The sequence below is a fragment of the Brachycentrus maculatus genome, unplaced genomic scaffold (genome assembly GCF_059751285.1).
Source record: "Brachycentrus maculatus isolate JH-2025_06_01 unplaced genomic scaffold, ASM5975128v1 h1tg000061l, whole genome shotgun sequence".
In the NCBI taxonomy this organism is placed as follows: Eukaryota; Metazoa; Arthropoda; class Insecta; order Trichoptera; family Brachycentridae; genus Brachycentrus; species Brachycentrus maculatus.
Genome location: NW_028280815.1, coordinates 920918 through 993006, shown reverse-complemented (window position 1 = coordinate 993006; position 72089 = coordinate 920918).

Below are 72089 nucleotides of genomic sequence, written 5' to 3'. Positions count from 1 at the left end.
GGGATATAGTGCATTTTCTGGACATTCCGAAAACATGCACAACTGAAAATTGACGATTTTTTATACATAAAGTTTTTGAAAGGTGAGCGATGTGTAACATTTACCATTCTATCCATGATTGGCACTACTAAAAAACTGCGATATAAGTTTATGGATTTTTTCTTTTAATTTGTAGAACTGAATTTTTATTTATATATTAAATGCAAAAATCTGTGTTAAATAACCCTTATTCGCACCCCGCATATGTTGCACAGTAAAAAGTTCAATAAGTGGCTTGATATTTATTTTTAATACATTTAACTATATTTTTAAATATTAAAAACGATCTCCTGAAAAATCAAGTATTTTGAAATATGACGTTGTTGAAAGGAGTGAGCAACATGTGTAAAGTGATTATTTAACCAGCTTAGCCCTGTAAATACCCAGACATCCATATTCTTCTTTATCTATATTGAGATGACAAAAATCCATAAATAAGTTAAAATCCTTTTTGAGAATTTGTTCCGAGCTTGTTTGCGGATTTTCCAGATGAAGTTCATTTGAAAATCGCATACATAATCCAGGAAAATAAATATCGAATCAAAATATCCGACAGGGATGAATTTGAATGTATAATGAGGGATGAAGGGAAATTTCCATAGCCAAGAGACAATTTTAGAGGGAGGTTTGTGGTCCAACCGCATCTAGAGCCGGGAACAACTCCAGTATGCTAATGCAGATGCTGACCAGGAACCGAAATTTGAAAGAAAATTACAGTCAAGAGAGCTTTTTTAAATTTGCATTTGAATTTTCTCCACTAAGAGGGATGGTTTGAGATACAAACCCGACTCCTCCCTTCACTAATTAGCATATACAATTTTTTGTCTGATGAAATTTCAAATAAAATACAATTATTTTATCACAAAATTGTTAGTGTGTCCAAATTGTTGATATCAAATCTGGGTTTCTCTACTTAGGATTTATTTATATTGATATTTCAAGAAATGTACATGTTCTTCAAACCCTTATCCGCACCCCAATGGTGCATAGGGCACTGCATCATATAAACGCAGTGTTATCTTGATCGTTAACACATGAAGGAAAGGTGATCAGCCCTCCGCTTCAAGCACCAGTCCAGGGTAATATTGAATAAATATTAGAGTGAAAAAATCACTTATATTTATTTGACCCCCCCCGGGAATCGAACCCGGGACCTCCAGAACGGTAGCCGAGCGTGCTGACTATTACATTACGTAGGCGGACATATATATATATATATATATATATATATATATATATATATATACAATATATATATATATATATATATATATATATATATATATATATATATATATATATATATATATATATATATATATATATATATATATATATATATATATATATATATATATATATATATATATATATATATATATACATAAATATACACATATTATGATTATTCATTTACATTATCCTTGTACACATTCAGTACGTACATATCATGTATGTTCGTTTATAGGGGGATGCTTTCTGCTTGGAGTCTATGGGGATGTTTGGAAGGGTTCTGTAATATAGGGTGGTTACAAAGTCTTTAAAAATAATTTAAAACCCAAATAAATACGTAATATGTTTAAAATGTTGTTTCTTAGCATACTGGATGTCATTATGTCATTATTCTTCTATCCATGAGGTTACAGGTTCGATTATTGACTGGTGCTACATTCGTGGGCAAGGGTATTCTAGATTAATCTCTCCTAGAAACCAGTCACTCACGTACGGTTACCATGCAATTTATGCATTTACCATTTAACCATTATCTGCACCCGATGATGCATAGGGCACTGCATCATATAAACACAGTGTTATCTTGAGTAAAATAATAACTTTGCAGTTTTTTCCACATTAATTTTATTTGACCAGTAACCGGGTTTCATTGTAACCGACATCATCAGACTGGTGATGTCGGTTACGACGAAACTCGGTTGCTGGTCAAATAAAATGAATGTGGAAAAACTACATAATTGTTATTTTTATCTTTAAAATGCAATTCCACCAAGAAATGTCAGTACAAAATTTAAATCTTATAAACCAAAATACTAGCGAGTTATTAATGATCATCTACCATCACCTTAGTAGGTACACAACGCTTGTCGGGTCGTGGTCCCGTGGTAAGTGTCGCGCACTCTTAAGTCAGAGTTTCTAGGTTCGAACCTACTCTACCACAATTTGATACCTATTTCTAATAATGAGGCGCTTAGGCTCACAGAAATAGTATGAAATCGAAATATTTGTGTAAATAATAAAAACACAAATATTTTATTTAAAAAAAAGATATATTTTAGAAGTTGTTAAGACACAGTCTGCTCGCTATGAGAAATATAAATATTGTGAGTACACCAATAGCGTTGAATAGATGACGCTGCCATAGCAGTAAAACAAGCTGTTAAAAAACCCTTTTTTACTTGTTATTTTGAGCATGTCTAACAGTGTTCACAAATCTTGCATATTATCTTACATACATCCAAATAAGAGAGTCTCGGTTAAACAAAAGCTTTCCTAATCCAACCATAGATTACTCTAGTTAACTCACATACACAACGTCATCAGATTAATGATAAACATCATTGTATGAGTTACAATAATTTAAGTAGTGTGGTTGTCAATTATGGGTAGAATGGTGAATGTTTCAGTGTGTAAAGTGATCACTTGATCAGCCTATGACAGGGTATAAACCCTGTCTTTAGCCAGGCTTCCATATTCTCATTTATCAGCGTTGAGATGTCTATTTAAAAAAAAAACATATGTTAAATAGTTATGTTCAAAATAGTTTCAAGATTTTGTACCCACCCTGTGATCCATAACATCAATAGCGTTCAGCAGAGGGCGCCACTTACAGTAATGACGATGTAACGTCCGTACAACTATAAAAATGTCATCCGCTGAGATGTTGCCTCACCGAACCATCAGTGCGATACCGATACCGACTCTGGAAGGGATTCGGTGAGTATAATACAAACGTCCCGTGTCCTAGGGGTGGTTGGTTCAACATACTACTTGTATTATTTGCAACGAATTCCTACCCTTAAGTAATAATCATTAATTCCAAAGTCAATATACGAGTGACAAAATGTAAGACTGTTTTCATAATAATATGTCTTCTTCTTCTTCTTTTTGTAGATCCTAGGGATCTGTTTGTGCCTCCGCATGTCGCTCTTGGGATGTCGACTACCAGCTGTCTTTCCATCTTTGTCTGCCTGGGGGTCTGCGTCCTTCAGGGTTGCCTTGGAGGGCGATACGTGGAAGTCTGTCTTCTGACATTCTGTTTATATGTCCCTTCCAGTATCGCGTTCGTTGTCGCCCCCACCTCACGATATCCTCCGTCTGACACATGCTTCGAATGTCGGTATTTCTTACTCGGTCTCGCAATGTGTTTCCGGTTGTGGATCGGAGAGTCTTCATCTCGGAGGTTCGAAGACGAGATTTTGTTCTGGAAGTATCTGCTCTTGCCTCAATCATATAAGTGGCTATTGGTCGAACACATGTTTTATATATTTTTATTTTATTTTTATAATATGTATTTATTTATTTTTAAAATAAACAAATAAATTTACTTCCGGTACGTGAAGTATTGTGGATGAGTATCGTCGTTGAATATCAAACTACCACAAAATATTAAAATCTTCTAGTACACAACCATGATATGATCATAACTATAACAAAAATAAATAAATAATATGAGAAATAAATATATGATTCTTAAAAGGAAAGCGTTGTTGAAAGGTAAGGAGTTAAACAAAGTGTTTTTTTTTCAATACTGATTTCAATTGATATAATTTATTAAAAAATATTCAAATTCCAATAAAATTTCAAAAGAAAAGTGTAGGCAGACAACACGTCTGGCTGCTCGCACAATCGTTCCCTTACTGAATTGTTTGTTTGCGAGTACCCACTTAACGGAATTTTTATAAGTATTTTAAAATAAAAGTATAGAGTGTTTTATTAAGTGGAAATAAATAATCGAGAATTATTTTGTTGCTCTCACAAATAATCGCTTTGTCATGTAATCCGATATCGTGACAATTAAATTCACCCCTTGCGAATCATCTTTCGATAATTTAATCGCAATGAAAACATTCATTGTACCACCCTTAGAGTATAAAGTCATGTCGGCCACCCTTCGCCGATAAATATCTTTCAAATTTCAACCTTAAATGGTCGTAAAGCTCGATCAACAGGAAGCTCTTTCAAATATCGAATTTCGCGCGGTTATTTCCGAAATCCGCGCGCGACTTGCACGCGCTTCCGGTCGCCACGCGGCTCCAAAATGGCGGTCGGGTCCGCCGGAAGTCCGAGGAATTGCGTGGATTTTTGTGCAGGGGTGTAATTCGGCGGTATCGCTGATTTATTGATTGGCAAGGGGAGGTTTGCTAAGGGATGTGACCAGAATTTTGATACCGGGTATGTTGACTCGAACTGAAGAGTAGTTGATTGTTTCCCTGCAAATTGATTGTTCGGGTGATTTTGAGTAAACAAGGATTACTATTCTTAACAGAGATGTTTAATTTTTATAAACGGTCCTTTTTAAATGACGCACGTACAGTACAGATTATTGTTTTTTAATATTTAAAAACATACATTAATTTTTCGTATTTTGGCTCTTTAGGCAAAGTCTGTGTTGATAAGATGTTAAATTGATTTGAAATAATAATTATTTTCAATTTTTTTTTCTATTCATACGAGTAAATATGTGGAGGTCCTCACCAAAAAGTCACATTTCCAATATTGCAAAAAAATCCTTTAAATGCACATCTGTGCTGTTTACTGTATTCTATCGAAATCTTAATTAAAGTTGCGACAAAACGTGACCAATCCTGTGTTAAACCAATATGAAATCATTAAATCGCACCAAAACAAACAATTTTACAAGCTAGAATGATTATTAACAATCATTTATAATGGAAATATAACGTTTTGGTGAGGACCTCCACATATATACTTGTATTGACATATCCTTATTTTTCTTTTTCAGCCATCTCTTCTCTACTAGATGTGGGTCTATTCCTATCTTTTCCATTCCTTCCTGTCTTGCACCCTCTTCGACTAAATATTTGACTTTTAATCATGCAAAGTTTTCATCGGTCTTTCTCTGCTTCTATTAATTACCATAAAAAATGTTTTACTATTCTTACTTCCAAAGTGTTTTAAATTACCGTTTGATTTACAAATTTGGTTGGGTAGTTCAAAATATAATAATAATAAATGAAACCCTTATCCGCACCCCAATGGTGCATAGGGCACTGCGTCATATAAACGCAGTGTTATCTTGATCGTTTACACATGAAGGAAAGGTGATCAGCCCTCCGCTTCAGGTACCAGTCCAGAGTAATATTGAATAAATATTAGAGTGAAAAAATCACTTATATTTATTTTACCCCCCTTGAGAATCGAACCCGGGACCTCCAGAACGGTAGCCGAACGTGCTGACCATTACACTACGGAGGCAGTTCAAAATATAGGAGGGAAAAATATTTTTAAAAAAAGTATGGCAATATTCTGAAGTCGTGTATTTGCAAGGGTAATAATGATGACGATTATAATAACAATACCAGTGAATGAGGATGCAAATGCATTTTTTCCCTCCATTTCTGGCTGCAGGAAGACACCGGAAGCGCCGCCAGCGCCGCTGCGCGCGCATTACAAATCTCTTCTTTACAACTTCCGGTGCAATCCATCCCTAATGGCGGTGTTATTAATAAAAACATTAACATCTCAGCGGGGTGCGCAATTTCCCGGGAAAAAATAACCCCGCTCGAAAAAAATTAGGGGAATTATGATTAATACAAGTGGACTACCCCAAAGCTCTGATTTATGGGGTGAAATAAGTGATATGGTCCAGGCTATTCTATCTCAAGGGCATATTTTTACAAAAGAGTACATTTTTAAGGGAGAAATTTTGTGAATATTGCACAACACGAGGGATGTTTTATGTTGTGGACACTGAGAATACAATACTTGATTTTAATATTTCCTAAAAAGATATTTTTATGATTTAAATAGGATAGGAGAAAAGTAAATACATATTTGCAATCATAAACAGTCGATAATGTTATTTTCAATGTTATCATTATCATACAAACTGAATTCTGACACGCGTCACAATGGCTCAGTCTAGTTAAATGGAAAAGAATACAATAGCTAGGCATACGTTTCTGACATCGCTCACTCCTTTCAGGAACGTCATAAATCAAAAAACTTGATTTTTCAGGAGAACGTTTTTAAAGTTCGAAAATATAATACAATGTATTAAAAATAAATAACGTGCCACGTATTGAACTTTTTACTGTACAACAGATCTTTTTAGGTAAAACCTGAAAGTTTTTTCTCCGTTTGAAAAATATTTAGTACATTCAAAAAATAATTAAACAATACCTTTTCTTCAAAATGCAAAAACAACACTTTCTGCCCATTATAAAGTTAAATATTGAGTTAAAAATAAAAAAAGCGATATTAAGTTAAAAATATGCCGCATCTGCTGGGATAAAGTGCATTTTTTGGGCATTCCGAAAACATGCACAACTGAAATTGACGATTTTTGATGTATGACGTTGTTGAAAGGAGTGAGCGATATATTCTTAATTTAGGTTAGGTATATGCTTAGATACATTTTAAATTTCACTATAATTACCCTCTCACATCCTTTAAAGGCTTTAAGGACTCCAAAGCCGTGTAATTACATTTCTCCTTCCAGTGTCAAATGTTGCTTTGTTGAAACCATCAAGCCATTGTGCGAATAAATCCAGCGGGCTGTCGGTACAAGGACTCTAATTACAGCAGAATCTAAAATGAACTCGATCGATGGTATTACCTATAGTGTAATTAAAGAAATCGAAGATCGCAACATTGATGAAGAAGAATATGGCAGACTGGGTATTTCCAGGGTTTGACACCATTACACCCATAATTGACAACAACACTACTCAATTTTTTTCAACATATCGCTCACTCCTTTCAAGAACGTTATAAATCAAAAAACTTGATTTTTCAGGAGAACGGTTTTAAAGTTTCAAAATATAATACAATGTATTAAAAATAAATATCAAGCCAACTTATTGAACTTTTTACTGTGCAACAGATCTTTTTAGGTAAAACCTGAAGGTTTCTTCTCCATTTGAAAAATATTCAGTATGTTTAAAAAAAATAGTTAAACAATACCTTTTCTTCAAAATGCAAAAACAACACTTTCTGCCCTGTGGCGGGTAAATATTAAGTTAAAAATATGCCAATTTTGCTGGGATATAGTACATTTTCTGGGCATTCCGAAAACATGCACAACTCAAAATTCACAATTTTTGATTTATGACATTCTTGAAAGGAGTGAGCGATATATCACAAATTTCATATCGCATTTTCTGAATTTACTAGAGCGATCTATAATAGGTATGTAAAATGTAAATAACCTTATTTATTGTTAGAAAAATTTGTATAATTAATATTCAGTACTTATCCAAATTATTATTGGTGTGTCCAAATCTTTGTTCATGAATCTAGGTTTCCCTGCCAGCTTAGCCAGCCTATGACGGGTCATAATCCCTGTAAGTGTACCCAGACTTACATTTCATTTTAAATCTTTGTTAGGATGTTAAAAAATGTTAAAATAACTCATAAATGGGGAAAACCCTAGATGTATGAACAAGTATTTGAACACACTCAATAATGTTGTACTAGCAATATATTTAGAGGGAATATTTTTTTTATTGAATTATTGAACGTTCAAGTGACTCTGAAACCTAGCTACAGCTTATGCAACACCGCTTATTGTGGGCCCTTCTTAGGCTTCTAATTTATAAGTTTTAATGTGAATTTTAAGATTTATTTAAATCTGTCAAATAAAAGTTAATATTACTTTTAAAACTACGCCATTATCTCTTAAGACGTGGTAGGATTCCTTAATTCCACAATTCTCCAATTCTTTCCATTCTTTTCCATCACTCTCTTCTGTCATTAGCCCCTGGTCGTGTTGACAGAAGATTTATAGCTATGGTCGTGTGGTTTGCTTGTCTGTTGGGATTCTGGCGTCTCGAGTTCGACCTCTGAACGCGTCTCTCGAATTCTGCAAACATAAAAAATAGACGTATATAATTCAAACCTAAATGGACTTCACGAAAAAATATTGTAAATCAAATTTTTCATTCAAATATTCATTCTTAAATTTTTTTAATATCCCTCAAATGAGATTTAAAATTAATATTTTAAGTGTGTTCAAATAATTATTCACAAATCCGGGCTTCTTGACTTAGGAGCTATATAACATTTTTTACATCTCAACATAGATGAAAAAAATGAAAGTTTAATATACAAATACCCGGATCATAATTGACCCATCATAGACTGGTTAAGTGATCACTTTACACATGTGTAACATTCACCATCCTATCTATGATTAACAACTACACTACTCAAATTTTATAAAAGTCATGTATGTACATGTGATCAATCTCTTGATGTTCTATGATCTTTTCTATTTACCCAGACAGAGTCTCAGCAACGCGTGGATGGATATAGATAGTTATTAATAACCGTTATACATATCGCCACATTAAAATAATGTTTTTCCAAAGTAGATTTGGTGATATCGAGTAGTATTTTGATTTCTTATTTATTATAAAATTTAATTTGCTTTAAACCCAGGTAACATTTAACGTAATTTAATATTATGTTTCAAACGTCGTTTTTATGTTGAAAAGTTTTTATTCGAAAACAATTTATGGTTTTGAAAAAGAAAGTTATTAAAAGGTAAGGAAGGTGTTGAAAAAATTACGAAAATATTTTTTCAATAAAATTAAGTATATTTGAAAAAATTCAATAAATTTATATATTTTTTTAAAATGCGCGCATAAAATCATGTTTTTCCAAAGTAGAATTTGAGTTAAAATTTGTTTTTTTTTTAGTACAAGTATGTTTTTCTCATTATTTTGTGTCTTTAACTCCACGTTTTTTTTCTTAAATGTAATATAATTTATTCTATCCAATAATATGTACAACACTGCGTTTATATGATACAGTGCCCTATGCACCATCGAATGTGGATGAAGGTTAGAAGAAAAATATGTAGATTTGGTAATATTGAATAAATTTTTTTTTTTTTTAATACAAGTAATAATTTTTTCACATTATTTTGTGTCACTAACTCTACAATTTTTTGTTAAATGTAATATAATCTATTGTAATATAGTTTATATGATGCAGTGCCCTATGCACCATCAAGTGCGGATGAGGGTTTGAAGAAAAACATGTAGATTTGGTAATATTGAATAAAAAAATGTTTTTTAGTACAAGTATCAATTTTTTTTTCATAATTTTGTGTCTCTAACTCTACATTTTTTTGTTAAATGTAATATAGTTAATATGATGCATTGCCCTATGCACCATCGGGTGCGGATGAGGATTGGAAAGTTACTTTTGTTTTCGAAGATCGGCATAACAAAAACGTAATTACTTAGGACGGTCGCTAATTTGACAGGTCTCGGAGTACCAGGAGCGCATGAGTCGAGCGGGTAACAAGGCGCGCATGTACGCAAATGGACATGGTCGAAGGATTGGTGAAGACTCGCGGAGAGAAGGAAGGGGAAATAGCAAGATTGATTTGCCGCGTCTCTTGTCGCCAGCAGTACTCCCATACTCCGCCGAGAAACGAGAGATAATTGTTTTTGTTTATTACACGAAAATATAAACAATATATTCTATTAGTCAGAAAATATATATTTATTTATTTTTCAAAACATATTACATACATAAGTCACATATATAATATTCCCGATGATATATTTCTATTTCTCATTTTGGAACTTGGGATTAAGGTAAGCAAGACTGGAACACATAATAAAGTTATAAAAAAGATTTTTTTTTAAATAACCAAAACTAATAGATACATGGCAAAATATAAAAACAATAAACAGGTATAATAAATAGGCATAAGAAGCATATTTAAAATAAATAAATTAGAAAAACATAAAGTAAGAAGCATATTTGCAATAAACAAATGAGAAAATATAAAATACATAAGGTAAAAACAAAATATGAAAATGACTTAACAGTACATATATATCTTTCTATAAAGTATTTTTTCAGATTATTTATTTTGGATCCCCGAATGGGTAATTATAAAATATTTTACAATATTACAAAGTAATTTTCAAATATAAAATATGATTTTTAACCATTGCCTTGTAGTGCATATGACATAGAATTTTGTCAAGCCTCACACTTGTCTAAGGATGCCGGTAACGTCGAAACTCGATCACTGGAAAAATAAATTATACTCATTTGTGGATAAAACTTTATGGTTGTTATTTTAATAGAATATAATTATAGTATTTTTGACATCTCAACATAGATGAAGAAGTGTACGGAAGTCTGGGGTTTTATGGGGCTTATATAAGGTTATTCCTTATATGGCCAAATCTACCTCAAATCTACTTCCAGTATCTATTTATGAATATTATGTTTCTATTTTAAATGATTTTATGACATTCGTCTAAGGGAGGAGCATTTCAACAAACTCTATGATGACTATTTAGTTAAATGATAAATGTCATACAATGATTTTTCCACACATTTGTCTGAGGGATCGCATTTCAACAAATTAGTAAAGTTATATCTGTCATACAATGATTTTCCATACATTCGTCTAAAGGATCGCATTTCAACAAACTCTATGATGACAATTTAGTAAAATAATATCTGTCATACAATGATTTTTCACACATTCGTCCAAGGGAGCGCATTCAACAAACCCCACGATGAAAATTTAGAAAAATCATATTTTTCATACAATATATTATTAGATTAAAACCAATATTTTTAGCTTTTCCACTTTATTTTTATTTGACCAGCGACCGGGTTTCGTCGTTACCGACATCATCAGACTGGTATTCAATGGTAATCAATGGTTTCATACAATGATTTTCCACACATTCGTCTGTGGGAGCGCACTTCAAAAAACTCTATGATGATAATTTAGTCAAATAATATCTGTCATACAATGATTATCTACACATTCGTCTAAGGGAGGAAGGAGCATTTCAACAAACTCTATGACAATTTAGCAACATAATATCTGGCATACAATGATTTTTCCACACATTCATCTGAGGAATCGCATTTCAACAAACTCTTAGTAAAATTGTATGCTGTATTTTCTGGTAGGCATTCCCAGGAGTGCAGAATGCCGAGGAGGTAGCGGAACGCCGCCCGAGCGTATCCTCGCGCGCCGTCCACATAACTCGTCACCCGCAGCCACTCGGCCCGTGATGGGAGCCGCCATGTCGCGCGCTGTCCTACCGGCGCACAATTAAAACCAATTTACGGCCGCCCCTCGAGATGTTCGCGGAGCCGACCCATCAAGCCCTGCCGCGGTGGACCTTTGTAATCAAAGCGATTAAAGGTTATACCCGCTGACGTGACCGGAGTTTGATTTGCGCGCTCGCCGACCTCCTGCGTATTCATTTACTCCTGGTAACGAGAAATTTTAATTCCATTAATTATGCCCATTATTCTTATATAATGCGACATTATCGGCACTTACGTGTATGTATGTATGAGAATGATGAAAAAAGGAATGAATTAATGTGTTCTCTTAGACGAATGTGCGGCAAAACTATGTTATGAATGGTTATATGTATCTATGTACATATTGTAGTCGTACAGGACAAAGTGACCAAGTGCATTTGTTTACCAAAACGTAATCATTGACTATTTGATATCTTACTAGCTTAATATTGCCTTAAAAAAGCTCAAAACGATTTTGAACAAGCAAATATGTATTGAGATGTTAAAAATGACAAACTGCATTGATGTTTATTTTCTTGCCAAACAAAAGTGACTTAAATGGCCCTACTGAATATTTTATATTTTGTTAGTTGGTCACTTTCTCCTATACGACTACGATATGTATGTATGAGGGATTTATTAATGATGTTCGAACGGTGATATGAGGAATGAATAAATGCGTTCTCTTAGACGAATGTGCGGTAAAACTATGTTTTGAAAACCAAGTGTAAAAATGGTGAAATAAGGAAAGAATCTTAGGCTAAATAGGTCCCCACTGACGTGTCCGGAGTTCAATTTGCGCGCTCGCCGACCTCCTGTGTATTCATTTACTCCTGGTAACGAGAAATTTTAATTACGCCCATTATTTTAATATAATGCGATAAAACGAGATGTGCGTGTATGAGGGATGCATGAATGATGTTCGAATAGTGATAAAAGGAATAAATAAATACGTTCTCTTGGACGAATGTGCGGCAAAACGATGTATGATAGATTTTCGAATGGTGATATACGAGTATGAGATAAACATTATCGATCAAATTATAAAAAAAAATGTGTGCTGAGATGGTATGGGCATTTGGAAAAAAAGAATGAAGAAAAGAAAAACAAATTTTCGAGGCGAAAACTTGTCATGAACGAATATTTCAAAAGCTTTCAAATAATCGACGGGTATGTATGAGGAGATGCATGAATGAGGAAAAGGTGAAGATTATTTGAAAAGATAGATTGGTTTGTCATTCTATTCTCTTTTCCTACCCCTGTGGGGAATCGGTGTAATGGTTAGTAAGATTGCACAAAAATTATGTATTATATTCGTATTGGAAAATGCTAACTTGTAAAGTTAAATATTTCATAAAAATACATTATTATGATAAATATTAAATTCTAATTGGATTTATGGTCTTCTTCTCTTGGCCCTACTCGTACTCAAATAGTGCATAGGGCACAGTATCGTTTCGTTTTATATCTACCGTAATGATATGAACATGCGTAATTTGGCATGATTCTAAGTGGAGAATTCCAGATTCTGATACTTAGAATTCACTTAGAATCTAAGTGAACAAGGATTTGGACATACCCAAAATCTTCTTCTTCTTATTTTTGTAGATCCTAAGGATCCGTTTGTGCTACCGCATGTCGCTCTTGGAATGTTGACTCCCAGCTGTCTTTCCATCTTTTCGGAGGTCTGCCTGGGAGTCTGCGTCCTTCAGGTTTGCCTTGGAGGGTGATAGGTGGAAGTCTGTCTTCTGAGATTCTGTTTATATGTTCATTCCAGTATCGCCTTCGTTGTCATACCCAAGATATTCTCAATTTATAAACCTTTTCCCTTTATTCCAATTAACATCATTCGATAATTTATTTTTCAATTATTTTAAAACCAATTTAAGAGAAATCGACAATATAAGATTATCAATCAGATTTATCATTGGAAATCATTTACTTATCAGTTAATCGATGTCAGTCATCAATAATAAAAAGGACTCTCTTTTTGAAGGAAGATCGTCAAGCCATCCAAGTGTAGTTCCTGGCGAATGACTGGCATAAAGCGCAGTAAATTTTATTTCGTAAATTAAAAGCATTGATAACTTTGTGGAATGGTAATAAAACACTCTCCTTTTCACTCATCGTAATTTAAAAAAAATATATATTCATATACAATTTCTACTATTATTTTTTGACATCTCATCAAAGATGCAGAAGAATATGGAAGTCTGGACACTTACGGGGCTGACGACCGTCATAGTCTGGTTTAAGTGATCACTTTACACACGTGTAACATTCACCAATTCTACCCATTATTGGCAACCACACTACTCTAATTCTTGGAATTTCTTTATATGTAAACCAATTTTTTGAAACATCGTTCTTGAATCACTAGAACTTCACTAGAGACATCTATTGGTGAGATGTTGTAAATTTCTACTATATTTGAAAATAAATTAATAGGAGTTAAGTGTGTTTGTCCGCCTCCGTAGTGTAATGGTCAGCACTGGACGTCCCGGGCTCGATTCCCAAGGAGGGTAAAATAAATATAAGTGATTTATTCACTGTAATATTTATTCAATACTACCATGGACTGGTACCTGAACCGGAGGCCTGATCACCTTTCCTTCATGTGTAAACGATCAAGATAACACTGCGTTTATATGACACAGTGCCCTATGCATCATTGGGGTGCGGATAAGGGTTTTATTATTATTATTTAGTGTGTATAGGTAGGTAAATGTCTAAAACTCTAGAATTGCTCTTTTCCGATGCTGTGAATGTCCCCCAAACAATTGTAGTGTTTGGTCAGTCTGGGGTAAATAGCGTAACGAACTGTATAACTGTATATCCTGACACAAATTCCGAACAATTAAGTTACTAACTTGGGCCTGTGGGGATGTTCGTCAATACGAGTCCGGCTCGAAGGACCAGATGAGGATAAACATGCCCCACAGTGCAGGCGAAATGTCAGGAGGGTGAACTGACCATATCGCTTGGGGAGAGGGAGGTAAACTAGTGGGTATCACCAATATATATATATTTTTTTTTTAAATTTTATTTAGGAATTCAACAGAAAAGATATATCAAGATTCATTCCACAAAGACTATATGATGGGCACTAATTATTTCACTTGGTTTCAATTTAAATTTTTGCTTTATTATTTATTCAATAAACATATCAAGTAGCTTCTTCTTTTAAATTTATAACTCATATAGTACCTATATAAGTGTAATAAATATATGTGATTTTTTCATTGTAATATATATTCAATATTACCATGGACTGGTACCTGAAGCGGAGGGCTGATCACCTTTCCTTCATGTGTAAAACGATCAAGATAACACTGCGTTTATATGACACAGTGCCCTATGCACCATTCGGGTGCGGATAAGGGTTTTATATATATATATATATATATATATATATATATATATATATATATATATATATATATATATATATATATATATATATATATATATATATGTGTGTGTATATAGTACCTACATACGTATTTGTTAACTTTTTTCATTTTTATCTTTTAGATTCTTTGTTTTCTGTTAAAATCAATATATAGTAGTTTATATAAGCTTATTTAATATTTATTTATATTTCTGATAGCTATTGTATTCTTTCTAGTGCCCTTTTTGATAACCTAAAATAAAATGTTTACCCACACACAGGCCATGCCTTTGTGGGATCTTTTTTGTATTATTTTTTTTTTGTATTTGTAATTATAATACATTGTGAAATGCAATTGAAATAAAAATAATAAAGTTACATATTTGACTATTACAAAACAAGGTGGTAGGTGCTTTTACTGTGCCAAAAAAAACAGACTTTTAATTTAAGTTTTACTTTGTAAATGTTACTATTCCTTGGGATCTTTTGTGACTCGTGTTTCGATGCATTTCGCATCATTTTCAAACACCGTATAATGATGCGGAATGCATCGAAACATGTGTCACAATAGATTTTGAGAAACAGTGGTATTTACCAAGTAAAACTTAACTTAACTAAACTTAAAGATGGATAGATTCTACGACAAATTGACTGCCGAAAGAAATCATGAAAAAAATGTAAATTAAGATTAAATTTTCAGTATGCCTCTTGTCCAATTGTTCCCTGATCTCCCCGAAAGGGAATAACAAGGTTGGGTTAGAGTTCCTCAATTGCGTTGTTTGCCGGTCAGATCGCGATGGTCGACGGGGGGTGGGAGCAGGGTGAATTCACAACGGGTAAGGGTGGAATGCGGATGGTTAGATTACTTGGTCAATTTCCCGACGGGGGGTGGAAGCAGGATTACAGTGACCGCTACAGGACATCTCTGGACTCCTGGTTCTTGAGACAAGATAATCTATATAAAATTTGGACTTGGGTTCACATACGGTGTTTGAAAATGATGCGGAATGCATAGAAACACGTGTCGCAATATGTTTAACGGAATAGTGGTATTTACCAAGTAAAACATGAATTAAAAAAATATAATTTTAGTCCTTAGTTTACATACGAATAAAAATTATAAATAAAACACTTGTTTTTTAATACTTGAGTATTGTATTTTATATTTTGTATGTTTAAAACATTGTTAACTTTACGATATTGTAATTTAACACTTTACTTATGATTTTTGGGAATAGTGGTATTTACCAAGTAAAACACGAGTTGAATTTTTTAAATTTTAGTCCTCAGTTTACATACGAGTAAAAATTATAAGTAAAACACTTGTTTTTAACTACTTTAGTATTAAATTTTATATTTTGTATATCAAAAGCATTGTTAATTTTGCGGTATTGTAATATAACACTCTCTCTTATCATAATCGTTCACTTTGTGTAATACCACTTTTATAAACGCTTTTTTGTGACAACGGGTTTTGGAATAATCACTCCATCATCAGGTCATTCAAATTAAAAAAATTACGGTTTGACATTTGTACAAAAAAAACTAAAAAAAAAACTACTGACACTACTACTACTACTACCGCTACCGTCACGCTGTTTTCCTAAAGGAGTAGGCAGGGACGATGTAACGCCACAATCCTGATATATACACGTAGCTACCTTCACATCCATACATCTAGTCATACATGCCATCCGATTTCGCAGACTTTTAACACCACTAGATTTTAGGTCCGATTGATCCATATATCGTAGTCGTACAGGAGAAAATGACCAACTAACAAAACGTAAAATGTTCAGGAGGGCCATTTTAGTCACTTTTGCTTGGCAACAAAATAAACATCAATGCAGTTAGTCATTTTAATCAAGTCAGTATATTATACTTCCAAGTTTAAAATCGCTTTGGGATTTTTTCAGGGCAATATTAAGCTAGTAAGATATCAAATAGTCAATAATCACGTTTTTGTAAAAAAAAATGCAATTTTGTGACTACGATATGTATATCATGAATATAATATATTTCACTCTCATAAATTAAAATTATTACACCTTGTTCCATATAAAGGCCAAATTATGAATTATCTTGAAAATTTAGAAATCCAAAACCACCTAAATTCTAATAAAAATTTATTAAATCATATACTGTTTCAAAATTCTTCACCTTTGCTTTCCATTTTTCCGTTGTTTTCAAACTCCGTCCCTTGACTAACCCCTTCCCCTTACTTTTCCCTCTCCTTATTTATAGAACAATTTTATATTTTATATTTTAGTCATTATACAGACCTGAATGATGGAAGTTTAACTTCTGAAACATGTAGTCTATAATAAAACTCAAGTGGTAAAAAACAAGTGTTTTCTTTAATCATTGTAACATGTCTTACCACAAAGTTAATGCCGAAACAATAAATAAAATATAATATATTTTATAACCATGTTTTTGTGTATATCAATGTACTCTTTACCAAAGTCGTTTCAATACTTCTTTTGGTAATTTAAGAAATAAAATTTGACAGTATTTTAATCAAATTTTGGGACATTTTGGGAAACTGTGGACAGGACAGACTTGGCCAATTCTCATTTCTAATTGTTTAAGTTATGTAAAGTTACCGGTTGAGTAATGTCCGACTGAGCCAATAGCGGATTCCTACCAAAACGTCCTCTGGATTCGATGCTCGATGAATCTCGGCCTGATCTCCAATTGTTTTGTGATCGGATTTTCTCATTTGCAGGGGTGGTCAATCTTTCAATTAAAATTGTAAAAATTATAAATTAAAAATGGATTAATCACTAATTAATTTTGAAAATAATCACAACACCTCTCTGCAGGGGTAGGTAGAGAGAATAGAACGCCACACCAATCTAATTTTGCCAAAAAACTGGCCTCTTCTACATTCCATATATCCCCTTATACATATCCACTGATTGTTCTGACTTGTGACCTAATCACTTTCAAATACACATTTGAAATATTTAATCATGAAAAACAAAATAACCAATTTAAAGGGAGTAGGATCAGGTAAGGAGCTGAGAGGGAGAGGTAGATAGTTGTTTTTTTCGCTCGAATGGCTGATACCCAGTGTTTGTAAAATTGAATAACGAGATTTGAATTAAAAATTCAAATAAAACATTTTAATATAATTTTATTTGTTTTATTATTATGCTATTGTAAAATTGATTAAAATAAGCAAAAAAATTAAGGTGGCATCAGGTAAGGAGTTGAGGGGGAAAGGTAGACAGTTTTTTCGCTCGAATGGCCGATTCCCAGTGGTTCTACAATAGAATCCCGAAATTTAAAATTAAAATGAAAATAAAACATTTTAATACCGCTGATTGGATTCGCCAATTTATTTGAAACGTTCGATGTTTACTTTGCCGGTTTGGAGCGGATAGTCCGCCAATTGGCAACGTCTGTCCCATTCTCCGCCATCTGATTGGCTCAGCTCGTTAGGATAATCAAATTTCGAACTTGGGTCCAGTTTAAGTGTATAATTTAATTTGCAGTATCGATTGAAGCGTATTCTGGGAAGCTTTCCAATTTAATTGGACTCAGATAAAAGCTAAAAGAATCGAGTTACCATGGTGTTTCTACTCCAATCACTCCTTCTTCTTTCTATGCTTCTAGAATTTTAAGTAAAAATATCATCTGTAGATGAAAAGAATGACGGAAATTCATAAATAAGCTGAATGTTTAATGTCACAAAATTGTTTAATGTATAAGGGTTTGAAAGTGTATGATGAGATGCCTGAATGTATGAAGGATGAAAAGAGTCTGAAAGAATTTTAAAATAAATGTTTTGTTTACTGTAAAAAGATGTAAATATATATATATATATATATATATATATATATATATATATATATATATATATATATATATAATATTAATTAAGGGTAAATTATAGTTTATATAAGTGTAATATAAGCTAATTAAAGAAATAAATAAATAAAAATGAAAAATCCCTTAACTTTTGATAATTTTTTTAATTCAGAGTGTTAATTTGTTAATAAAAAGACTCACTCAAAATTCTTATTGGCTAAATAGGTTAATTTATGATAGAAATTTGAATTTAGAATGTTATTCTATTTAAGAAAAGTTTCACGGAAAATTTTTATTAGCTAAATCAGTTAATTTATGATAGAAATTTGAATTTAGAATGTTATTCTACTGACGAAAATATTCACGAAAAATTCTTATTAGCTAAATCAGTTAATTTATGATAGAAATTTGAATTTAGAATGTTATTCTATTGAAGAAAAGTTTCACGGAAAATTCTTATTAGCTAAATCAGTTAACGATAGAAATTTCAATTTAGAAAGTTATTCTATTGAAGAAAAGATTCACGGAAAATTCTTATTAACTAAATGAATTAATTTATTATTATATTAATAAATTAATAATAAATTATAATAAACTAATAATAAATTAAAAATGCAATTCCATCACGAAGTGTCAGTGGATAATATAAATCTACTAAATGAATTAATTTATTTTGGAAATTTGATTTTAAATTGTTAATCTGTTGACGAAAGAATGACAGGAAAATAAATGATTACTATTAACGATAGAAATTTCCATTTAGAATACTAATCTACCTCAAAAGGAATCACAGATTTTTTTATTAGCTAAATCAGTTAATTCATGATAGAAACTTTGAAATAAGAATGATAATTAATAGAAGAGAAGAATCGCAGAAATTTAATTATTAGCTAAATGAGTTAATTTAAATTAGTTGTAAGAATTTAGGATTTGTAAATCAAGGAAAATTCTTTTAACCTAAATCTCATTAGAAAAATTAAAATAAAATGCTAAAAATGTGAAAAAAAAATTATTATCAGCAAAATCAGTAAATTTGTGATAAAATTTGAATTCGAAATGTTAATTTGTAGACGAAAAGAATTAAAATTTGTTTTAATTTTCACCTGTTAATTAGAACATTTACAGTTCCCAAAACTAGTCGTGTTTATTAATAAAAACGACTAGTTTTGGGAACTAGTCACAATATTATTATTTATTCATATTTTACCAGGGATGACTAAATTGAATATAAACCTTTTTCAGCCTGATAATTATCACCGCACTTAGGATTTCTTCCCAAAACAATTCCCCTGAGAGTCCTTCAGGCTACTTAAAGACTGAAGGCTAATCAGGATATCTCAGTTAACCTTTAGTGCAAAATAAAAGGCCTCCAACGATTCTAGAAATACATAAATATTTATAGAAATAAACCAGGAAAAGATCCATTGAATCGCGGACTGGAATGGCGTTTTTATTAAATTAGCCCTTATATTATGAAGACTTCCGGTTTGATTGCAGCTAAGGGTATCCACATCCGGTCTGGACAATGCGATCAGACGTCGTGTCTTTATTTTTGGATCTCAAAATACGAGCCCTATCAATGGAGTGACTCGTATTATATACCATTTTAAGTGCCTGTTAATTTAATATTCAAAAGTGGGCAAACTGAATGTGATGTTCAATGAATTGGGACACACAATGTATTTTTTATTATTTTTTTTAAATTTATTTTGACTAGTTTTTGAACTGGATTTTGCGGGGTTTCATTGTTGATATCAGGATGTCATGTATTACAGTTTTATTCGTCAAAATCTTGTAAAAAATAAGCTTACATAAATAAATAGTCTCAATTTTATATCATCGTATAAAATATTTCAAAATGTTATTTTTGTTAGGATAGGATGGGTTATTTTTTTCATTTATTTTGACTAGTTTTTTAACTGGATTAACTGGGTTGTATTGTTCATACCAGGATGTCATATGTTGATGTTGTTTTTTTTATTTTAATTTTTTAAATTCTTTATTTTTATCTCTGTTCTGGAGGTCCCAGGTTCGATTCCCAAGGGGGGTAAAATAAATATTAGTGATTTTTTTTCACTGTCATATTTATTCAATATTACCCTGGACTGGTACCTGAAGCGGAGGGCTGATCACCTTTCCTTCATGTGTAAACGATCAAGATAACACTGCGCTTATATATCTCAGTGCCCTATGCACCATTGAGGTGCGGATAAGGTTTTTTTTATTATATTATTTTTATCTTCGTATAAAATATTTCAAAGTGTTATTTTCTTAAGGTTATTTTTATATTTTTTTTACTAGATTTTTAACTGAATTTGGGGAGGTTCTATTGCTGATACCAGGTTGTCCTGAATTTGATTTTTTTTCGTCAAATAATTAAAAAAATAATAATTAAAAAATAATCTCAAATTTTCGTCGTCGTTTACAATATTTCAATGTTTAATTAGTTAGGTTAGGTATTTTTTTAAGGCATGATAGATAATTTCAAATACTTGAAAGTATATGTATGAGGATGTATGAATATGGAGGGAACAAAGATTGTTTGCAAAGACAAAGTGGTGTAGCGTTGTACTCCTCTGCCTGCCCCTGCGGGAAACGGCTTGATGGTTAATTAGTTTAGGTATCTGTAAAATTTAAATGCTCTTTTACCCGTATGCAGATATCCCGTATACCACTTATCATATCGCTCACTCCTTTCAACAACGTCATATATCAAAAATCGTCAATTTTTAGTTCTGTATGTTTTTGGAGTGCCCAGAAAATGTACTATATTCCAGCAAAAGCGGCATATTTTTAACTAAATATTAACCTGCTACAGGGCAGAAAGTGTTGTTTTTGCGTTTTGAAGAAAAGGTTTTTTTTAATTTTTTTTTTTAAATGTACTAAATATTTTTCAAATGGAGAAAAAACATTTTACCTAAAAAGATCTGTTACACAATGAAAAGTTCAATAAGTGTCTTGATATTTATTTTAAATACATTGTATTATATTTTTAAACTTTAAAAACTATCTCCTGATAAATCAAGTTTTTATATATGACGTTGTTGAAAGGAGTGAGCGATGTGTGTTAATCAATTAAAAGAACAATCACTTGGTATATTAGTGAGATTTTATTTTATAAGTGCAATTCTGCATAGTGTCCTTCAATATATGCAATTAATGCAACAATGATTTTAAAATTGATGCATCAATTTAAAAATTATTATTGTTAGAATCACATTCGTCCTTTGTACATTTAATTACTAAAGAAAAATGAATAATATCCCACATACATTTGATTTTTTTTACTTATTTTAGTTGAAGGTACATTTATGTCCGCCTCCGTAAAGTAATGGTCAGCACGCTTGGCTACGGCACTGGAGGTCCCGGGTTCGATTCCCAGGGGGGTCAAATAAATATTAGTGATTTTTTTGACTCCATGGTATCTGAAGCGGAGGGCACCTTTCCTTCATGTCGCTCACTCTGTTCAAGAACGTCATAAATAAATAAAATCGTCAATTTTCAGTTGTGCATGTTTTCAGAATGCCCAGAAAATGTACTACATCCTAGCAAAAGAGGCATATTTTTAACTTAATATTTACCCGCTACGAGGCAGAAAGTGTTGTTTTTGCATTTTGAAGAAAAGGTATTGTTTAATTATTTTTTGAAATATACTAAATATTTTTCAAATGGAGAAAGAATCTTCAGTTTTTGCCTAAAAAGATAAGTTGCACAATAAAAAGTTCAATAAATGGCTTCATATTTATTTTTAATACATTGTATTATATTTTTAAACTTTAAAAACGTTCTCCTGAAAAATCAAGTTTTTTAATTTATGACGTTCTTGAAAGGAGTGAGCGATGTGTCAACGTTCAAGATAACATTGCGTTTATATGATGCAGTGCCCTATGCACCATTGGGGTGCGGAAAGGGTTTGAATGAAATGTAAGAGTTTAAAATTTTTTGTAGTGTGGGTGTCAATCATGGATAGAATGGTGAATGATGCACGTGTATCTAAAAAGTGATCACTGAACCAATCATTATGATAGGTCACAATCCCTATTATAATACCCAGACTTCAATTTTCTTCTTCATCTATGCTGAGACGTCAAAATGTAATTTGTAATTATTAGCTGAGCAAACCGAGGTCTTAATTGTTTATGTAAATTTGTTTTAAGCTATTAAATTTTCAACGAGCTTAGACTCAAACGCAGGTAATTGAATAAAATCATCATTTTGAGGGGTTGTCGGTGTTATCCTTCCCAGACCCGCATTCGGCCGTCTCGATGGTCACCCGAGGCTGACAAATAGCCGGCTAATGATTGTAATTTGCTCGCGAGGGTGACCACGACTCCATCGGCACGCCGGGAAATAGTACCGCGACGTGTGGTGCCAAATGGTTATTACAAAAAATGTTGTTCGTTAACCCCCTCCCTATATTTATTAACCTATATATACACCTAAATATATTTTTATTCGTTTGTTTTAATTTGTACCAGAAGATGAAAACAATTGTCGTTTTCGAAACTAGTCGTAAATAAAAATAAAACTCGATAAAGTGGATTATTCAAGTGTTTAATTTTTATAAAATAATCATGTCACTCCACAAAGTTAATGCTGAATCAATAAATAATATGGTTTTATTTAATTTAAATGAAAAAAGAGAAATATTGTTTTTTATTATTTACACAAATATTTCAATTTCATATTATTTCTGTGAGCCTAAGCGGCTCATTATTAGAAATAGGTATCAAATTGTGGTTGAGTGGGTTCGAACCCAGAAACTCTGACTCAAGAGTCCGCGATATTTAAGACCTCGGTTTGCTCAGTAAATAATTATAAATAACACATTGACATCTCAACATAGATGAAGAAGAATATGGAAATCTGGGTTTTTACAGGGCTTACGACCTGTCACAGACGTATCAAGTGATCACTTTATAAACGTGATGCATTTACCATTCTACCCATGATTGATTACCACACTTCTCAATATTTGGAAGTCATATACATAGCAAATAATTGACATATTCTTTCATATGTGAGTTTTCGGCAGCATCTATGGTTGAATTAAGTAGCGTTTTATTAAGCGAAAACCCTTATTTTACCTTTTTCAAACTGACCCTGACCACTTTCAAGTATTTGAAACACTTGATCGTGCCAAGTTTTCCTCGTTCTTCCTTTGCTTCTTTTGCAAAAGACGGATGGAAGCAGATTGAATACAGGCAAAATACGATCTCGCAGACGACTGTACGGCAAAACTTTGAATTGTGATATAAGGAAAGAATGCAATGCTGATATAAGCACTATCGGTTAAATTGAGAAAGGTGTGTTCAGATGGTTTAGACACGTAGAATGAGTGAAGAAAAAAAAACTGTTAATTTTTTTTTGTTGGAAATTCATATTTCCTATTTCCTGCAGAGGAAGACCAAAGAAAACTTGGCATGATCGAATATGTCAAATACTTAGGCGTGGATAGGTCAGGAGACGATGCATGAACGTGGAATAAGCGAATAATGTTTGAAAAGACAAAAAAAAATAGTGGCTTTCTATTCTCTCTGCCTACTCCCACGGGAAGCGGCGTGATGTTTAGCCAATCAGTCAACAACTATTGTTTCATATTATTTTATGACATCTCATCAAAGATGAAGGAAAATATGGAAGTCTGGGCATTTGCGGGGCTGACGACCGTCATAGACTGGTTTAAGTGATCACTTTACACATGTAACATTCACCAATTCTAACCATTATTGACAACCTCACTACTCAAATTCTTGGAAGTTCTATATTTATATCAACCAATTTTGAAACATTGTTCCTGAATCACTAGAAATTCACTAGAGACATCTAATGGTGAGATGAAAAGAAGCTTTTTATTGAGCAGAAACTCTTTTATCAGTATTTGAGAAACGCCAGAAAATACATTTTTCATTTTTATTATTTAAGCTTAAAATTTGACCAGATAATTTATTTCAACATTTTGAGTATGTTCACAAAATCTGGATTATTTCCAATTACAGGAGTTATTTTCATATTATTTTTTGACATCTCATCAAAGATAAAGAAGAATATGGAAGTCTGGGCATTCACGGGGCATTTACTATTGTTTAATTCCCTTTCCATTCTCATTGCATAATATGAGTTGAAGATGTGTTCCTATGGTATTTTTCACTCAGATTGTGTGTAACGTTGTGTTTGAGTGGCCAGTCTTGAAGGCCCAACTAGATGATGAAATACGGGCGATGGGCCAGCCCGGGGCCGAACCCCCACCCGAGGTAACGAAGCGCTCGGATGGCCGGTCATTAAACACTTCCTGCATGATTACTTATTTTACGGACCGCCCTGTAGCTGGGACTGCCAACGCCTGGCCCGCAACCAAAATAGGTCCGTCATTCTTTATTTTATTTTATTTTTTTAAATAAAGAGAAATATTTGTGTTTTTATCATTTACAGAAAATACTCTCATTTCATACTATTTCTGTGAGCCTAAGCAGCTCATTATTGGAAATAGGTATCAAATTGTGGTAGAATGGGCTCGAACCGAGAAACTCTGACTTATGGTTCTTACGCATTTATTTCTAAAAGCACATAAATGTGACATTTAAAACTACTTAAGTGTATAATTTAAATGTAACTTTGTTTTAAAATCACCATAAATTTATTGTGATTTGAAAAAAAAAGTTACATTTTAACTAAAACATGGAAAACCACAAAGTTAGTGCTATAAATATAAATTATACTTAGGTGTATTTTGACAAATTTATAATGCTGAAAACTTAACCTTTCCGGTCCGGAGGAAAAAAAAATAATCCGTAGGTTCCGAAGGGGGTACTGGCAATACCCCAAGTAAAATGCTATAAATACAGTGTTTTTACAAATTCTACTTATGCCAAAATGTTTATCATACTATTGTTATTCTATTTTATCCATAATATTTTGATTTTTCTGCAATAAACATAATAATTTTCGAAAAAACATAGTTGCGAAGAAGTTCTCTGCGGTAATTGCATCCAATTCCAACCGAAGTTCAATCATCACTGGAGAGCTTCGGCCGGATGTTGGCCGGAACGATGCGTGCGGGGGGGGGGGTGAGGAGAGAGAGTGAAGCATACTACACAGCGTGCTTATAATTTGTCGTTATATTATGGGAAGAAAACAAAGAATGTTTACAAAATTCAGACATTAAAAAACAATATAAAAAATCACATAACGTTAAATGAACAGTTTGGACAGTAAAACTTTTTTACCTCGTGTTTATGTATCAAACATATAAATTCGTCACAAACAACACACTTTATTTTGTTTTTTTGTCAGATTTGCGGGGGCAGAAATTACAGCGACCTCGTTGTGTAGGTGGATTGAAAGCTGAAGTACATGGTTTATCTAAGGGGAATTCTTCCCCCATTTCATCTGCAAATAAGCTAAATGCCTTTTGATGGAGCTTATCATTTGATTTTAATCTGCTTCGTTTTCTTGCGTTATCTGTCACGAGCTCCATGGCCAATTGTTGAATAAATTTTCTTCTCTTACTTCTGTCATTTTGTTTCCATTCTGGATTTTTTTTAAGCCAAAGAAAATAAGAATTCAATGCCGCCATATCAAGGATTTCAAAAAAAATTCTAAGTGGCCATCTCCTTGTAGACCGGGCGCATGAATATTCTCTCGTCATTTTATCTCCCAAATCAACTCCACCTTTAGTTTTGTTGTAATGCAAAATTATTTCCGATTTTTTCTTATATCCAACGTCGACGCTTTTGTTATAAAACTCTGTCGTTAGAAGATTTACAGCAGTTTTAATTTTAGGAACATACGATACCAGGGTCATATTATTCGAAAACCCAAACAGTGAGGAAAATAACTCTCGTAAAGGAGATTTCTGAAATGCTACAGGTATTTCTCTTTTGTTGCTTCTCATTGTCCCCGTGAGAGAAAGTCCTTCCGCCATCAATGATTGTGCTAAGGCCACAAATGTGAAAAAATTGTCGACTGTAATTCCTCGTCCACTGCCAAAATACGGTGTGGCCATCTCCATCACAACTCTATGACCTTGATTCACCTCCCGTACATTGTTAATTTTGCCCGTGTAAATCTGTGCATTACAAATATATCCACTATCGGCTTCTGCCGCCACCCATATTTTTATTCCATACCTCCCTGGCTTACTTTTTATATACACCTTAAATGGGCAATTTCCCCTAAAGACAGCTAGGCGCTCATCTATTGATAAGTGGGATCCAGGTGAATAATTTATCGTGCAATTTTCCACAAACTGTTCAAAAAATAATTTTATTGCCTCATGTTTATGGCCAGACAGAGCCATCCTTTCATTTCTCGTAGCTTTGTTATCAAACCGAATTTTGCTATAAATAAACTGGAACCGGTCACGAGGCATTGCCGCTGCATAAAAGAACTGTTTAAATACTCTGTTGGTTTTCCAAAGCTCACTAATGTGTTGTTTTCTACCTCTATTTTTGCCAGATGCTGATAAAAATCCCATAAAAGCTTGTATTTCGCTTTCTGTTATTGCGTTTTCCGTAATACCTCGTTCTTCACAATATTTGTTGGTACAACGTATTATCTCAGTCATCATGGTAGGAGTAATAAAAGAAAAAAACATTTCTTTCATACTCTTTGCAGCTGCTAGTGGTCCAGCTATACCAGATGTTGATCTTATTATGTTGTGGGAATGGGTTTTTGAAGAAGGTGGAGGAATATCTGTCCATCTGTAGCCTGATTTGGAAGTGAACAAATTTTCTTCTTCATTTCTACTGTTGTCTTCTATATCTACGGACTCCACGCTGAAAGTTCTTCGATTATATAGTTATCTGTGTCGGAAACATCATCTTTATTTTCTAACCCTAAATCGCTTTCATCATCACTTAAAGATACATCAGTGTCCGTATCGTTCAGAAGTTGCTCAATCATATCATCTGTCAATTGTTTTCCACTCATTGTTAAGGTAAAGTTTATAAATATTAAAATTATGACAATTTAATTACAGTGTAAAAAGGCAGATTTTTATAAAATAAATGTAAAAATGCGATGCACCAAGAAATGTTAGTAGATAATTTGAATAATTTATAATTTTTCTTAGCAACGAGAAAAAACACTCTGTATTTGCCAAATAACGTTTGGGTATTGGGAACACAACACACACACGTGCAAACTTGGCGATGTACCACCGATAATTAAACTGTGGAGCGCTAGTAAAGAAATTGATACCCCCTTCGGAACGGGACAGTTAATAATACTGCACCATTAAGTCAAAATTGCATATTTTCGAGTTAAGGTTTTTTGTCAGTACATCCAAGTTGAGATGTCAATAATATGAATAATGTCCGCCTCCGTAGTGTAATGGTCAGCACGCTCGGCTACCGTTCTAGAGGTCCCGGGTTCGATTCCCAAGGGGGGTAAAATAAATATTAGTGATTTTTTTCACTGTCATATTTATTCAATATTACCCTGGACTGGTACCTGAAGCGGAGGGCTGATCACCTTTCCTTCATGTGTAAACGATCAAGATAACACTGCGTTTATATGACGCAGTGCCCTATGCACCATTGGGGTGCGGATAGGGTTTTTATTATTTTATTTATTATTGTCAATAATGTAAAATAACAAGGAGTGGAGAAACCCAGATTTGTGAACAAGTATTTGGACACACGGAATTTTTTGGTTAATTTTGTTATGACGTCACATCTCGGTTTCGGATTTCTCGCTTTGAAAATCCCTGTTTGTATACACGGGGGGTCGCAGCATGGGGAATTATTATATTCAACTAACAATCATCACCCGCCCAAATTTAGGAGCCCTGTTTATGGTAACGGGTCATCAGGAAATACTTATCACTTATACTTTGTATATAAAAGGCATTGTTTATATTGTGGTATGGTAATATAACACTCTCCTTATCATTCATCGTTCACTTTGTGTAATACCACCAGATTGGTGTGGCGTTCTATTCTCTCTGCCTACGTATAGCAGCGTGATACTATGTTAGTTAGTTTAGGCAAAAAGTAATGTATTAAATACAAGTCATTTAAATACATAAATCTAATTAGCGTTTAATTCTTATTGGATTTATTACAACTACATATTCTTCTTTTTCTCTTGCCTCCTGCTCATACCCAAATGGTGCATAGGGCACCGTATCATATCGAAGCGGTTTTAACTCGATTGTAATTTTTTGGATTGGAATCAGTCCGGTGCATATTAATACTTAATAAAGAAATCTCCCAAAAGACAACACAAAAAACCACCTTGCAGCAAAGCACAACCTTTTATAGTGCCGTACATGAGACTGTAAGATCCAAAACACAGAAATATCAATCAAAATCTAACACATACCCCTTTTGGTAGCAATAAATTTGATTATAATGCAATAAAAATTTTATTTTTTATTTTTTTATTTATTAAATGTTAGTATTCGGCTCAACACAGGCCATGCCTAAAGAGCCGTAATACATGTAATAAAATACCTAGGTACCTACCTATACATATTATTAAGTACTTACAAATAGTACCTACATAAAACAGTTCTACCACCAGATGTCGCATGCGTCGCACAGAATAAAACAAAAGAGATCCGATAGAAAAAATATAAAATGGTTAACTGTCAGAATCAGATAGATAGATAGAAAAATGTTATAAAGATAAATTTAGAATAAACTTTAATTATAAACTTTAATTACAAAGCAACACACTGTTTATTTTATTATTATACACCCACTTTACATATTATTTACACCCAATTTACAAAGAAAAATATTACCACGTTATAAACATATAATAAATGTATATATGAAATGAATATGTATATTTGAATGTCTCTATGTATTATGAAAAATAAATAATTAAATAAAAAATAAATGAAAATAAAGTTGTACAACCTGCTTCCGTTAACCATAAAGTCATCAAAATAAAAATTTTTTTTTGTTGAATTAGTATATGTATTGTATTGGTTTCATATTGTCAGAAACATGATATAAAATCATGGTTTTCAACTCCTGCCTTGTTGTGTATATAACATAGAATTTTGTCTAGCCTCTCACCACGCGAGTGTTTTTGCCTAGAATTTTCACTCATGAATTACATGAAATTATAGGAACTTAAACATAAAGAGAAAATCCACTCACGAATAGGCATAGGCTATGAAAGTTAAAAAGTTGATGTCTGAGCAGGGTCATGATAAGCGGTGTTGCATAAGCCGTAGCTAGATTTCAGAGTCACTTGGACGTTAGTTAATTAAAAAAAAAAAAAAAAAAAACTCACACCATTCTGATGATATCGGTTACGACGAAACCCGGTTGCTGGTCAAATAAAATTAATCTGGAAAAAAATACATAGTTGTTATACAATGAAAGAAGAAATGATACTTCCGCAACACCGTGTAGTTTGAGCCACAGCCATAATTGGGTTCTAGTTGAGTAAGATGATTAGTTATTGTTTTGATGTTTCAATTTTCGAATCTCCCAGCGCGTTTTGGGGCCCCGGACGAGGGGGGGAGTCAATAATCGAACGGGGGGGGGGTCGACCACCCGCGCGATCATATCTCCTTCTCTCTTCCCTCTCGCAAATCGTGTATAGCGCCGTCCCCCTCTCTCGCTCAGGATCGTCCGCTCACGAACGCCTCGGACGGTGGTCCGATCGCGCGCGAAATTTAAAAGTTTAAATATGAAATTCAAATTCGGAGCGGAACATAAATTACTTGGGAAAAATTACGAAAGGCGGCCACGTGATTGGTCGATCCGTTACGGATTGTGTTCTAGACCAGGCGTCGGCAACCTCTTGGACCAATAGAAACAAACACAGCTCGGCTGTCCAAACTCAAAACACAGTAAGGGACATTTTTTTTAGTAGAATCTACTTAGTCCAAAAATGCAAAAAAAACGTACTACAAAAAAATGTTCCTTACTGTGTTTTGAGTTTGGACAGCCGAGCTGTGTCGGGTTGTGGTCCTGTGGCTAGTGTCGCGGAGTCTTGAGTCAGAGTTTCTCGGTTCGAACCCACTCTACCACAATTTGATACCTATTTCTAATAATGAGCCGCTTAGGGTCACAAAAATAATATGAAATTTAAGTATTTTTGCAAATGATTTATTATTTTGTACAGTAAACAATTCGGCTGTCCAAATTTAAAACACAGTAAGGGACATTTTTTTGTAGTAGTTTTTTTTTTGCATTTTTGGACTAAGTAGAGTCTACTTAGTCTATAAATGCAAAAAAAACTACTACAAAAAAAATGTCCCTTACTGTGTTTTAAATTTGGACAGCCGAATTATGTTGAATACACAAAAAAATATTACTAAAAGGAGAACATACAAAAAATATACTTTAAAAACGTTATTATATTAAAAAATACAAAAAAATCTAGATAGACAGTTACATTCCAATAGGAAAAAATATTTTGTCCTCTGTTCCACATACTGTTGTAATAGATACGAGTGACAAAAATGTAAGCTTGTAATTTAAATAAATAATACTAATGATTAAAAAAATGTCGAATAACATCCGACATGGGACCTAAAACGAAAAAATCGAATGAGATTCGACATTGGACCAGTAAGGGCTAAAATCCTTGGATTTTCCCCACAAAGTGCCATTTCCTACAAATTCCCCAATCGAGTTGAGATTCCCCAAAGTTTGGCAACCCTGCTCGCGAGCCACACATTGACGACCACTGTTCTAGACTCGTAATCTCGACTCTCAACATGTTATTTGTTCTTGATTGGGATAGCGTTGGTCGTTTTGACTTTCAAATGCGCTCATGAAATTACGTTTAAGTAGATTATAGATCAAAGATTGTGTCTATTTTTTCTTGGTTAGTATTCGCCAAGTCTACACCTGCCATACGTCTTTATTTTGAATCGTAATTAAGTAATTATATGAAATTATGCATGGAGAGCGAACATACTACATGAATTTAAAAAAAAAAAATAACCACTTTTATTTTTGATACTATTATATTATTATTATATACAAGCATAGTACCAAAAATAAAGGTTTCCAACATTTTGAGTGTGTCCAAATACTTGTTCATAAATCTGGATAATCTTCGATTAGGAGTTATAATTTTTATATTTATCTCATCTCAAAAACAGGGAATTCTTTTTCATCTATGTTGAGATGTCAAAAAGTATAAAAAATAACTCTGAAGCGAAGATAATCCACTTTTTTTAAAATATTTTTTGACATTTCAACATAATTAAGAGGAATTTTTCTTCGTCTATGTTAAGACGATAAAAAATATAAAAATAGCTCCTAAGCGGATATAATCCATATTTGTGAACAAGTATTTCGACACACTCAAAATGTTTTTAGTGAAATAACTGGTCAAATTATAAGTTACATTAAAATTTGAAAATCATGTTTTCAGAAGGGTCCCAATATGTGAAATTAATCCATAATTCGGTCTTTGCATACAAAAAGAAAAAGCTTTCCCTATTCCAACATAGATAGATGGCTTTTGTGAATTCACACTGCGTCACGAGTTTGATCGATATATATATAGAAGTTTAAAAAAATTGAGTAGTGTGGTTGTAAATCATAGGTATAATTAGTAAATGTTCATTCATCATTCAAACCCTTATCCGCACCCCAATGGTGCATAGGGCACTGCATCATATAAAAGCAGTGTTATCTTGATCGTTAGCACTTAAAGGAAAGGTGATCAGCCCTCCGCTTCTGGTACCACTCCAAGGTAATATTGAATAAATGTAAGAGTGAAAAATCACTTACATTTATTTGACCCCCCCTGGAAGTCGAACCCGGGACCTCCAGTACGGTAACCGAGCGTGCTGACCATTACACTAAGGAGGCGGACAGTGACTAGTGAATGTTAGATGTGTGTAAAGTAATCATGTAACTAAACATATGGCTGTTGTATGTACTCGTAAGCCCTGTAAATGCCCAAACTTCCATATTTTGTTTAATTTTTACTGTGTTGTTAATTTTTTGTAAAATTTTTAATAATAAACATGCTATTCCACTTTTCAAATACCAAATCTATAAATAATATTTACCGTTCTGGAGGTCCCGGGTTCGATTCCCAGTGGGGGTCAAATAAATATAAGTGATTTTATCACTCTAATATTTATTCAATAATACCCTGGACTGGTACCTGAAGTGGAGGGCTGATCCCCTTTCCTTAGTGTGTTAACGATCAAGATAACACTGTGTTTATATAATGCAGTGCCCTATGCACCATATGGGTGCGCATAAGGGTTTGAATATGAAAAGGCCCAGATCAAAATGCGATGAGACGCGCTTAGGGCTCGACGTGTCATAACAATCGATTTTTAAAAAAAAATTATATTCGATCGTTTTTTTGTTTTTTAGAATATATAAGAAAAAAATAATTAAAAATACATTTTTTAAATTCTTTTTTTTTAAATAACTCTTTTTTTTCAAAACCGTATAATTGTTTTGGAGAAAAACTTATTTTTCAATACAAATACGATGTTTTAAGAAAAAAATCATTTATGCAAAATGTTACCTGGATTTGGAAAAAATACAGTTTTGATTAAACGAATACTTGGCCTAAATTAAACCTAAGACGGTCATATCCTTGTGACTGCCCTGACTTCCATATTTTTCTTCATCTTTGTTGACATGTCAAAAAAATTCCAATACCAGTGTTAATTTTTTAATAATCGACATGTCATTCCACAAAGTTAATGCCAAATCAATAAATAATATAGTCTTTATTCAGGCTTTCCCTGTATTTTACCCAAAAATGGGGGGAAAAATACAAAATCGACATGTCTCACATGGTCGTTGAATGTTCGCCTTTTGTTTAAGGGTATGTGGCGTGCTGAGGCCGATACAGGAGCCGCCATCTGGCGGCCCTGCAGGAAGTAATTTCGGGGCTTTTCTATGGCCAAGATTGGGCTAAATGCCTCGCGACACGCATCCTCGATCCTCTGCTCTCTACTGCAGCTGCCGATTATCAGCCGCGGTCACTGGGTACAGCCAGACTCGGTTAAGTTAGCACCGTACTGTCATCGAAATAACATCATAAATCCTATCGTAAAACAGTTTTTTTACTTCAAATTTGACGTTTATCGAATCAAATTGGACGTTTAACAACAGAAAAGTGTCATTTGACAAAATTTCATCATATTTTTTTAAAGAGTTTTATAACAGATTTTTAACTTCAAATTTGACGTTTATAAAATCAAATTACATGTTTAACAAAACGAATAGGATATGATATTGGCATCTTAATGTCATCTGACGAAATTTTATCTTATTTTTAAAAGTTTCACAAAACAAATTTGACGTAATATTGGCATTTTAATGTCATCTGACGAAATTATGTATATCATAATTTTTAAAGAGTTTTAAAATAGATTTTCTTAAGCTTCATTTTTGACGTTTATCGTATCAAATTAGACGTTTAAGAAAACAAATAAGAAGTGATATTGTATTTCTTAAATAAATCTGAATTTTAAAAAATATTTACATTATTTTGAGTGTGTCCAAATAGTTGTTCACAAATCTGGATTATCTCCAATTAGGAGTTATTTTTTACATAATTTTTTGACAAGATGCTTACTTCAGCTTGCTTCAGGATGCTTGACATCAGATGCTTCCCTCATCTTACCATGGATGTCTCTAGTGAAGTCAAGCTCTTCTTCATCTATGTTGAGATGTAAAAAAATAAAAACTAGCATCTAGCTGTAGCCAATACGTTTGAAGCATGTTTTTCAATAAATATTTGATATGTTACGTGAATATCTGAAGTTTGTATAAAAATGACTCATTAAATTGAGTGTATTACATTACTCTTGGTGTCTCGAAATGGTGCATCATAACTGGTCCGAGCTGTACTTGCAGCACTATTATGGCGCTAATCGGAAGCTGGGAACTGGTTGGATCGTCGCTTGCATCACGCGATGGTGTCTTTATTAGTATGATTTCTTGATAAAGGGCGCTAATATGGCGAGTAATAAGCAAAACCTGCATAAAGATAAGATAAAAGATGGCGTACAAAGTAATACAAACTCTATAATTAAACTAACTGTAGGAAAAAAATACTAAATACTAACTAACAAGGGTAGACAGAGAGAAATTAAAACATTTACTTTGTGGTCAGTCATTTTTACTTATTTATTTTTTTACAAAAATGTTAATAATATTAGTATACAACCACTCATCGAGATTTTTATGTCTACCGGTTTCAAGACGTCCCCGTCTCTTCGTCAGGACAATCACTACCACAGCATGCAAACAATACTACCCTTACTACCATAGCACTATTTACACACTTAAAACTAAACAAAATGTTTAACACATACGATTTTTGGTCGACCCGAAGACCAACATGCACTAAAGGTTTTAGCACAAACGTGCTTTACGAGCCGAGGTTAAACATGCACATATCGCTCACTCCTTTCAAGAACGCCATAAATCAAAAATCGTCAATTTTCAGTTGTGCATATTTTCGGAATGCCCAGAAAATGTACCATATCCCAGCAAAAGCGGCATATTTTTAACTTAATATTTACCCGCTACAGGGCAGAAAGTGTTGTTTTTGCATTTCGAAGAAAAGGTATTGTTTAATTATTTTTTTAATATCCTAAATATTTTTCAAATGGAGAAAAAACCTTCAGGTTTTACATAAAAAGATTTGTTGCACAGTAAAAAGTTCAATAAGTGGGTTGATATTTATTTTTAATACAATGTATTATATTTTTAAACTTTAAAAACGATCTTCTGAAAAACCAAGTTATTTGATAAATGACGTTGTTGAAAGGAGTGAGCGAATTGTCACAAAATTTATTTTGATATGCTTTTTTTACAATAAAATACAACTTAGTAGACAAAAAAATCTGTATTTACCAAGTTACATTTATCAAGTAATATTAAGTTTTTTTGATTTATGACGTTCTTGGAAGGAGTGAGCGATATCTGACTTAAATATGTTATATGTTTAAATAAATAAATGCGTTTACCCACGAAGAAGAAGAAGAATTTTAAAAGGACTTATTATAACAGCAACAAAAAAACACCTTTCACACACAAGATTACACCTAGATCTGTCCGAATTTTTCCTAATATGTTTTCAAGACCAAGATATATATATCTCACTGCCTTTTCTATTGTTAGATACAAACTCGTCCTCTGTAAATCTTGGTTTTGTGATCGAAGGATGCATCTCTCGACGGAAGCTTAAGAGTAAGTTTAAATGCATTTAGCTGCATAATAGCATCCTGGAATTACATTATGGACATTTAATTCGCACGATTGCGCAAACCTAATTCGGCATTTGGGACGAAAAGATAGCTTACAGACAGAACCTCGTAGTATTAAAAACAAAAAAATGTTTTTTTAAAATTTGTTTAATATACATAGTTACATTTTTAAGTACAACATAATACAATTTCTAAACATTTATACATATGTATGTCATACTCAATGTTTTAGATTCGCTGTGCCTCTCCAAAAGAGACTGAGCTCTTGTGCTTGGAGAGGGACTTACACTCAAAGTTTAATGTTTTATATAATTAATGATATAATAGTTTTTTTCCTATATTTATATGTGATGGGCATAAATTTTTCACACACATATATATATATATATATATATATATATATATATATATATATATATATATATATATATATATATTAATTATAAAAAAAGAAACCGGACTGATCTCTTTGCCTTCATGTTATTAGTGACAACGCATCATTTAGATACGGTTCCTTACGCACCATTTAGGTGTGAATATGGGCCAAAGAAAAAAAGTTTAAATTAATGATTTGAAAACCGCCTTTACGGTTTTCAATTAAACAAAGTTATGGGGTTTTTCTTTGGATGATTTAAGAGTTACACATTTTATTCGAACAAAAGCTTGTATAATGGTATATGGTATTGGTGTCCGTTCAATAATCGCTACTTGAGCTTTTGGACGGATGTATTCAGACATCTAATGGACTTAGTAAAGCTTTATAAGAGCTTCAGGCAATTGAATTGTAGTTTTGAAGTAAACACACACACTTACATACAAATATATATATGTATATATATATATATATATATATATATAATATATATATATATATATATATATATATATATATATATATATATATATATATATATATATATATATATATATATATATATATATATATATATATATGTATGTATAAATGGCGGACATCGTGGTTATTGACAACTGCCGTAACTTGACATTCCAAAATTTGTTTACAAATATGGGTTTCTCCACTTAAAAGCAAGAAAAGGGAAAATACAAAAAACAACTTATGAACCAAAAATTGGAGATACCCGATTGTATGAAGAAGGATTATTTTTTTAAATTATTTTTTATGTATGTTGACATACATACATAAAAAAAATAATTAAAAAAATATTTCCGATAATTATCTGGTTTTGTATTTATTTTTTTGTGATTTCCATATTCTTCTTCAACCATGTGAGATGTTAAATAAAATAATATAAAAAATAACTCATCATTGGAGATAATCCAGAATTGTGAACAAGTATTTGGACTCACTCAAAATGTTGTTCATCTATGATCTATGTGGTAAAAATGGAGTATATGAAAAAATCGGTGCAAAGCCAAAAAAAAAAAAAAAAAATCTTAGTGATGCACAAAAAACTTAAAAAGCGCAAATTGCCAGAATTAAAGAAAAACGAAATTGTATTTTTATTATCATTTAGACCTTCCTGAAGGGTAGATTTGTCAATACACGCTTCGTTTGAATAGGGCTTAGCGTTTAGGGGTAGGTATGGCTTCCAGAATAAATACCCCCGAACAATAATGATAGTAGACTGAGGAGGTAATACAATAATATTTTGTATGCGGATTATCCTTTAGGCGAGTGGTGTACTGAGCACTTGGTAACCGATCTCCCAGCCCTTGTGACTCGACAATGGGTGTTTGCGAATCTCAAGTGATGGGGTAAGAGATCTGACATCAATAATATCTATGGTATAGTGAAACTCCCCTAAAATCGCAAATAATTCGATTTATGGCTGTTCGAATTGCGTGGAGTATAGATATCGATTTTTAATTTATTTTTATTATTTATTTCCAACACCAACATATTCATATCGTAGTCATACATGAGAAAGTGACCAAGTGTATTTTTTACAAAAACTTGATCATTGATTATTTGATACGTTACTAGCTTAATATTGCTCTGAAAAAAATCCCAAAGGATTTTAAACTTGAAAGTATAATATATTGACTTGGTAAAAATGACTAACTGCATCGATGTTTATTTTCTTGCCAAGCAAAAATGACTTAAATGGCCCTCCTGAACATTTTTTGTTTTGTTAGTTGGTCACTTTCTCCTGTACAACTACGATATAAATTATTTATTATTAAAACCCTTATCCGCACCCCAATGATGCATAGGGCACTGTGTCTTATAAACGCAGTGTTATCATGATCGTTTTACACATGAAGGAAAGGTGATCAGCCCTCCGCTTCAGGTACCAGTCCATGGTAATATTGAATAAATATTACAATGAAAAAATTACTTATATTTATTTTACCCCCCTTGGGAATCGAACCCGGGACCTCCAGAACGGTAGCCGAGCGTGCTGACCATTACACTACGATATAAAACAAAACATTAACTGAATATACATTAAACAAGCCAATTATAGTTAAGTAGATCTAGCAAATGAACACGTATCTGTGAGAGAAAATGGGCATGTGTGAAGTGTTTAAGAGAGTGTGTGTGTGATGTTAATGCTGTGTGTGATGTAGGCACATACATACAACGCAGAGAAAGTTAGTTTTTAAAGATCTTGAGAGGACAATATGCTCACCATTTGACTTTTCAACACAGATTTTCCGTAATTGAAAATTGAAAATGTATATGTATGTATAATTATTTTATTAAAACCCTTATCCGCATCCGATGGTGCGTAGGGCACTGCATCACATAAACGCAGTGTTATCTTAATATTAAAAAAACACTTACATAAAACAACTTTTGAGTTTATTGATAAACACTACTAGTTTTGAGAACTTGAAATGTTCTCATCAACAGACGAAGATACAAACAATGAAAGTTTGATTCTTTAATAATAATAATAATAATAATTAAACCCCAATGGTGCATAGGGCACTGCATTATATAAACGCAGTGTTATCTTAATTGTTAATACAAGAAGAAAAGATGGTCAGCCCGTTGCTTCAGGTACCAGTCCAGGGGATTATTGAATAAATATTACAGTGAAAAAAATCACGTACCTGAGAATCGAATATATTAAGACTAAGGAAGGAAAGATTAATAGTTGGAAGAAAGGAAAGGCCTGAGAATCTCAAGGTTTACAACCTGGCATTTGGCTGACTTAAGTGATCGCCTTATCACTTGTGTAACATTCACCATTCTGCCCATTATTGAACACCCATATTGCATAATTTTTCGAAAAGGTCTGGGAGAGACGCACGGAAATGGCGTGGTATAGGGTAGCTTGGAGACGACTTGCAGTAGCCATATGCCCCATCTAGGAAGTGAACTTCGATGATGATGATGAAGATTTAACGATATTTATCTACTATTTTTTTTTAATTACCTAACGTCCAAGTGACTCTGGCTACGGCTTATACAACACCGCTTATCATGTCCCTACTCAGGCTTCAACTTTTTAAGTTTCATAACCTATATCTACTTATGAGTGGATTTACTCTTTTAGTATAAAGTTACTATAATTTCATGTAAATCATGAGTAAAAATTCTAAGCAAAAACACTCGCTATTTATCTTCTATTTTTTTTTAAATTACTTATATAATTTTTTTACACCTTTTGTATCAAAGATATTTATTTTAAGTGCGATAAAAAATCGTGAGTATAGTAGAATCCTGTTCAAAATTTACTGATAAGCATTATATTTTTGTTATATTTTCGAATTAGTTGGCGTTCATTTTGCCGCCTGTCTCGATCAATCATAACCCGTTTGTCATGTGACAACCGACAACGGTCACCGTTGGAGATGATTTTGTTGAGAATTCTTAAAGTTAGAATGTGAATCTGTGAGACAAAAGAATCATAGATATCTCTTTATCATCTCGAGGAATTGGACTTTGAAATGAATTTGAATTAGGAATGTCAATCTGGGAGAGAAAAGAGTCAGTTATTATTTACTTCAGGGTATAAGAATTGTCGTCAAATTGAAATTATAATGTAAATTGATAGGTGAAAGGAATCATAGAAAATTGATTATAAGCTAAAATATAATTTGAATTTAGAATGTCAATTTGAATGTGAAAGGAATCATAGAAAATTCATTATAAGCCATAGTACAATTTGAGTTTAGAATGTTAATTTGTAGGTGAAAGGAATCATATAAAATTCATTATAAGCTAACACAGTTTTTGCATTTAGAATTTATTTATTTATTTATTTAAACTTCATGTACAGAAAATAAAAAGTACATTGGCAGGCTTATTGCTAAAAAGCAATATCTTCCAACCCACCAAAGACGGACTAGTGATATTGATCAAAACGTTTGATACCATATAAAGCCGTTTGCAATCAGAGGGTAGATAGTACTTGAAGATTTAAAAAACATAAATTATAAATTGACATTTAAAAAAAACATAAATTAACAAAAGACGATAATAAGGAGGTCAAAGGAAGAAGGGACTTTAGGGAAGGAGGTAGAGGGAGGAGGTTTGATGGACAGTTAGGATTCTAATGACAGATAGTAATGTCTCAGACGTTTTTAAAAGTTAATACATATTATTGTCTGATGTAATAGATTTTATCAAAAAACTAAAAAACAAAAAGATGAAAATGAAAAAAAAAATAACAAAAAAGTATTCTAGGATTCTAATGTCAATTTACAGGTGAAAAAGCATAGAAAATTCATTATAAGCTAAAAGAGGATTTGAATTTAGATCGTTAATCCGTAGCTGAAAGGAATCTTACAAAATTACGTTAGCATATACCTCAAAAATGTTGTATTTATACAGTCCATGAAAAAAACAATTTTGAACAATTAAAATGCACACTTTGTTATTGACCATTTACAGTTGTACCCGGCCAGGCATTACTGCGGCTCAGTCTGGTTTAATGAAAAAACAATGAATACGCATTTCTAATATCGCTCACTCCTTGCAAGAACGTCATAAATAAAAATTCGTCAATTTTCAGTTGTGCATGTTTTCGGGATGCCCAGAAAATGTACTATATCCCAGCAAAAGAGGCATATTTTAAACTTAATATTTACCCGCTACAGGCCAAAAATTTTGTTTCTACATTTTTAAAAATATGTATTGTTAAGTTATTTTTTTAAATATAAGTACTAGATATTTTTTAAATGGAGAAAAAAACCTTTAGGTTTTACCTTAAAAGATCTGTTGCACAGTTAAAAGTTCAATAAGTGGCATGATATTTATATTTAATAAATTGTATTATATTTTTAAACTTTAAAAACGTTCTCCTGAAAAATCACGTTTTTTGATTTATGACGTTCTTGAAAGGAGTGAGCGACATGTCAACAAATTAATAAGAGGTGTATTTATAAGAAATAAAATAAATATGGAAATTTTTGTGTGAATATTAGTTAGGTACTTTTTTGTCATCACGGGTTGAGAACCGCCACCCTATACCTGAATTCCAGCATTCCTTAAATATTTCCCTTGAAGGCACCGCATCGCTACAAGGTGACACTATACCCATACAAATACACGATGTTAAGCGTTGTCAAAGATCCAATATACAGATTAAACCGAAAACATACCGATCTCCGATCACACACACACACACACACACATTACAGACTCATCTACTTTGTCACATTTCATAGGTCTTTATAAACCTGTTTAAATCATAAGAGATACTTTATTCACTAATGGGATCATAGAAAATTCATTTTAAACTAAAACAGAATTTGAATTTAGAATATAAATATATAGGTGAATGAAGTCATAAAAAATTCCTTATAAGATAAGACAGAATTTGAATTTAGAGTGAAAATCTCGGTGAGTGGTTGGTGATCACAACTGGTATATGAAAGAAAACCAACAACATTGCATTTATAATAAAATGCAATGTTGTTGGTTCAAAATTTTTATAATACGGATGATTCATAATAGACAGAATGGTTCACGTTAAACTAATATATAAAGTGATCACTTTAGCCAGTCAAATGCCAGGTCGTAAGCCCTGGAAGGCTCAGTATACCATCTTGTAGCAGATAAATTTATATTGTGTATGTTAACATAGACGATGAAGAATATGAAAGTCTGGTCATTTACAGGGTTTACGAACAATATATACTGATCACTTTACACTCGTGTAACATTCACTATTCAACATTATATTCATGTTATTTTTTGACATCTCATCAAAGATGAAGAAGAATATGGAAGTCTGGGCATTTACGGGGCTGACGACTGTCATAGGCTGGTTTAAGATACAATATATACTGATCACTTTACACACGTGTAACATTCACCAATTCTACCAGACTTCCATATTCTTCTTCATCTTTGATGAGATGTCAAAAAATAATATGAAAATAACTCCTGTAATTGGAGATAATCAAGATTTTGTGAACAAGTATTTGGACACACTCAAAATGTTGTAAATTATATTCATGATTGACAACCAAACTACTCAAATTTCATTAAAGTACGATTTTAGTTAAATTCAATTTCGTAAAATTTTGTGATTAAATATAAACATTATTAATGCTTTATATAATTAAATAAAAAATTCAGAAATTGTGCAACCAAAAAACCCTCAGGGCGCTTGTCCACTACCCGGAATCCCGTGTAGTTCCCTGTAATTTTACTGTCCGGCACGTCAGTTAGCATTTTAAAACGACGATTGGCTTGGATTGGCTTGTGCTTTTGTCCATCTTTCGAATCGAAGCTCTTGATCGGTGCGTGAACAAGTTGCACGTAAATTCGATCGAAAAATGACGTGCCGGACAATCCCGTATAGTGGACAAACCCCTCACTCCTTTCAAGAACGTCATAAATCAAAAATCGACAATTTTCAGTTGTGCATGTTTTCAGAATGCCCAGAAAATGTACTATATCCCTGAAAAAGCGGCATGTTTTTAACTTAATATTTACCCGCCACAGGGCTAAAAGTGTTGTTTTTGCGTTTTGAAGAAAAGGTATTGTTTAATTATTTTTTAAATGTACTAAATATTTTTCAAATGGAGAAAAAACATTCAGGTTTTACCAAAAAAGATCTGTTGCACACTAAAAAGTTCCATAAGGGGCTAAATATTTATTTTTAATACATTGTAATATATTTTTAAACTTTAAAAACGTACTCCAGAAAAATCAAGTTTTTTGATTTATGACCTTCTTAAAAGGAGTGAGCTAAACGCCCTCAGTCGATATCTCTGAGTTGATACCTCAGGTTGAAGTCTCTGGTTGATATTTCCAGTCGTCAAATAATCGTGAATAGGCACCCAAAGATTATGTTAAACACTGCGTTTGACACTTGTAAATGATTCTTGGCCATATCTGATGACATGAGCTAGCCTACATGAAATGGCGCCGTCTAGGTCACAACGCGTATAAATCGAATCGTAACGAAACCGGTTTCGTTTATACTAGTTTATAGCACACCTTGTTGAAAAATGAAAACTATTACTGTAGTCGGTATTACTGGAATTGTTCAATACGAATACACCTTTTTACGGATAGTCTTATTGTTTATACAAATAATACAACTAAGATCGTGTAAATTTCAGGGAGTCAATAATTAATGAGGATTTATTTAAATTGCTGTGTAGGTACTTTATAAAAAGGGTCAATTTATTTACTTAGGTATTTACATCGTATTTATAAAAATTATACATTTTTTAAAAATATATTTCCCAGATACTTTGTGGCACATTTTATAAACTTTATAAAATAAAACGACTTTGTTTTAACCACCTTTTATTGGTACACTTTTTCCAACTGGTTTCAACAAGAACCTTGTTATCATCAGGGTTTATGTACTAATTCTAAAACGTTGACATACTCATAGTTAGGTTAGGTTAGGTTACAGTGCCCTATGCATCATTGGGGTGTGGATAAGGGTTTGATATATCGCTCACTCCTTTCAAGAACGTCATAAATCAAAAACCTTGATTTTTCAGGAGAACGTTTTTAAAGTTTAAAAATATAATACAATGCATTAAAAATAAATATCAAGACATTTATTGAACTTTTTACTGTGCAAAAGATCTTTTTAGGTAAAACCTGAAGGTTTTTTCTCCATTTGAAAAATATAATTATTTGAAAAAAAATAATTAAACAATACATTTTCTTCAAAATGCAAAAACAAAATTTTCTGCCCTGTAGCGGGTAAATATTAAGTTAAAAATTTGCCTCTTTTGCTGGGATAAAATACATTTTCTGGGCATTCCGAAAACATGCACAACTGAAAATTGTCGATTTTTGATTTGTGACGTTCTTGAAAGGAGTGAGCGATATATGTAAGACCCTCCGAGAAACGAACCAAAAACATCTGATTGCAGTATGACGAATTAGCCATTAAGTTTTTATTATTATTATTTTTTTATCTAAATATATGGCCCATGAATGTGGGTAGAGATACCGGCAATATGGCTACGGAAACAATCAAAACATATTACTTGATATTCCATTTGCATTTTAATAAGGGTCAAAACCGTTTTACTTTGTTTATTCAAAATACTTTGTTTGGGTATGCAATTTACTTTGTTTTATGGCCGGGTTTATGTGTTTATGGTAACGCTCGTTTGTTTTAACGCCGGGTCAAATGGCCCGTGCTATTATTATTTCAATGAAACGTACCTTTTCTCAATCTGGCGCGGAATCGCGTTTTTATGATAATTATTTATTTGATGAAAATGAATCAGTTTACCTATTTAAAGGTATAATAAGTACATAAACATATTATTTTTTTGACATCATCCTGAAGAATATAGAAGTCTGGGCATTTACAGGGCTGGTTTAAGTGGTCACTTTACACACGTGTAACATTCACCAATTCTACCCATTGTTGACAACCACACTACTGAAATTCTTGGAAGTTCTATATATATGAACCAATTTAGAAACCTTGTTCTTGAATCACTAGAACTTCACTAGAGACATCTATTGGTGAGATGAAAAGAAGCTTTTTATTCAGCAGAAACTCTTTTATTTGTATGTGAGGCCCGAATTCTGGATCATAATCACACACATGAGAAACGCCGGAAAATATCATTTTAATTTTTATTATTTTAGCTTATAATTTGAACAGATAATTTATTTACAACATTTTTAGTGTGTCCAAATACTTGTTAACAAAATCTGGATTGTCTCCAATTACAGGAGTTATTTTTGTATTATTATTATAATTACATTTTTTTAATATAATGCAAATAACTCTTGGATTTAGAGATAATACAGATTTTGAGAACTAGTATTTGGACACACTCAAAATGTTGTAAACTTAGATTGTTACAATTTTAAAAAAAAATTATGCTTACCTATGTGTCCATCAGTGGCGGTACTTCCCTAGAAGCCCAAAAGCCCGGCTTGCCTAACAACTTCAAATAAAAATGACTAAATCTAGACCAAATGATTAAAAATACATAATTAATGTATGACTTTTTTAAAATTGTCGCGCGCTTATATGATTATTAAACACTATGCATGCCATTATATGGTGATGATTGATTTCTGAGGAAGATATTTTGTTACAGTGAACATTTTCTTTATTGAAAGGTGATGGCTATACCTTACAAAAGCTACATGTATGCATATTTTTATATTGATTACAATTCATTGTTTATATTTATAATACTTTCAGGGTGCTTACTACACTGGGAATGATATGAGGTGAAGAAATTATAGGTACATCATGTATTCACGAATGTGAAAAATAATGGGCTTGCCTTACTGGTAAACCCTAGGCACGCCACTGGTGTCCATCCAAATCAAACCAAATTATGACATCATATCGATTTTCGTATATATGTAATATTTTTTTGAATATACTCATCCGTTTCCAAAACGGACTGATTTAATTAACCCCATGTGGTTTTAAAAAAAAAAGGTGCAAAATAATCACACGAAAACGAACAAGCCAAAATAAAATGCGATCAGACCAGGATATATAGGGATATGTAGGGTCCCGCAGGACCTATTTCGGGTTCAGGACGATTAAATGGTGCCTTTGGGGGGGCGCGTCACTAAAAATGTCATAAAACCGTCATTTTTTGGTGTAAAAACAAAGGTTTTGACATGTTTGTTTCGTGAGATTTTTATTTGGTCGGACAGAAAAATTTCTACGCAGCAAAAGGTGGTTTGTATTTTTGATTGTATTTGTTTTTTCTTTCTATAACACAATATAATATATAATTTTTGTCCGCCTCCGTAGTGTAATGGTCAGCACCCTCGGCTACCGTTCTGGAGGTCCCGGGTTCGATTCCCAAGGGGGGTGAAATAAATATAAGTGATTTTTTCACTGTCATATTTATTCAATATTACCCATTCCCAGGAGGGGTCAAATAAATATAAGTAATTTTCGCACACTTATATTTGATCAATATTACCTTGGACTGGTACCTGAAGGTGTAAACGATCAAGATAACACTGCGCTTATATGACGCAGTGCCCTATGCACCATTAGGGTGCGGATAAGGGTTTGAATAAATGAATTTGTTTTTTTCTTTCTATAACAATACTTGATTTAAAAAATGAGAATAAATGTAACCGTTTTAGCTACTATGCTGGAGGCCAGGGATTCTATTCTCAGGAGGGGTAAAAATAAATACCAGTAATTTTTACTTTAAACTTGTATAAGTACATATGTTCGTTTGTTCAAAATCTTAATTTTCCTTTAGTTATTCACCGATTACTTTAATGTTTCGATCAGTAAAATGTACATATTTTTTAAATAAATATATTTTCATTAATTTTAAATACTGACGATTAGAATTTTCTTTCTTTTCGATTGCATTTTTAATATTTTTAATCAATTGTGCATTTAAACTTTTGCGAATATAAACAATCAATTGCGAATTTAAACTATTGATTATGAATTTAAAATATTTTCAATTTATTAGATTTTTTTGTTTCCGATTACATTTTTACTATTTTCAATCAATTGTGAATTTGAACTTGTAAGGAACGTGCGATACCTGTTTTGTGGACCAATACAAGTGTTTTTTGAAATTTTTAATAATCAACAGGTCAGTCCACAAAGTTAATACCATATCAATAAATAAGAAGTTCAATAGGTACATTTGTGTTTAAAATTAAATACATATTAATACACTATGCTTAAATAAATAAATAAATTATTAAACTTGTATTCCTTTTGCTTAGATGCGTGCCGAAAGGGAGATCTAATCATAGAATCAATTAAATAACGTGACTTTAACTTAAAAACAAACAAATTAATATAAATCATGGCGGAATATCGCTCTGGGAGATCTACGATCTAAATGAAACGTTCATAATTGTAGATATATATATGTTTAGGTGGTTAGTGAAAATCTGCTTCATTTTTGGAATTTAAGGATCATGGATCTGACGTAGGGTTATCAAAAATCCATTTCTTGTACCCTGTAATTATTTTTTTTGTTATAGAAAGAAAAAAAAAACATAATTAAAAATACAAACCACCTTTTGCTGCCTAAATATTTTTCGGTCCAAGCAATTACAATTTTCACGAAATAAACTTGTCAAAATGTTTGTTAATATATAAATATATACATATATATATATATATATATATATATATATATATATATATATATATATATATATATATATATATATATATATATATATATATATATATATATATATATATATATATATATATATATATATATATATATATATATATATATATATATATATATATATATATATATATATATATATATATATATATATATATATATATATATATATATATATATATATATATATGTCAATCTTTTGAAATTTATTTACAACATTTTGAGTGTGTCAAAACATTGTAAATAAATAAACCGGTCAAATTATAAGCTAAAAATAATAATAATAAAAGGATATTTTCTGGCGTTTCTCATGTATGTGATTATAATCCAGGATTCAGACCTTACATACTAATAAACGAGTTTCTGCGCAGAGTAAAAAGCTTCTTTTTATCATACCAATAGATGTCTCTAGTGAAGATCTACTGATTTAAGAACAATGTTTCAAAATTGGTTCATATTTATAGAAATTCCAAGAATTTGAGTGTGTAAAATGATCACTTAAACTAAACTATGTCGTCAGCCTCGTAAATGCCCAGACTTCCTTATTATTTTTCATTTTTGATGAGATATCAAAAAAATAATATGATATTTATTTTATTTTACGTAAATTTAAGATTTTATTTTATATTCCTCTTTTTTAATATAATATAATAATAATTCCTCTTCATCCTACATGTAAAATATTTAAACAATCTCTGGCAGACCCTGGGCGCCGCGCGGGTCCGTAATTTTTTGGGATTCCTACGAGGAATGTGTGGAATTCCCCGATCGTTATATCTCGTCTCGGGCGCCACGGACCCATGTTTGCAGGACTCCCAACAAGCTTGCTCCTTGTGGGAAAGAGAAGGCAATCTGTTGAAGTGAGTCATCATAATTAGTCCTTATTTTATCGAGGATTCGATATCATCGAACTGGGATAGTGTTTATAATTCAGGTGCCTAAATTAATTTGATTTATTTATTTTTATTTATTTCAAAACATATAACATACATAAGTCATATATAATAATAATAATAATAAAACCCTTATCCGCGCCCCAATGGTGCATAGGGCACTGCGTCATATAAACGCAGTGCTATCTTGATCGTTTACACATGAAGGAAAGGTGATCAGCCCTCCGCGTTTAGGTACCAGTCCAGGGTAATATTGAATAAATATTACAGTGAAAAAATCACTTTTATTTATTTGACCCCCTGGGAATCGAACCTGGGACCTCCAGAATGGTAGCCGAACGTGCTGACCATTGCACTACGGAGGCGGACAGATATACATATAACGTGGTAATATTTTCCTTTTGAAAATTAAGTGTAAATAATATGTAAAGTGGGTGTATAATAATAAAATAAACAATGTGTTGCTTTGTAATTAAAGTTTATTCTTAATTTATCTTTATAATAATTTTTATATCTATCTATCTATCTATCTATCTGATTCTGACAGTTAACTATATTATCGGAAGTCTTTTGTTTAATTCTGTGCGACGCATGCGACATCTAGTGGAAGAACTGTTTTATGTAGGTACTATTTGAAAGTACTTAATAAAATGTATAGGTAGGTACCTAGTTATTTTATTACATCTCCCCCCTTGGGGATGAAAATTCATAGTAAAATTTTCACTCGTCCTCCGGATCATCTTCTTGTATTGAAGGTACTGGTAAAAGTTTAGTGATATGATAAAGTTTTTTTTTTTTTTTTTCTCTTTCTTTTTTCCTTCTTTTTTTTCTTTTTTTTTTCTTTCTTGTTTTTTTTTCTTTTTTCCGTTCTTTTTTTTTTTTCTTTCTTTTTTCTTCTTGACTCTTTTAAAGTAGACACAGTTTTTTTCAATCCATAAGTTTTTTTTCTTTTGAATTCCTTCATTTTTATTCAGATCTTTTAAAGTATCTTCTAATATAACCAAATGTACAACTTTTAATTGTTCATCTGCATTTTCATTAGATTCTAATACTGGATTCCTTTTTAGACAATCTGTTTCTAAATTCTTCTTTTCTGGAGTATATTTTGTTTTATATTTTGTAGTATTTTTTTCTACTTTATTTTTATTTTCATTCTTCAAGCACTGTTTCTGTGTTATTTGTATGTCTTCATTTTTATTCTGATCTTTTAAAATATCTTCTAATTTAACCAAATTTACAACTTTTAATTGTTCATCTGCATTTTCATTCGATTTTAATACTGGATTCCTGCTTACACAATCTACTTCTAAATTCTTCTTTCCTGGAGTATATTTTATTTTGTCTTTCGTAGAAGTTTTTTCGACTTTATTTTTATTTTCATTTTTCAAGCACTGTTTCTGTGTTATTTGTATGTCTTCATTTTTATTCTGATCTTTTAAAATATCTTCGAATTTAACCAAATTTACAACTTTTAATTGTTCATTTGCATTTTCCTTCGATTCTAATACTGGATTCCTGCTCATACAATCTGCTTCGAAATTCTTCTTTTCTGGACTATATTTTATTTTATATTTTGTAGAAATTTTTTCCACATTATTTTTATTTTCATTCTTCAAGCACTTTTTCTGTGTAATTTGTAAATCTTCATTTTTATTATTAATCTTATCATCCTCCTTTGTTTTAAACCAGCACGTTGCTTCAGAGTGATATCGAGTTCCCTTATTTAAATTTTCACAAATTTTACATGGACTTTTATATTTAATTTTATCACTAGTTCTTAGATTTCCACGTCTTCTTTGATTATCTTCTAATCGTTTTCTTTGATCATCTTCTAATTTTTCTCTCTCACTCCGAACATATTGTAGTAATTGTTTTAATACATCTAATGTTTCATAATCCATTTCCATTTAACAAAATTGTCGTTTTATAACGTGGTAATATTTTCCTTTTGAAAATTAAGTGTAAATAATATGTAAAGTGGGTGTATAATAATAAAATAAACAATGTGTTGCTTTGTAATTAAAGTTTATTCTTAATTTATCTTTATAATAATTTTTATATCTATCTATCTATCTATCTATCTGATTCTGACAGTTAACTATATTATCGGAAGTCTTTTGTTTAATTCTGTGCGACGCATGCGACATCTAGTGGAAGAACTGTTTTATGTAGGTACTATTTGAAAGTACTTAATAAAATGTATAGGTAGGTACCTAGTTATTTTATTACATACATATAATATTCCCGATGAGTAATTTTTATTTTTCATTTTAGGACATGGGATTAAGGTTTTCAAGACTGGAACACAAATAATAAAGTAACAAAAAATATTTTTTTCAACAAACAAAACTAATACTAATACATGGCAAAATATAAAAACAAGGATAACATACTTTATTTATTGATTTGGCGTTTAATTTGTACAGCTTCATTTTAATTAATGTATTAATTTTAAAATCAAACAGAGATTTTTTTTAATCAACTAAGTTGTATTTTATTTTTTAAAAACACACAAAAATTAATAGTTATGACATTTTTAAACGAATGTGAAGATTAAATAAACTGACGGTCCTTATAATAATAACCATATCCGCTCCCTAGGGGGAGCATATGGAGTCCACAAACTGTCTCCAGGCTTTTCTGTCGGCTGCCAGCTCCCTTGCATCCTCCCAAGTCAGATCCGCGTCGCGAAGTTCTGACGAGAACTGCCTACGAATTGTCAGCAATGGTCGTCCTGGGCGGCGCGAACCTGATGCCTTGTAAAGACGGTCCTTATAAAGCTATATAATTCTAGGTACATTAGTTATAGTTTTAACATATGCAGTAATTATTTACGGGAGACAACAATAGTTAATGGGGCATGAAGGTACGTACACTTATATTTACTATATATATATATATATATATATATATATATATATATATATATATATATATATATATATATATATATATATATATATATATATATATATATATATATATATATATATATATATATATATATATATATATATATATATATATATATATATATATATATATATATATATATATATATATATATATATATATATATATATATATATATATATATATATATATATATATATATATATATATATATATATATATATATATATATATATATATTTATATTGTTTTTGGGCTCAAAATATTGTATAAAGAATGCTCTTTTCGCCTGATTGTTAATGAATTAATTAATGAATCCTTTGATAATAAGATTACTTCAGATGTTAAGCAAATTTGTAGGAAGAAATGATGAGAGGAGAGAAGATATATAAGTGAAGGGAGAAGAAAATCAGGAAATGGTAACGGGTTGAAACCATACAGTTCTATATAAAAAAAAGTGTCATTCACTAAGTAGTATTCGATATCTTTTTTTGGGTGTACAATGATTTTTTCGCTGATACATTGTGACATTTTATAAATCTTTACAAAATTAAACCAAAACTTTGTATTTTTTCCATAAATTAATCCATTTCTGAAGATGATAAGGTCCTCGTCGAAGCCGGTTGGAGAAAAGTACTAAATATAAAAGTGGTTAAAAACAAGTTTTACATTTTAATTTTAAGTTAAGTTCTGTAGTGGTTAATCACGGGTAAAATGGTAAAATTATACACGTGTATAAAGTGATTATATAATCCAGCCTATGGCAGGTCGTAGGCCCTGTAAATATCCAGAATTCCATATTCATCTTTATCTATGCTGTGATGAAAAACATTGACAATTTCGTCTAGTCTGCCACCAGTCTGATGATGCCGGTAACAACGAAATACGATAGCGGGTCAAATAAAATAATTGTTGAAAAAAACTGTTTTGTTTTACTGTACACATTACACAATACACTAACACAATACACTAACAATACACTAACACAATACAATAACACAATACACTAACACAACACACTACACAATACACAATACACAATACACTAACAATATTGCGGAAAAAACACATTTACAAAATAATACAAAGAACAAAGTATCTTATCATAAATTAAATACAAGCAAATAGGTCAACATTTAAAAAAATTAAACACTTGTAACAAACCACTTAATGAGTTTTATTTTATTCAACACGACTAGTTTCGAGAACTAACAGATGTTTTCATCTACAGGTCAAAATTAAAATATTAGTTTTAATTTTCAGGTGTAGATGAAAACATCTGTTCTGTTAGTTTTCGAAACAAGTTGTGTTTCATGAAATGAAACTAATTAAGTGGTTTATTACAAGTGTTGAATTTAAAAAAACCAACATGTCGTTCCACAAAGTTAATGCCGAACCAATTAATAATATAAATAGGTCCTTCTCCAAGCACATGACCTTAGTTTCTAGAATAACTAGAATAAGATAAAATTCAAAATAAAACACTTGTTTTTTACCACTTAAAAAAACAATTGTTTTCTTTTAAATTTTATAGTGTCTGACTACAAATTGAATGCCGAAACAATGAATAAAATAGAATAAAGATATGTTAGAAACCGAATTTTTTTATATGTTTTTGTAACTTTTATTTTAATTTTTTTTGCGTATATAGTTCACTATGGTTCTAGACCGATGCCCTCCCCATTTCCTTGTTTATTCAGACGCCTTGTGATTCACGTAAACAGAATCCTTAGAACGCGAGATGTTTTGATACGAGTTCTTCATTGAATTTTGACAATTAATAGGATAGTATTGTTGGGAACATCTGACGATCTTAGAATTATAACATAATAAATATTTCATTATATACATATAACGACCTTTAATATTAAAATCAATAACAACGCTTCCTCTTTCTACCCCCTTGTCACTCGTGCAATGATTGTTATAAGGAGGGATGTTGATATAAAAAAAAACAAATTTTTTCTTCTTTAGAAAGAAGATAATAGAATGCCACACTACTCTGTTCGATATTATGTAATGATAGAATGCGTAATATCGCGAAGACACTTTGTATTATTTTTTGACATTTTGACATAATACATTTTTTTGTTTTTTTTTATTTTTTTTAATTTTTTTTTATTAATTTTAAACTAAACTAACTAACTAACCATCACGCCGCTTCCCCGCAGGGGAATCTATTCGTACATCTATCATACATCGTTTTGTCGCACATTCTTCTGAGAGATCGCATTTCGACTGCATTCAGTCTACTTTCATCCTTCTTTTGCCAACTCCATGTTTCACTTCCATACATTAGAGTTGGAACCAGGACTCCGTTGTGCACTGCCAGTTTAGCTTCCGCTGATAGGTTTTTATTTGCTATAACTGATTTCAGTGCACCATTAACTTTGTTCCCAGCATTCACTCCCCTTTCTATGTCTTTATCAATCTTTCCATCCCTAGAAAACATACTACCCAAATACACGAAATCATCTACCTGTTCCAAAATCTCTCCGTTTACCAATATTTCACATTCAGATCTGCATTCTTCTCTTTCAAAAACCATAATCTTGGATTTGCTAACATTCATCAATAAGTCTCTTTCCTTGCACACATTATACACTTTTGTCACCAACGCCTGCAGGTCTTCTCTGCTATCGGCAAGAAGAACAGCATCGTCAGCATACAAAAGGCAACAGACAGTCAAATTATTCATTTAAATCTTTCAGTTCTTTCATGCAATTATCCATGTATGTATAGGTTAAACAGCATTTATTCATTTAATATATTTACATTTTTATTTATAACATATTACGTTTGAATCATTTATACATATGGAGAACTTTTATATTTCGATTCGCTGTGCCTCTCCATAAAAGAGACTGTGCTCTTGTGCTTGGAGAGGAACTTACACTCGTGGTTTAATGTTATATAATAAAAGATATAATAGTATTTTTTTACATGAAGAATAATATGGATGTCTGGGCATTTACGGGGCTTGCGACCGTCATTGGCTGGTTTAAGTGATCGTTTTACACACGTGTAACATCCACCAATTCTAAATAAATCAATTAAAAAAAATATAAAAATAACTCCTAATTGGAGATAATCCAGATTTGTGAAGTATTTGTACACAGTCAAAATTTTATATACTGTGTATTGTCACCTTTTTTAACTCGACCAATAAACATAAAAATTTGTACCAATACACTGATATGTATGTCTTCCTCATAATCCTTATCCGCACCCAATGGTGTATAGGGCACTGCATCGTTTTATCTTGATCGTTAAATACACAAAGGAAAGGTGATCATCCTTGCACTTCAGGTACCGGTCCAGGGTCACATTAAATAAATATTAGGTTCACAGAAAAATCACAAATATTTATTTTGACCCTCTTGGGAATCGAACCCGAGACCTCCAGCATGGTAGCCTAGCGCGTTAACCACCACAATATGGAGGTGGACTATTAAGAGATATTTGAAGATCAAACTTTTATATAATATGCCATACATCATAAATCACATGACACCTTATGTGTAAGTTCACAGGAGCTATGTATGGTTGGTTTAAGGAAGCTTTTATTTAGCAGAGACCGTTTTATTCAGATGTATACAAGATCTTAACAGGATTATTTTACAAACTGGGAAACGCCTGAAAACATGATTTAATTTTTTTATGCGGCTTTCAATTTGAAACGATCTTTTTATTCACATCATTTTTGTGTGTGTTCTTATGCTGTTCGCAAGTCGTCGTTTCTCCACATTTTTTTTTTTTTACATTTTGACATCTCAACAAAGGTGAAGTGGGATATGGAAGTCTGGGTATTTACAGGGATCATGACCTGTCACAGGCTAGTTAAGTGATCGCATTACACAGGTGTAATATTCACCATTCTATCCATGATTGACAACCACAATATATACTCATACTACAAACCACATATCGCTCACTCCTTTCAAGAACGTCATAAATCAAAAATCGTCAATTTTCAGTGGTGCATGTTTTCAGAATGCCCAGAAAATGTACTATATCTCAGCAAAAGCGGCATATTTTCAACTTAATATTTACCCGCTACAGGGCAGAAAGTGGTGTTTTTGCATTTTGAAGAAATGGTATTGTTTAATAATTTTTTAAAATATACTAAATATTTTTCAAATGGAGATAAAACCTTTAAGTTTTACCTAAAAAGATCTGTTGCACAGTAAAAAGTTCAATAAGTGGCTTGATTTTATTTTTAATATATTGTATTATATTTTTAAACTTTAAAAACGATCTCCTGAAAAATAAAGTTTTTTTATTTATGACGTTCTTGAAAGGAGTGAGCGATATGCGTTTAAGAATTACACAACAGTTAAAGTTACTAAATATTCTTGTTCGATTAAATTTTTTACTATAGTACGAATAAAAAATATCATTTTACGAAATACAAGTGAATGTGGAGGTTTTGAAGGGTGTAGGATTTAGTTCTCAAATTCTACCCTTTCCATAGGCAAAGCAAGAACCCTTTCAGACCCTTACAATAATTCCTTGGATTTCACGGTTGCTAAGTGACACACACACACACATACAAACACACACTCTTTCAAACACATGATATTATTTTCTTTACAGAAAAGGAAAACGAGAATTGAGAAAATACGCAAACATATCCCTGTTTACGTTGCTTTTGATCAGACGCGATATATGTCAAAGGTGACGTATGTGGGATAAATCAAATGCAAAAAATGATTTTTTAATGTATTTTTTTTTAATTATGTGGTGCTCTTTTAATGCTAACTAAATGGGGAAGGGAGAGAAAGGAAGACCCCCACACGATGGACGATCAAGTTAAGGCAGCAGCAGGCACCTCGGTGGTTGGAGCGCTACGTGCAGCGCAGTCAAGGGATAACTGGAGAAAAGTCATTGCTTTGACAATGGTCACAACCCTCAGTAATGAGGAGTAAGATCGAGAAGAAAATCACAAGAAGAAGGCTGAAATAAGTATGTAAGTATGTTGAGATGCCAAAATGCATAGATGTCACTAATTGTGTGATTCGGATTGTCTGCCAAGGTGAGGTCTGTGAGGTTCCATATTTTTTACGACCTTCATCTAGGCGGGTCGCCTACTTATAACCTTCAGTAATAAAGAGTAAGATAGTGAAGAAGGACACAAGAAGGATGAAGTATGTTGAGATGTCTAAATGTATCTTCTTATTCTTCGTTTTCCATTTTCGCTTCCTAGGTAGAGCATATGGCCAATATGATACGTCTCCAAGTCACTCTGTCACGCGCCATCTCCTTGGCTTCTTCCCAGGTCAGTTCGGCATCTCGAAGTTCTGCCGAGTATAGTCGGTGAATGGTCGTCAGCGGCCTTCCGGGCCGCCGGAATCCTCGGGGCTGGAAGAAGAGACATGAGGAGTTGATGTCCTCAGGTGACATTGTAAGGACATGTCCCGACCATGTCCACCTTTTCCTCTTCAGGACTTCCAGTATGAAAGGCTGTTGGGTTTTTCTCACATTGTCATTCCTGACGAAGTCATACCACTTTACACCCAGTATTTGCCTCAGGCACCTATTTTCAAAACTTGCTTGTTTTTTGCTTTGAGGTTTGGTGAAGTGCCACGACTCACACCCATACAGCAGCACTGTTACGATGCAGGCATTAAAGAGACGACACTTAGTTTTTGTCGAGCAAAGCAGTGAGTCCCAGACATTGCCCATTTTATTGCGCATTACAAAATGGGTACATGTCACTTATTGTATGATTCGGCTTCTCCGCTAAGGTATGAATGTGAGATTCCATATTTTTTACGACCTTCATCTAGGCGGATCGCCTCATCGTTGGGCTCGGGATGCAGACGCATCTCGGCGGGGGGTAGGACCCATCGTTCGCTTTATTTGTTTTCTGGGACTTTATTATTTTTTCCATCCTATCCGCGCCCAAATATTTCCGAGGCAATTATGCAGACGGCGGGCCGTAGCGCCGGGCCACGCGGTCAAATTGTTGGCGGGATTCTTAGACTTTTCTCGGCGGGCAGGGTGGGAATGGAATCGCCCGCTCAAATATCTAGGAAAAAAAAGTTTAATTATTAAAAAAAAAACAACAAACTTAGTCAAAAAGTTGTTATTACCAATATCATGGTTTAGTAGATTTATATTATCCACTGACACTTCGTGATGGAATTGCATTTTTAATATATTATTAGATTAAAACCAAAATTTTTAGCTTTTCCACTTTATTTTAATTTGACCAGCGACCGGGTTTCGTCGTTACCGACATCACCAGTCTGATGATGTCGGTAACGACGAAACCCGGTCGCTGGTCAAATTAAAATAAAGTGGAAAAGCTAAAAATATTGGTTTTAATCTAATAATATATTATCATGGTTTAGTTCTTAGCATGATCAAGTATTTATAATACTTGAGCTTGATCACAACAAGAGTCGGCGGGTACGTATGAGGAGATGCATGAACGCTGAAGAAGAGAAGATTGCTAGCAAAGACAGATTGGTGTGGCATTCTCCATGTGGCATTCTCCATGTGGCTCTCTCTGCCTACTACACCTGCGGAAAAGCGCATGATAGTTAGTTAGTTAGTTTAATCTAATTTTTAACTTGTCAATACCAAAATAATCAGTTTTATTTTTGTATGTTTTTTTTTAATCTTAGTTATCTTTTTGGAAGTTAGTTAGTAAGTTACAATTTAGTTCAGTGCTGATAATCTGGATTCACAGTATTTTTAAGTGTGTCTACATCATTTTAATCAGATTTTAGGAACTCCTACATATATCATGACACTGTAGTGAAAGTTTAATAGAGCCATCTATGGATGGTTTAGAAATGTTTTTATTGAGCAGAGACCACTTTATTTGGATGTATGCAAGATCCTATCCAGTTTATTTTACATACTGGAAAACACCTTAAACCACGATGTTCAATTTTATGCAGCTTATAATAAGATCAGTTGTGGTAAGTTCACAACATTTTGAGTGTGTTTAAATTCTTGGTCATAAATCTGGGTTTTCTTCACTTAGAGATTTTTTGTCATCTCAACATAGATAAAGAAGAACATGGGAATCTCGGTATATATCCAGGTCATAAGCCCTGTAAATATCCAGAATTTTATGTTATTTTTCATATATTTTGAGATGTCAAAAAATGTAGTTATTTTTTATTCACATCATTTTGAGTGTGTCCGAATTCTTATTCACAAATCTAGGTACCAACCTGTAGAAAATCAAGTAATTGGACACACTTAAAATGTCGTGAACATTTTGTTGTGTTTTTTGTAATTTTATTTTTATTTTTTTATTTATCATTTTTTCAAAACATATTACATACATTAGTCATATTTACATATAATATTCCCGATGAGTAATTTTTATTTCTCATTTTGGGACATGGGATTAAGGTTAACAAGACTGGAACACAAATAATAAAGTTACAAAAAAGATTTTTAAAAAAATAATCAAAACTAATACATGGCAAAATATAAAAACAATAAACAGGTATAATAAATAGGCATCAAAAGCATATTAAAAAGAAATAAATAAAAAACACATAAGGTAAGAAGCATATTTAAAATAAACAAATGAGAAAATATAAAAAACATAACGTAAAAAAGAATTAAGAAAATATGACATACTTGTATCTTTTTCAGATCATTTATTTTGGATCCCCGAATGGGTTCTATTTTATATATGTCAGGCAGCCGGTTTATCGGCTCCACATGTATTTTGTTATGTCCTCGTGTATTATGATTATGAATTTCTTTGTTAAAAATCGGTATGGTGTTGCTGTGAGTCGTTTTAAACATTATTTTAATTGATTTATATTATCCACTGACACTTCGTGATGGAATTGCATTTTTAATATATTATTAGATTAAAACCAATATATTTAGCTTTTCCACTTCATTTTTAACCCCACCAGTCTGATGATGTCGGTAACGACGAAACCCGGTCGCTGGTCAAATAAAAATAAAGTGGAAAAGCTAAAAATATTGGTTTTAATCCAATAATATATTATTTTAATTTGATTTTTTAATGGGCTCTAGATAGCCTGGATCCGGCCCTTCGCCTTGTATAATGTTTACGATGATGGTCAAGCATTGTGTTGATATAAAGCCACCCAGGACCTCCTTGATAAATTAACCTGCAGACGGGCATTGTCTGCCTTTCCACCGGACCTCGTACAACACGAATCCGCGGTACCGCTATACGCTATACATCACGTATCGCTGCGCTCCACCAATGGACCATTTACATAATATCCTTTCAAAACATCTGCTATAATTATGTCAAAAGAATACGCCGATGTATTTATGGCCATCTCCCATTTCTTCGAGTGTATGGTATTAGAAATCTGGCGTAGATAGTCCCCGTGTTACCAAAGCTCTCATTGTTCTTGGATGTTTTTCCATTGAAGAGATATTACAACACTATTCTCTATTGGAGTGCATGTAAAAATATGATATAGTAAAATTTATAATTTCAAAAAAAATATTTTTTTTGTAAAAATTGTAGAACCAATATCGGTTTCAACATATTTTAAGATTCATGAATGAATACCAGTGTATATAATTTAACTCGCATTGTAACAAGCCTAAATAAATATTCTTTTTTCAACCTTGTTGTAAAGTGTGCAAGCCTTCAAGGCTCATTTGGTATACACATTTTATAAAATTTACATTTATTCCAAACCTTGTCGTAAAGTGTGCAAGCCTTTAAGGCTCATATGGTATATACATGTTATAAAATAAACAACAACAAAAAAGTTTGCTTATTTTCATATCTTCATTTTACTAAATAAAAACATTGTAGTATACGAGTATTTTCCATCCTGTATCATATATATATATATATATATATATATATACATATATATATATATATATATATATATGTATATATATATATATATATATATATATATATATATGTATATTTATATATATATATATATATATATATATATATATATATATATATATATATATATATATATATATATATATATATATATATATATATATATATATATATATATATATATATATATATATATATATATATATATATATATATATATATATATATATATATATATATATATATATATATATATATATATATATATATATATAAATATATATATATTCTTTTTTTTAACCTTTATTCCAAACCTTGTTGTAAAGTGTGCAAGCCTTTAAATATATTTTAAAGGCTCATATGTTAAATATTTTTTATAAAATAAACAACAACAACAAAAGTTTGTTTAATTTCATATCTTCATTTTACTAAATAAAAACATTGTAGTATACGAGTATTTTCCATCCTGTATCATGATTGAATAATTAATGATTTTCAAAGTGGTTTTTATAACCTAAACCCATCATGATATTTCAATATCCTGTTTGTTTATTCAACTAATCCTTCGACACACCTCCCATCCCATATACAGTACAACTATCAGTTCTACCGCTGGTTCTCAACTATTTTACTCGATCACTTAAATCTACATTTTTTTTAAGTGTTCATAAGATTTGATCTTAAATTCTCTGAAATTATTCACCAATTTCTTTGAAATTTTGGCACAAAAATACATCCGAATACTCCTATCTTTTTTATCTGTATATGAAAACCAATGTTGATATTATTTGATCTTAAAGCTTAAATATATACATGTATACATATTTAAATATATATATATATATATATATATATATATATATATATATATATATATATATATATATATATATATATATATATATATATATATATATATATTCGTGTTGTGTGAACATGATACGGAATGTATCGAAACACGTGTCACAATAGATTTTAAGAAACAATAAAACAATGCAAATAAATTCATAAATAAACTAAGCGAACAATCACGCCGCTTCCTCGCAGGGGTAGGCAGAGGGAATAGAACGCCACACCACTCTGTCTTCCACGTTCTTCTCATACATACCCGCCGATTGTTTCGACTCGTAACCTGACCGCTTTCAAGTATTTGGCATACTTGATCGTTCCAAGTTTTTCTCGGTCTTCTTCTGCTCCTTTTTCCAATAACATTCGCCTCATAAATTTTTTAACCGTTCTTTCCTCACTCATTCGTTCTACATATCCAAACCATCTCAACACACCTTCCTTAATTTTACCGATAATGTTTGTCTCAGCTTTGCATTCCTTCCTTATTTCACTATTCGAACATCTATCATACATCGTTTTGTCGCACATTCTTCTGAGAGATCGCATTTCGACTCCATTCAGTCTAAATTCAATATGTTAGCAAAATTATTTCCCATATTTTTTTAATATATCGTAGTCATACGAGAGAAAGTGACCAAGTGCATTTTTTACAAAAACGTGATCATTAACTATTTGATATCTTACTAGCTTAATATTGCCCTGAAAAAAATCCCAAAGGATTTTTAACTTGGAAGTATAATATATTGACTTGTTAAAAATGACTAACTGCATTGATGTTTTTTTTCTTGCCAAGCAAAAGTGACTTAAATGGCCCTCCTGAACATTTTACGTTCTGTTAGTTGGTCACTTTCTCCTGTACGACTACGATATGTAGTACAACTAACTAACTAACTAACTAACTAACTAACCATCCATCACGCCGCTTCCCCGCAAGGGTAGGCAGAGAGAATCGAACACCACACCACTCTGTCTTTGCAAACATTCTTTGCCTCATACATACCCGACGATTATTACGACTCCTGACCCGGCCGCTTTCAAGTATTTGACATACCTGTAGAACAATGTGATCGCTAAAGACAGTCAAATGTCCTAAGCACTCGGATACTCGAACTTTCCTTATACATGTTTCATATCAAGTTGAGATACATAAAAAATATTAATATTGTCAAGTTGAGATTCTTTGAAACGTCTGATTATTATATGTGAAATATGCCACTAAATTGCATGAAATCGCCCGGGGTTCAGGTTCGAGATGGGCCTCTGTGCCTGGAGATGAGTGATTAATGGTCGCAGGCTACCTTTTCGGACCCTTTTCGCAGAGCTAGGGGAGGAGATGGTCGCGTTATACCATTTGACATGATAATAAACGGTTTTGGGACTTAGCGAAAAAAATTGGCTCGTGCGTACATCAAACCACAACTTTACAAAATTTACAAAATTTCGGATATGTCCAAACTGACTAATTAACCGTTACGCAATTCTCCGCAGGGGTAGGCAGAGAGAAAATGGACGCCAGACCGATCTGTTTTTGCAAAGAATCCTCGCCTCTTCGATATTCATGCGTCTCCTTATACAAACATACCCGTTGATTATATCGACTCTGACAACTTCTAAGTATTTGAAAAACTTTATCGTGACAGGTTTTTTTCTGTCTTTTTCTGCTTCTATTTCCAACTACATTCACCTCATAAGTTTGTTTACTATTCTTTCTTCACTCGTTCTGAGAGATCGCATTTCGACTGCATTAAGTTTAATTTCATTCATCTTTTGCATACTTCATCCTTCACTTCCATACATTAGAGTTTGAACCAGGTTGTCGATAATTTTAAGGAAGGTGTGTTGAGATGGTTTGGAGATGTGAATCGAAGGAGTGAAGAGATAACTGTAAAACAAATTTATGAGGCGAATATGGTCGGAAACAGAAGTAAAGGAAGACCGATGAAATTTTGGCCAATCAAGTATTTCAAATAACTGGGGTGGTCAGGTCAAGAGGTGGAAAAATCGGTGTGTATGCGTGGAAGAGGCAAAGATTGTTTTCAAAGTCAGATTGGTTTGGTGTTCTATTCTCTTTGCCTACCCCTGCGGGGAAGTGGTGTGACGGTTATTAATGTATTAATTGTTCATGCTTCCTAGTTTTTATTTAATTCTAAGGTAGGTTTCATACCCGCGCTACCAGGAGCACATATCTAGGAGAAGGTAACCGAGTCATGAATCCTTCGTGATGTATGTATTGTACATTATGTATCCACTACACTCTACACTCTACATACACGTGTAGGCATGAATGTGGAAGAGATCTATTCTCTCTGCCTACCCCTGCGAGGAAGAGGCATGACGTTTATTTACTTAGTATTTTTATTTATTAATTACTTCCTAGTTTTTTTAATTCTAAGGTAGGATTTCTATACTCGCTTTACCAGGAGCACATAGATAGGAGAAGGTAATAGAGCCATGAATCCCCTGTGATACTTGCATTGTACATTATGTACCCACTATACGCTCTACGCGTGTACGCATGAGGAGATGCATGAACGTGGAAGAGGCGTTTGCAAAGTCAGACTGGTGTGGCGTTCTATTCTCTCTGCGGCGTGATGGCTAGTTAGTAAGTATATTAATTTATTTATTATACAACATTTTGTGTGTTTAAATACTTGTTCAAAAAATCTGGATTATCTCCAATTACAGGAGTTAAAATACACGGAACTCACATACTAATGAAAGAGTTTTTACTCAATAAAAAGCTTCTTTCCATCTCACCAATAGATGTCTCAAGTGAAGTTCTAGCGATTCAAGAATAATGTTTCAAAATTGGTTCATATATACATATATAGAACTTCTGAGTATTTGAGTAGTGGAGGGTGGAGTAGGGAGTGTTTTTGTCTAGAATTTTCAGTCATGAATTACATGAAATTATAGTAACTTTAAACATAAAGAGTAAATCCACTCACAAGTAGGCATAGGCTATGAAACTTGTAAAGTTGAAGCCTGAGTATGGACATGATAAGCGGTGTTTCATAAGCCGTAGCTAGATTTCAGAGTCACTTGGACGTTAGGTAATTAAAAAAAAAGAGTAGTGTGGTTGTTAATAATGGGTAGAATTGGTGAATGGTACACGTGTGTAAAGTGATTACTTAAATCAGTCTATGACGGTCGTCAGCCCCGTAAATGCCCAGACTTTCCAGATTCTTCTTCATTTTTGATGAGATGTCAAAAAATGATATTTATTGTACAAACATACTTCCTAGTTTCTGAATTCTAAGGTATGTTTCCTATACCCGCGATACCAGGAGCACATAGCTAGGAGAAGGTAACCGAGCCATGAATCCCCTGTGATGTATGCATTGTACATTATGTACCCGCTACACTCTACACGTTACACACATCTAGTAACTGGGAACGTAACTCTTCTGAATCTCCTTTGAGACGCCGCCCTCCGGATCTTCAAAGAGATTAACCGACACCTGGGGTGACCAAAATTACCTAATTATTTGCGCCGATTCGAGATCAACGGACGGATAATGAATTATACAGTATTTATTTACTTAATTGATTCGGCAGTCTCTTTGTGGTATTATATCGCTGGTTAAATGCCAAAGGGCCACAACGCAACAAAAAAATTGAACTATTTGTTTAAAAAACTGTATCTAAATCGTACACATTTTCATATTTAAAAAAAAATATGGGTGTCCTTCGAATATGAAATTTTTTTACGATTTAGATACCATTTTGGGAATAAAAATTTAAAAAAATTATTGCGTTGTGGCCCTTTGGCATTTTTAATGTAGGTTTTACTTAGTTAATACCACTATTTTTTCCACACGTGTTTTGATCATTTTCAAACACCGTAAAACTACGAAGAAATTTATTAAGGAATATTGAAGTTAATAATGAATGATATTTATATTTATAGCTAGAAGGCTACATATGTTAAAAAAAATCAGTTAACAGAGAGGATGGTACGCCACACTCGTTTGTCCTGACATACATTTCATAAGGATCCCTGCTAAATAAAAAGTTAAGTCAACTCTACCATAGAAACTGCCGAGAACTCACTTATGAAAGAACGTATCAATCACAGGATATACGGTATATACAAGTTTTAAAAATTGAATTAATGTGGTTGTCAATCATGGGTAGAATTGTAAATGTTGAACTTGTGCAAAGTCATGGTTTAAACTAGCTTATGACAGGTTGTAAGCCCTGTAAGTACTCAGATTTCGTTATCTATGTTGGGGTGTCAATAAGCTAGCTAAATAGCTTGCGAGGTTCAAACAACTATAGTATTTATGAGAAGATGTATGAATGTGGAAGAGGCAAATATTATGTGTAAAGGCAGACTGGTGTGGCGGTGCATTTTCGCTGCCTGCACCTGCGGGGAAGCGGCTTGATGGGTCGTTAGTAAGTTAGTATATTTGTTTATTTACTGTATTACTTCCCAGTTTTTGAAGTGTTTGAATGACTAAGTGTCCCACTAATTACTGTCGTATGGTGACCCCCGCCATTGACACGGCTCACCATCCAGCGCGTATAGTATGCGTCAAGTGGGACAGTGGGGTGCATACCTATCAACGTGGTGGCGGGAAGGAAGTCATTCGGACGGTCGCGGGTTCGATCCCGAGTGGAGGAATCTCAAAGGCGCTGTGTATGACAAGACTCTAACACTTTGCGGGAGGTTGCTTCTGTTGGATTATTTCTTGGTAATAAAATTAATTAAAATATGAGGATTTCATATTTTCTTTGTCATATTATGTTAGTTTAACAATAGGTAGAAAACGTATTACACAAAGAGTATTATATGTCAAAAAATTTGTACGACAACGTTGGGTTTTCATTTTTCAAACTTATTTCATTTTTAACATAGTTAAATAACGTATCCCTGATATAAAATAATTAAGAAAACACTTGCTTTTATGCTCAAGTGGTATAAAAACAAGTGTTTCCTTAATCATTTAAACACATCTTACCACAAAGTAAATGCCGAAACAATAAATAAAATATTCCTGATATATTGAGTTTCTTCGACCGTCAAAGTGCCATCAATTTACCATTTTTTTCCTTACGTACGTTGCATGTGAGTAATATTTGCATCAAATAGCAAGCGAAAACAGTTAACAAAAAAAGATTCGGCAGTCACTTTGTGGTAATAAATATCTATTTTTAATTTAAATTTTACTTGGTAAATACCGCTGTTTCTTAAAATTTATTGTGACACGTGTTTCGATGCATTTTGCATTTTCAAACACCGTAAGTGAAGCTTAATCTAAAATGTTTTTGGGACGTTGAAGTTTGTAGAGGAGGTAGGAGCTATTTCTTTTTTTATTTCTTTTTCTCAGTGGGAACACTAGGTGAAGGTTTTATTCATTGTCATATGGTAAATAATAGTTTTATAATTATTAATATTCTTTTTGAAAAAATAGTGGTAATTACCAAGTAAAACTTAAATTAAAAAAAAAATGAAAATGGTATTTTCTGGCGTTTTTCATGTGTGTGATTATAATCCAGGATTCGGATCTCACATACTAATATAAGAGTTTCTGCTTAATAAAAAGCTTCTTTACATCTCACCAATAGATGTCTCTAGTGAAGTTCTAGTGATTCAAGAACAAGGTTTTCTAAATTGGTTCATATGTACAGAACTTCCAAGAATTTGAGTGGTGTGGTTGTCAATAATGGGTAGAATTGGTGAATGTTACACGTGTGTAAAGTGATCACTTAAACCAGCCTATGACGGTCGTCAGCCCCGTAAATGCCCAGACTTCCATATTCTTCTTCATCTTTGATGAAACGTCAAAAAAAAATATAAAAAAAAATAAAAAAATAATATTAAAAAAAAATGTTTTATGACATCTAACAGTCTAAGTATTGATTAAACAGACCAAGTAATGGTACATCGTTCAAAAATGAATACATCTTGGATACCCTGAGATCCTCAGACTTTCTCATATTATTTCGAATGAAAGCGACAGATGGTTCATACTAAGTTGAAGCATCTATGACTTTTGAAAGCTATCCCACCGCATTCCCAGATTTGATACAGAAGCATCTAGGCTTCCTGACAGACCTACTCTTGCAAAACATTTTTTTATTTTTGTTTAATGAACTAAGTCGCGAAATTTATTGAAAATGGGAAACAAAGTTGAACCCAATTACTTATTTGAAAGCTGTCCCACCGCATTCCCAGATCTGATACAGAAGCATCTAGGCTTCTTGACAGACCTTCCCTTGCAAAACATTATTTTGTTTTTGTTTTATGAACTAAGTTGCGAAATTTATTGAAAATGGGAAAGTAAAATGAAAATATACAAAACATGTCGCTCACTCCTTTCAAGAACGTCATAAATCAAAAAACTTGATTTTTCAGGAGAATGTTTTTAAAGTTTAAAACTATGACACAATGTATTAAAAATAAATATCAAGCCACTTTTTGAACTTTTTACTGTGCAACAGATTTTTTTAAGTAAAACCTGAAGGTTTTTTCGTTTATTTAGTTTATTTAAAAAAAATAATTAAAAAATACCATTTCTTCAAAATTCAAAAACAACACATTCTGCCCTGTAGCGGGTAAATATTAAGTTAAAAATATGCCTCTTTTCCTGCGATATAGTACATTTTCTGGGCATTCCGAAAACATGCACAGCTGAAAATTGACGATTTTTGATTTATGACGTTCTTGAAAGGAGTGAGCGATGTGTTCGGCCAATAGCCACTTATGGGATTGAGCCAAGAGCAGATACTTCTAGAACAAAATCTCGACTTCGAACCTCCGAGATGAAGACTCTCCGATCCTTCGATCGACCGAGTAAGAAATACCGACATCCGGAGCATGTGTAAGACGGAGGATATCGTGAGGTGGGGACGACAACAAAGGCGATACTGAAATGAACATATAAACAGAATGTCAGAAGACAGACTTTCACGTATCGCCCTCCAAGGCAACCCTGAAGGACGCAGACCCCCAGGCAGACAAAGATGGAAAGACAGCTGAGAGTCAACATCCCAAGAGCGACAACAGATCCATAGGATCTACATAAAGAAGAAGAAGAAGGGAAACAAATTAGCATCCCATGACTTGATTTTTTATGGGGAGAATTCCGGGACGTTCCGGAAAGGTTAAGACGTTTCCGGATGAGCGAATCACAAGCCGAGCTCGGCTGGCGCCGGCGCACCGCTCGGCGGGAGAAGTTATTTGAAATCGGAACAAACCGACGGCTTGTCTCCGCCTTTTCGGGCCCGCCTAATTAATGTCTGCCCATATAGCCTGTGTGTTCTTCGGTAACTTGGATCAATTCATAATGCCGGCATTTATCATAACGGGTTCGGGCCCGGGCTAGGCCAGGGGTCGGCAGACTCTCAACGAGGAACAACCAAATCGTCACGGAAATAGGATATGAAACATACCATATAATAAAATAAATAAAAACCCTTACCGCACCCCAATGATGCATAGGGCACTGCTTCATATAAACACAGTGTTATCTTGATCTTATCCACATGAAGGAAAGGTGATCAGCCCTCCGCTTCAGGTACTAGTCCAGGGTAATATTGAATAAATTTCATAGTGAAAAAATCACTTATATTTATTTGACCCCCCCCCTGGGAATCGAACCCGGGACCTCCAGAACGGTAGCCGAGCGTGCTGACCATTACACTACGGAGGTAGACAAAGACAACATACCATATATACTCATATATCGCTCACTCCTTTCAACAACGTCATATATAAAAAATCGATAGTTTTTCAGTTGTGCATGTTTTCGGAATGCCCTGATAATTACTATATTCTATAACTATATCTCAGCAAAAGCGGCATATTTTTAACTTAATATTTACACGCTACAGGGCAGAAAGTGTTGTTTTTGCATTTAGAAGAAAAGGTTTTATTTAATTATTTTCTAAAATATTCTAAATATTTTTCAAATGGATAAAAAATATACAGGTTTTACCTAAAGAGATCTGTTGCATAGTAAAAATTTCAGTAAGTGGCTTGATATTTATTTTTAATAAATTGTATTATATTTTTAAACTTAAAAAACGTTCTCCTGAAAAATCAAGTTTTTTATTTATGACGTTCTTGAAAGGAGTGATCGATATATGCTCATATATCGCTCACTCCTTTCAAAAACGTCATATATCAAAAATCGACAATATTTAGTTGTTTTATTAAAATTAAACGCTTGAATAATCCACTTTATCGAGTTTTATTTTTATTCACGACTAGTTTCGAAAACGACAATTGTTTTCATCTTCTGGTACAAAATTAAAACTAACGAATAAAAATATATTTAGGTGTATATATAGGTTAATAAATAAAGGGAGGGGGGTTAATAAAAATAAATAAATAAATAAATAAAAATAAAACTCGATAAAGTGGATTATCCAAGTGTTTAATTTTAAATAAATAATCATGTCATTCCACAAAGTTAATGCCGAATCAATAAATAATATAATATTTAGTTGTGCATGTTTTCATAATGCCCACAAAATGTACTACATATATCCCAGCAAAAGCGGCATATTTTTATCTTAATATTTACCCGCTACAGGGCAGAAAGTGTTGTTTTTGCATTTTGATGAAAAGGTATTGTTTAATTATTTTTTTAATTATTCAAAACATTTTTCAAATGGAGAAAAAATATTCAGGTTTTACCTAAAAAGATCTGTTGCACAGTATACATGTATAAAATTGGCAAGCCAAATCAAATGAAAACTTATATAAATAAATAATGAAACTTAAAAAATATAATTTATACGTACATATAAGTGTATACTCTACATAGGCGGTCAGTTTGTGATCGGTGTGGTCTTTTGATCATAATGTGAATGAATTGACTATCAGATTATAGCGATCAGAGCTATCAAACATCTTCCGGATATTAACTAAAAATCCAGTGTTTCCCAAAGTGGGTACTTATCGTGCCAGCCTAGTTGCCAAACTACTTTTTTTATGGTTAAATGTTAGTGTGGTAAATAAATGCGATTTTTTCAGGAATTTTTTTTTGTGTCGATTTATCACCATTTAATTTATATATTATGGTACCTACTCACAAACACACAATCCAATAATCGATCGGCTGCGAGAGAAGTCAGAGGTGTCATTACATTACGGAGGCTGACAAATCGATCACTCCTTTCAATAACGTCAATAAAAAAACTCGTTTTTAAGGCTATCGTTTTTAAAGTTAAGAATATATAAAATGTATTGAAAATAAATATCAAGCCACTTATCAAGCTTTTTACTGTGCAACAGATCTTTTTAGGTAAAACCTGAAGGTTTTTTCTCCATTTGTAAAATATTTAATATATTTAAAAAAATAATTAAACAATACCGTTTCTTCTGTAGCGGGTAAATATTAAGTTAAACATATGCCGCTTTTGCTAGAATATAGTACATTTTTTGGGCATTCCGAAAATATAGACATCTGAAAATTGACGTTGTGACGTTGTTGAAAGGAGTGAGCGAAATGTTCAACACTGTGATTTTTAAGGACCCAAATACGACGAATCTGTGTTTTGTTTACTAATTACTAAGTTCAGATCAACTCTGATGACTTAAAGTATACCTCGATGGTTAAGTATGCAAACTCTGGTCCATGGAGGCTGGCCAAGTTTGTACACCTACTAAAAACATATATTTCTACCATTTTTCATAGCTGTGTTGACAGTCGAGAGTTGAAATAGAGGTTACATTTTTGACATTTAAATATTTGTTACAAATGCTAAAAAATTTCGTTTGTAGTATTGTTAAGAGGTTCTATAAATAATATCAATTATACAGCCTAGCCGGTGGTCCTTTCATTATATAAATTGATATTGCACACAGAAAATATGTATGTTTGACATTTGTAAAAACTGTTGTTAAATGTCCACAATTAATCTATGTTTATTAGGCCGTGTTTACATCATATTTCTAACAATGTTTTAGGATAGTGTTCCTCAAACTTTGGTCCGTAGACACTGAAAAAATATTACAGTTTAAGGTAGTTTGGTTTGTGGGTGGGTATAGAATGCATCCTCAATATTGTCCTGGACTGGTACCTGAAGCGGAGGGCTGATCACCTTTCCTTCATGTGCAAACGATCAAGATAACACTCCGTTTATATGACGCAGTGCCCTATGCACCATTGGGGTGCGGATAAGGTTTTTATTATTATTATTATTATAGAATGCATCCTCCCTGTATTAACTTATGGCGCAGAGACGTGGAATCTAACAGCAAGTCTTACTCATAAAATAAAAGTCACCCAGCGTGCTATGAAGAGATCCATGCTCGGAGTGTCGCTAAAAGATAGAATCCGAAACGAGGAAATACGCAGAAGAACTCAAGTAGTGGATGCTACCCGACGAATAGGCACACTCAAGTGGCAATGGGCAGGACATATCGCTCACTCCTTTCAAGAACGTCATAAATCAAATATCGACAATTTTCAGTTGTGCATGTTTTCGGAATGCCCAGAAAATGTACTATATTCCAGCAAAAGAGGCATATTTTTAACTTAATATTTACCCGCTGAAGGGAAGAAAGTGTTGTTTTTGCATTTTGAAGAAAATGTATAGTTTAGTTATTTTTTAAATACACTAAATATTTTTATAATGGAGAAAAAACCTTCAGGTTTTACTTAAAAAGATCTGTTGCACAGTAAAAAGTTCAATAAGTGGCTTGATATTTATTTTTAATACATTGCATTACATTTTTGAACTTTAAAAACGTTGTCCTGAAAAATCAAGTTTTTTGATTTATGACGTTCTTGAAAGGAGTGGACGATATCTGTCGAAGAGACGACGGTCGATGGGGAAGAAAAGTATGGGAATGGCGCCCAAGAACTGGCAAACGAAGCATCGGCCGACCCCCTATAAGACGGACTGACGATATAAGAAGAATAGCGAGAGTGACCTGGATGCGGAAGGCGGAGGATCGAAGAGGATGGAGACTCAACAGTGGACGGACACTGGCTGATGAAGATAGATTGCAGGGTTAAATTAATATGACTGATTTTTTCACTCTAATATTTATTCAATATTACACCGGACTAGTACCTGAAGCCAAGGGCTGATCACCTTTCTTTCATGTGGCAACGTTCGAGATAACACTGCGTTTATATGATGCAGTGCCCTATGCACTATCGGGTGCGTATGAGGGTTTGAAGAATGAAGAATAGAATTATATTATCCACTGATACTTCGTGATGGAATTGCATTTTTAATATATTATTAGATTAAAACCAATATTTTTAGCTTTTCCACTTTATTTTTATTTGACCAGCGACCGGGTTTCGTCGTTACCGACATCATCATACTGGTCTGTCCAGTCTGATGATGTCGGTAACGACGAAACCCGGTCGCTGGTCAAATAAAAATAATGTGGAAAAGCTAAAAATA